Source organism: Mesoplodon bidens (genome assembly GCF_964165515.1).
Source record: "Mesoplodon bidens genome assembly, chromosome: 1".
Lineage (NCBI taxonomy): Eukaryota > Metazoa > Chordata > Mammalia > Artiodactyla > Ziphiidae > Mesoplodon > Mesoplodon bidens.
This window is the reverse complement of record NC_138176.1, coordinates 175,884,027-175,956,115: the sequence shown is the minus strand read 5'-3', so window position 1 is coordinate 175,956,115 and position 72,089 is coordinate 175,884,027.

The window sequence follows — 72,089 nt, the reverse complement described above, 5'->3', positions numbered from 1 at the left end:
CATTCTGGTCTATATTTTGGTAATGCCACAAATGAATTTATGTCCAGGTTAATTTTAGAAAAGAATAAATTTATAAAATATAGTATTCCCTTCCACACTTATATACTCTGACTGTGATAGCTGGCCTTAACTTTCTTCTCGGCTTTACTAATTTTAGATAGATTTCTTCCTGACTATTGGCCCCTAATCTCTCTTCTCTTAGAGGATTTACTTTCAAAAACTTACAACTGTAAATCCTTTCTCTGCTTCTTTGAGATGCAAATCTTCTCGCAGCCTCTTGCCAGTTTTACAGCCCAGAAACATCTTTCTCAGTGACCTAGGAGCCATCCTTCTGAAATACAATCATCAAGAAAGATGGGGTCCAGGGCTTCCTTGGTGGCGCAGTGGTTGAGAGTCCACCTGCCGCTGCAGGAGACACGGGTTCGTGCCCCGGTCCGGGAAGATCCCACATGCCGTGGAGCGGCTGGGCCCGTGAGCCATGGGCACTGAGCCTGCACGTCTGGAGCCTGTGCTCCGCAACGGGAGAGGCCACAACAATGAGAGGCCCGTGTACCACAAAAAAAAAAAAAAGAAAAAAAAGATGGGGTCCACATCTCCCAATCTTTGTGGGAGGGTAGTGGCCTAACTTCTAAAAGTCCTAATTAGCAAACACAGTTAGTCTAATTATATTGACTAACCTCCCCATTACTGTTCTCTAGTAGTTTTCTGCTAACTAATCCCAGCATTTAAAAACTCTCCTGTCTTTTATTTCTGTGGGATTGATTTTAAGCTCTTGGCCCTTTTGCAATTTTCTTAATCCCTATTGCAAGAGTTTTGAATAAATTCTTCCTTGTCTGTTTAACTTGCATGGTACAGTTTTCTTTCACAATTCCAAAGTGGAAAAAAGTACAATGCATGTTAAATTCCAATTTCCCATAGAAAGATAAAACCCAATTAATAAATTATATGTGTTTCAGTTTTGACAAAAGTTATGATATGTAGTATGATTCCAAACTTAAAACATTCTTAACTATGTGTATTACTACATTTTCTCTAAGTAAATAATGCTATGCTATATATGTATATACACATGTAATTGTTATTTATATCAGAAAATATATAATATAAATATATATTGTTATTTATATAGTCTATCATGTATACTGTATATTATACACATGAATAAGGACAATTTTTCTTTTAAATATCCCAAGTTTTTTCTCTCTTACTTCATAGAGCAATAATATAACTATTCAAGCATATTGACTATTTTTAACATTAGCACAATAAGGATATATGTGTTTATGTATACATATGTATGTATATATATATATAAATTTGCACATTAATCCTATTATATGGTCTCTGTTGTTGAAGTCATGATGCAAATGAATAAGGTATACCTTTGAGCTTTTAAAGAGTTCTTTCTAAAGAACAAGGAGAAATTTTGAGAGAGTTAGGAAGAAAAAAAATAAAACAAAGTAAAAGTAAAAGGATTAGATGGCAGATAGGAGCATTTATTTTGCAAAGAAGTCTTGAAGGCGTGAAGTCTTGAAGCAAGTGGCTTTGGTTTTGCTTTGATTGGGTGGGTGGGTTCTGACATTTATGTATAGGGTTCATCTAGGCTCCTTAGAGCTGTTATTTTAGGGGTACTCTGGCATAACATCATGTGGGTGAGCCCAAAGCTGCTTTGAATTATTTTATTATTCATTTACTCACTTATAATACCTTTTGGAAAGTAATATATGTGGCTTTTGGAAAGTAAAATATATGGCTTTTGGAAAGTAATATATGTGGCTTAGGTTTCATGAACACCATTTTCTCATCTGACTGAAAAACTGCTTGAATTTTCTGTGTGTTTGTTTGTTTTGTTTTTCACTCAATTCCATTAGAGAATTCAGGTAACAACATGGATAATATCAAGTATTACCCCTTGGTAAAACAGTCTTTTTTAAATATCCCACAGCAGACAAGCCAAGCCTCCTTGAAGGGATGAATCATGTAGAGACCATATTTGTTTCAACAAATGACTTGTCATCTAGTGCCTATTGCACTTTTCAGGGGAAGAACAGACTAATTTTTAACCACAGGAGAGTTGGATATACATATATTACTCACTGACAGATATATGAACTCTGTTTCCAGCTTTTCTTTGAAGAATTGCACTTAGGAACTCCTAATTATACAATATGTCAGCTAAGAGATATGAAATGACAACTTAAAGGCTTTCTTTCAAACTATGACTGCCATTTATTTTTTTAAGTGATATTATTTATTGTAGAGGAGTAGACATTCATAGCACTTTGCACTTCTTAAAACTGAAGGAGGGTTCCAAAGACCTAAAAATCTGAGAACGTATACTAAGTATTGGTCAAGCAAATGAAAGTTCTGGTAGGTGGGAAACGAGTGTAAGAAATATCAAAATTAGTGACCAGTGACTATGCAGGAAGAAATGAGCTACAAAGACAATCTGAAGAATGTGAAAACCAATATTTAATGTGTGCTAAGAGATAAGGATGAACATATTTTGCTCTATAAAATAAGTAGTTTGGTAGATGACAAATGGTGCAACAGGAGATAGATTGCAAAGAACTCATGGTAATGGATAGAGACCATTTGAAAGGTAAATTTTGAGGGCTGTGAGTTTCTGATTACAGAGTTCAATATTTTGGTCTGCCTTTTAGTACTGATTCTTTTATTTACCATCATGATATTTTACAGTATTCTTTATTTGGAAATTATTAATAGTGTTAATTCAGTATTTCTAGAGTTTTTTACCTCTACATTTCAAATGTTACAAATGTGTTACATAACAAAAGCATATGTGTGATTTATTATAAAGTTGTAATAAAATACATTAAAGTTTCTGAAGCACACTTACTGGTACCATATCTCCTTTTCTCTAAGTAAAGGTAGAGTGAAAAAACACCATAGCCTTTAGAACCAGATCTACTTGGGTTATACTACTATAAGGATTCTTGCTTCACTAATCTAGTGGGGTTAATTAGACTCTTTGGGTTTTATTCTTCCAATTTTTAAATATTAATTTTAATGTCAACATATTATTATTAATGAAGATGACATGTATTCCTACAGTAGAGGAGATGATCAATAAATTGAAGCTGTAGCTGCCCTTTTTCTGTCAGGTAACAGGACTAGTGATTAGGATAGCATAAACTTAAGGATGGTAGTACTCCTCAGGAAAATCTTTATAGTTTTATACAAGTTGATCTTCAACATAAAGTAAAGGAAATGTTACATATATCCATGTACTGGAGTTTCTATGCAAGCAATTTATGTTGTTTTAATTCTGCTCAAAACAGTACATAGTAACTTGTCTTATTTCCTTAAAGGAAGAGAGAGTTTAATGCATATTTTCACTGAGCTTCCTTAAGAAAATCTAGCATGTGAATTTTTCTTCTTCATCCCTTATGTTTTGTCCCAACCTGCTGATGCTCTGTTTGCCCACGTTAATTTTTTTAGTATTGATTTTTAAAGAAAAACATTGACCTAGTGGTACTATCCTTTTTTATTTTCTATTATCTCATGTCATTTTAAGTTTATCCCATTTTAAATTTTTTAAAGCAACAAATATCTGTTATATCACAGTTTCTGTGTGTCAGCATCTGAGTCTCTGATGTGGTTGCATTCAAGCTGTTGGCTGAGCTGGAGTCATCTTAAGGCTTGAGAGGGAGGATTTGCTTCTTAGCTCATTTATGGTGCCTGTTGGCAGCCTTCAGAAAGTCTGCTATCCTTTTTATAATGATCACTGCATCACTGGATAGAAACAATTGAGCTTTATTTTTTATTCTTCCAGAAAAAAAAAGCCACATGCTTGAGTTTGTAACAGGCAGTACTGCTTAGCTGCTCCAATATCTGTTCCTAAATTTGTTTCTCCTAGCTACATTTTGGCTATTTGTGCATACTATTGGCCAAACGAAGTGGAAGTCTGTTTCTGTGTTCCTAGAAAACCTTTGCTTTCTTGACATAGGTGCTATTCTACCTTCACGTTCCTGCTTCTGGCTGGAGACTGTTGTATTGACAGGAGAAATAAGTCATCAGTTCTGACAACTCAGAGCCTTTGAACCAATCCAACAGCTGACTTGATCTATACTTCTTGTTATGTGAACAAAAATAATCTGTTGCTTAAGCTTGTGTTGTAAATGATATTCTGTTACCAGCAGCTAAAAACATGACTATCTGATATATTTTGCAATATCATTTTTCCTTTCTGGCCTTGAATTTTCTCACAGATAAAAGTAAATGTAATGGTTAACTTTATATATTAACTTGAATGAGCTAAGGATTTCCCAGATAGCCCATGAAACATTATTTCTGGTGTGTATCTGTGTGTGTGCTTCTGGATGAGATTAACATTTTCATCAGTGAACTCAGTAGACTATCCTCCCCAGTGTAGGTGACATCATCCAACCTATTAAGGAACTGATTAGAACAAAAGGCAGAGGAAGGAGAAATTCACCCCTTTTTGTTCTTGCCTCCATGCCTGAGCTAAATCATCAGTCTTCTCCTGCCCTTGAACAAGGATTTACACCATCAGCTCCCCTGGTTCTCAGCCTTTTGGACTAGGACTGGAATTATATACCACTGGCTTTCCTGGATCTCCAACTTGCAGATAGCAGATCGTGAGACCTCTCAGCCTCCATAACTGCGTGAGCCATTCCTCATTACTTACTCTCTTCCATATATATATATATATATATATATATACATACATACACACACATACACACATATATATGTATATATATATGGAGAGAGAGAGCAAGAGAGAGAGAACCAATACAATAAGATGTGTGTGTGTATATATATATATATATATATATATATATATATATATATATATATATATATATATCTTTCTCTGGAGAACCCTAATACAGTAAGGATCTAAGGATCAGATAACAGAACATATATAGGAGTTATAGTCCCAAACATCTTCATTCTTATTCTCTGTCATGTTTGCCCTGATCAAGTTATGGAAACTATCTGGAAATTGAGAAAAAGAAGCTACTCTAAAAATGAATTTTAGTTTTGATCTTGCCAACTGCATTCATCTTCTATGCATTAATGGCCAATTTTAGCAAATTTTTGTTTTGAATCAGGTTTTCTAAAAATTGAATGAGAATAATTATTTTAACTATTCTGATATGTTTCCCTGGGTACCGCATCTCATAAATTCATCTTCATGTGTGAGTTAGTAAAGAGAAATGTCTTGTAAATGAAGGAAATAATTTTGCCATCAATCTCTAGATCAATTCAAATAATACATATATAAGTTAATAGAAAATGGCCTATTGTATATGTTTTTTTAAAATTTCTTCCACATCTCCATCTCTGAATTAATTATCCTTTCAAGTTAATCACATTAACAGAGGTTAAAAAAAACACTGTTGGAATTACCTTACTTGTGCAGATTATAAAAACTTGGCAGAGAAGTTTCTATGTGATACCTCTACTATAATAATTACATATCTTATATGCAACTCTGCTATCTTTATTACCAAGAGAGTACGATTATAGATTTACAGGAGTGAGAAATTAGACCCAAACTAAGGAAGAAGAAATTATAATGAATTTGTAGCACCGACCTCATTGAGGTGGAAAAAGAAGAATTCTTCCTTGGATTCTCTTGGCTAAATACAAGAAAAAGCTGTGAAATGTGAAAAAGAAAAATAAGGGAAACTAGGGAAGAGATATAGTAACTTATCTATGAAAGGTAGATGCCTAAGGAACAAGTGAAATGTATAATCTATGTCCCAAACAGATTAAATATGAGCCTAAATGGTTAACACAATTGCCCTGAAATATACAACATGCTAAAGATAAAGGCTGAATCACCCAAGATGATGAAAACACCATAGCAACTTGACAACTTGTTAATATAGACCTACTGAATTTGGACTAAACTTGACTGAGGCTTAAATCTCAGATGAATTCCATCCTTTCCTCTCACATCAGGCTCTTCACTAAAGTGCGTGTATCTAAGGGAAACGTGTACTACAAATACCGTCTCCTGAGGCAAGAGTCAGACCTAAAGCACTCTTATGATAGACTTTTTTTTTGAACTATAGTTTTGAACTCTTTTTTGAACTACAGTTCTTCACAGTTTGAACCTTATCACCCTGCCACATTCTGCCTCACTCGATACACCTCCTTGGACCTGAGGTAGGCATCTAGATTCTTCTGTAGTTATGAAGTAGTATGATTAAAAACCTCTGCCATAAAGGAACTCCTTACACTGGTTACATATCTGCCTTTTTGGTGAGCGTTTGAGAAATACAGAGAAACTCAGTAGACAGTGGGATGATATAGAATAATGACATAAAATGAGATGGTAGCAAGCAGAACCCATGATTAAATAGAAGTGTTATAATGGTTACAATGGTATAGAAAAGAGCTATAAGTGGAACAGAAAGTGACCAAGTCACCATAATGGTGATTCATTAGATTTAGGTTTTATCACAGAATGCCATTTCAATTTCTATGTGACATGACTGCACAGTCATTGATAGAGTTTCCTGTTTTCTTTATTTCCTCATGCATCCTTATCATGTCTCCCTAATTATATTAGCTTGATTATGATTCTACAGCCTGAAAAATTATAAGTGGTGAGGTGTACTAGCACGGATCCTTATATTCTGGTCTGGGTCTAACATTTTTCTGGATGATGAATTGTACTGAGGTCAAATCCCAGGACAAAATTGAGCTTTGCTCAGAGAGGAAATAGAGTTGCCTCTTTTTGTTGTTTGCTCTCTCTGCTCATTTGTTGGAGAGTAATATTTGTTTTGCTATCTTTTAACAAATGCTCTATTTGAAAGTCTAAGCAAAGCCACAATATTTGAAACAGAAAATATAATTAAGTTTTGATTAGTACCACTTGTTTCTCTTCCTTGGTTGACGTAATTACTATTACATGACAATTCAGATACATAGTTTAACCAAAGCAAATAGTATAATATCCCTCAGGTCTGTCATCCTATATTGTCCCCCAAATGCAAGTCACTCCTGTCATCTGTCTCTACTCCTCTCTCACCCCTTTGCTGCTATGTATTTCTTCCCTTCTGATTTAATTTCTCACTATAGGCATCCTTGCCAACCCATTCCACTACGCCATCTGGAACACCAATGCACTGTTGAAAACAAAGCAAAACAACACACAATTACATGACATCAGCATATTCACTGAATGTTCTTTACCCCTTGCTTTAAATAAAATCTTTCTCTCCTCTAAGCGTACCAGGGTCCTTACAAACCTTCTGAGTGAGTAAAGAAGATTCATTCATTCATTAAGTATATATAGAAAGATGAGAGATGATGGGGGAAGAGAAGAAGAATGGAAATTTCAGCTTTTTTCTGATTATTCCTACTGCCACAAAAGTAAGCCTTTTCACATTCATGCAAAGACAATTCCATTGTAGGGTGATGAACCATCACTGTCTGCCTGGAACTGTTCTGATTTTAACACTGGAAGTCCTGCACCCTGAGAAATCCCTCAGTCACAGGCAAACCTTACAGTTAAGCATCCTAGATTTTCAAGTAATGTCACCCTACATCCCTTCTGTAAACATAATTCTTTCTTTATGGGACAACACAGTCAAATATGGCTTATATTTCTACTGCTTGACTGAAACTATTGAAAGTTTGAAAGTCTTCCCATTTAATGAAGTGCTCTCCTTTCCAGGTTTATAAGACAAAATTCACTTCTGGTTTTCTCCTGTCTTTCTGGAAACTTGACAAGCACTTTAAGATTTCTCTGACTCCATGTATATTTAAATGTTGGCATTTCCCATAAGTCTTGTCCTTTACCCCTTATTCTCATTCCATATGTTCTCCATGGATGGATTCATTTAATTCCATTTGGATTTAATTATCAGTTATATCCTAATGATCGCCAAATCTATTTCACATGTGAATTCTCCCATTTACCTATTACCTGTTAGACATCTCCACTAGAAGACGCACACTCATATTAATATGCCCTCAAATTAATTCTAATCTTTCTCCTGCTATTCTATTTCTCATTTTGGTGGGAAACACAAGCATATACTCAAAGGCTTAAGCAAAATCCATTTATCTTCCTTACAGCTACCATCCCCACTCTCCCAATCCAGTGTCCAGTCTGAAATATTCCACCTCATTGATACATTTCTTATATTCCATGCTTCTTCACATAATTTATCAACCAAACTAAAATATATTTCAAAGCAAAAGAAGAAGCTAATCAGACAAAACACTGGAATAAGAAGTGTGTCAGCTGAGACCTTTCATGGTCTTTGTGCTAGTTGACCTTTTACGGTCTTTGTGTTAGTTGAGGTTTATCAAAAAACCCCAGAACCAACAGAAATTGACAAGATATGTGTTTCTGTGTGTTCCTCTGTGTGTGTGTGTGTGTGTGTGTGTGTGTGGAGAGGGAGGGACAGAGAGAGAGTCAGAAATTTTAAATTGTGCAGCTAAATAAAAAAACTATAAATACCTATTTCATCATCTCATTTTTAATTTGAATTCCACAGCTAACTATTGCCTTGTAGAAAATCACAGGATATACTATTGCTCATAGTGCCCTATCATTCGCTGAGAGGAGGGATTTGGTTCTCTGTTTTTTTCTTTTTTTCCCCTTGGTTCCATTTCCTTATTTATAAAAAGAAAAATGGGCTAAGGTCTCCACTGGAAAAAAATAACAAATGATCACAGATTATTGGTTATTTTTAGAATAACATTTACAGAAGTTTTACAGATGGCAATCTGTAGGAGAAATTGAAGATGATTACAGTCTGAAATACAATAGACACATTTAAATTCCAAAGAGAACACATTCTATTTCATTAAAAGCATTGAAAATTGATGGTGCTAGTACAGTAAAAACTCAATTAACTGATACCTGACTTGCCTAGAATTTTAATTAGCCAATGTTCCCCTCAGAATTGATTTTCAGAAATCATAAATAAAAGGGGGAAAATTCCACACTGATATAAACTTGAACAAGACCTTTAATCATGTCATTTTCGCATTTAAACATCTTCAGTTAGTCTTCTTGACTTCCAATTTCTTCTTCCCAATAACCTTGCACTTTTCTAATTTCTGCACGAAACTGGAGTTATCTTGTGAAATGAAAATCTCCTCCATGCCCACTGTAGTTTAAATGTTTGAAGGCTGCTCTATCATCTTAGATTCAAGACAAAAGTCCTTGAAATAATCTACAGCCTCCTCATGCCCGGCACCCCATTTCGTCTGCATCATTACATTGTACCATGCACTTTGCCTTCTTCTCTTACTGCATTGGCTTTCTAGCGACCCTGAACTATATTCATGCTCATTCTTGCCAAAGGAGTGTTTTATCTGTCTGGAAATTTATTTCTTCCACCTAGCCTAGACAATGCCTAGACACTGTATACCAAGAGGAATAAAATCTATTGCATGAATAGGCTCCAGCTTAATCTGTACTTCCTTGGAGAAACTTTCTCTGCCATCTTTCATGCAATTAAACTCCACCTTATCTGCTCTCTTACTATATATTTCTCTTCATAATAATTATACTAGTAGCAATTTAACAAACATTTTGAGATTATTTTATTAATATATGGATTTCTCATTTATAACCTCACAAGGGCATCCAAATGCATTTTTAATCACAATACTGTCTCCAGGACTTAACACAGTGTCTGGTACATAGTAAGAGTTCAATAAGAATTAGTTGAATTCATATAGATTTCTTATATAGAGACATAGTCTCCAGAAACAAAATAAAGCTCTTGTTGTGAGGTGTTCTGAATTTCAGATATCTTAATAATGCTATTTGAGATCAGAGTGGAAGCCATTCACAATGCACCTACCCACATGTATTTATGGGACCAACTCTCATATACTCTAGACACCTACAGCTCAGAACTCTCCACTCTAACAAGTCAGATAAAATTTGGTAGAAAAGAAAAAAGAGTAACACATAAGAAGTCTACGCTTATCTAATGTGTGAGTTGTAAAAGACCTATAAATGGATTACTTTTATAGGGAAAGTGGGTAGGCCCCAGGAAAGAAAGAACAAAGGAATAGAATGGTTGGTGAAGTTGAGGGAAATGGTCAGCAATAGGTGAAGGTGAAAGGAAAGAGGATGAGATGTGAGGGCGTGACCCTGAAACCATGAGTCAAACACCATCAGCTTATGCCCACTCCCACTCCCCACACACAGCTGGACTTTGTAAGACGTTAAAACAACTTCCTTAACACTTTTGTATAGACCTCTGAGAACTTCATTGGGGACATTTTTGGTCAGGTGAAATACTGTATAGAACAGATAATGACCTCTCCATAGCCAGCATTGATGGCTATTAGTAGTACAGTTATTGAGAATGAAGGATCAGAAAGGAATATCTATTCACATAGAAAAACCTAGAATATATCACATATATATACATATATATATATTCAAATAAGATAAATTTGGCCACCTGACTCCTTTCATGCCTTATAAAAAATAGTTCTGTGGGCCTGCCACATAAATATTTTGTGCACTCACACACACACGTTCACACACATGAACATATGTACAAGCATGTATATATTTTCACATACACACACACATACACATAGATGCAGAAATCAATATAAATACATATTCATTGAGAGACAGAGTGAACAAACCGTGATAAAATTTGATTAATCCAAAGAAAATTTTGTGATACATGTCATATATGCAACTCAATGTGGTTTATGATGAGACTAATAAAATAGATTGATTAATTTCCTGTTCTTTAATATTACTTTTTGTCCAATAGAAGCATGGGTTAAAGATGAAAATTAAAGTCTGACATAATTTTTTTCAATTTTTCTAAGGTTATGATTTTCTGAATCATATAGTTTAAATCTGAACACTAAGAAATATGTAATTAGATATTTTAAAAAACATATTTACTTGCAAGCCTAATGTATTTTGTTCTCATGAACAACAATTTCTAGCTTGAGATTTAGACAAATATATTTGAAGTTTCAGAGCTGTGACAAGACTTTTGTGACTATTCACTCATTTGTTCATTCAAGTAATATTTATGGGTTGTCAATCCTATGGCTGATAAAAATTAGGTAAAATATTGTATCTTTAAAGAGTATCTACATCTTAATCAAAATGTTCTAAATTGCTAGCAGGATCATGGCAATTAGTTTGAGAGTAATAATTCAGAACAGGGAGTGTCTGCCTCAAAGAGGGAGAATCAGAAAAGTTTCACTGAGTTAACAATTAGCTGAGCCTTGGAGAGTGGGCATGATTAGTGAATGCAAAAATGGATCACCAATGGATTTTTTAATGGCAGTGGAATTATTTCTTCAAACACAATAGATCACTGGACCCTAAGAAATAGAATTGATAAATGTGGTTGGAACAGAAGTGGATGGTTGAGAACCATGACTAAAGGCTGTATCACCCAAGAGACTTCTGTAAAATCCAGATTTTCTCATCTACAGCACTGCATTTGCACATAAGGAAACTGAAGCTAAGTGTCTTAACTTGTGATCATGTAATCAGTTAAGAGTTGACAGTTAGTTAACAGCATAAAAAGCGGTAGAACTTAGATCTCCTGACATCTATTTATCAATAGAATGGAAGATGTAGAAAAACAAACAGGGATTTTTGGCCTCAGATTTTGCCATGACTCTAAACTTTGTTACTGGTTGTATGCTCTTAAGTACCATGTTTAACAACTCAGATATCAGTATACTTATCTGATAAATCAAAAATAATGTCCGGTACTGTTTGAAAGCAACATAGAAAGAGTTCCAAAATTATTGTAAAAGGCCCCTGAATTTAAACAATCTCTATTCCACATGTGAACACTAACATGACTAAATTTTTCTTAAATGAAGGAGGGTATTATATATCAGTTAATAAACACACATTTTCCCATATAATATAAATTCAGTTTGGCAGGGACACAAAACTCTGCACCACAGATGATTTGTGTTATCATTTGAATATTGTGTTAAATCTTGTCATTTTTTTAAAAAGGAAATTGATTAAAGATTGAGGAGAGCTGAAACTAATGACAGTACAATTGGGAGCTGGCTTGGGATAATTAGGCATGCTGAAAGTAGTGATTTCCTAGCTGTAATCAAAGACTGACAGATGTAAAGCTGGCCATATGTTCCAATTAAAGAAAATACATGAAATTCCAGAAAGCAGTATGAAAGAGAATATCTCGAAGTAATATGAAGTGATAGAAAAATCAAAGAAATCTGTATAAGGATGTGAAAAATGATGATCACAAAAAAAATACATTGTCTCCAAATGTAAAGAAAGGTGATCAGGTATACAGAGTGATGGTTCAAGAGAGCGTTACACAGATTTCTCTATGTAAGAAAAAATTAGTTTTCATATTTATCTTGACAAATTTTCCAAAATATAAGTGAGATTCTATCAAATTTCTCCTCAAAATTCTCCTAAAATATTATTTTCAGTCCTTACATGTTAAGAATATGCATCTACAAATATCAACATCCATTATGAAATATTACTTTAAGCAAGAACTAAAATTTGAAAATATAGGTTAATTTAGAAACCTAAATAAGCATTCAAATATCTTATTTAATCATATATACATTACTATCTTGGATTGAACCTGCTTACACACCCACACACACAGATATACACACTTGCACATGCATTTATACTTACATCCACACTTACAAATAGGTGTTCCTTTATCAATTTTTATAATTTCAGTATTTATACATATGCCCAGGAAATATTTAAGTATGAAAGTGGAAGATAGCTTTTTTACCTCTCTAAAAATCATGATTAATATGCAATAATTTGGTTCCCCTAAAATGCTATCACAGCAAATCATCTAATGAAGCTAGAAAAGAAATATACCTTGAACATCTTATTCTAGTTATTGAATGGGGACCCACAGAGGATAATTCCATGAAGACAAGTTGAGTGATTTTTTCATTCTGAGAAAGAATTTATTTTGAACATATGTTGATTCATGCTTTTAGGCAGATGCTCTGCTGCCTGAGAAGAGAGATGACCAAAGGTTCTGGGATATACATAGTATTAGTCTCACCTTCAGCAAGGCTGGACAAATCTTGTAGTGTAATGACTTTAGTTAATCTTTCACCTGTCACTTATATGAAATATAATCATTTCTTCTTGAGGGTACAGCTGAGGAAGAGTATCTCTTCACCATCCTGTCTTTACATTGATGGAAAAGAGATGGAAAAAAAGTCAAAACAACTCAAAACAAAACAAAAGAGTAGCCTGGGACTCAGAAATTTCTAATAGTCTGGTAGTGATTCCTAATTTTTCTCGGTCTAAGTTTACCTTTCATTAAAAAGATATGAAGAAGTGCTCAACCCTACTTTAGGGAATTGGCATTAGAATCATGTGAGTTTATATGTGGGGACATTTTGAAGAGTATAAAGTGCTATACAAATGCACTTAATACCTCTAAGTAAGAGATCCAGCACACAATAGGCTACTCCAAGAGAACTGCTTTCTGTTTTAAGAGGTACACAGACTAGAACATATTCTGAGGTTAAAAACTTGAGGTAGAGAGGATCTACTAATCAAGCCACAAGATAGTGAAGATTTAATGTGTTTAGTGAAAGGTGTTAGAAAGGTTTATGATAGTGGACTATAGAGAGAGATGGAACTAATGAGCAAGGACAGGAAAGATATCTAAAAGATGAATCAACTGGTTTAACAAGTGGTGAGTTTACTGACATATTTGGAGCTTAAAGTAGAGGCTAAATTGCCACCTGATAGTCAATAAGATCTCAGATGGGTAATGAGACTGTATGGCTGCTATGGTCCCTGCCATTCTGATTTTGAAAGGCTGTTATGAAAGACTATTATGATCACTGCAAGGTTCAGTATTTTGATTATTTATTGCTATATAACAAACTATCTCCAAACTTAATGGTCTACTATGATAATTTCTTCTCACAATTCTGTGAGTTGACTGCTGCTGGGAAGGCTGATGTTAACACATATCGGCCAGTTGCTGGTGGTCAACAGCTGGGAGGTCAGCTGCAGCTCAGTTCACCTTCATGGATGCCTTTCCACATGACCACTTGGGCTTCCCTACACACTATGATGACCAAGTTTCAAGAAAGTGTGTTCCAACAGGACAAAGTGAAAGCTCAGATCTCTTAAAACTGAGACACCAGAGTTACACAGCACTGCTTCCAGATCATTCTTTGTCAGATGAGTCACAGGGAAAGCCCAGATTCAGTGTGCCAGGAAAATGCACAAGGGCTTAAATGCCTGGAACAAGGATTATTGGAAACCATCTTGGAAAGTGGCAAAGAGAATGTAGTAACAGACACAATTTTAAACAGAGGTTTTGGAAAGCAAGAAAGGAGCCTAGAAATTATTGAAATTAATTAAAAGATTGAAAGGTAAGTTAAAACATGGATATCAGAGTTTCACTGTGTTAACATCTAGATTTTAGTCAAACATAGGATGTGAGTGAAAGCAGTTTAGTCCAATTTAACAATTAATGAGGATTTATTAGGTGACAAATATGGGACTAGTTACTGAGGTAACAAGATGTGCCTTATATAATCTCTGCATTTGAGACACTTCCTGAATAATTGGGAAGCAGACTGGAAAGTAGGTACCAATAACACAATATAAATGATATTAAAAAAAAGATTTAAACAGTACTGGAGAGAAAACATTTGAAGTGACCACAGAGATGAGAAAAGACATGAACTCTTCTTTGAAAGATTAGTTAATTTATTCCAGCAGTCAAATAGAAGGATAAGCAAAGGAACTAACTTTTATTATGTGCCTACTTTGTGCCAGGTGCTATGCTAGGTGTTATTTGTCAATTACCTATTTTGTTTTTTAAATGATTCTCTTGAAGCAGATATTCCAATGCCCATTTTATACAAAGAAGAAACTGAGGCTCAGAGAGGTTAAATAACTCACCCAAGGTTAAATGTATCAAGGAGCTCTGATTCCAAAATCCATTCTCTGCTTATTGCCCCACACAGCTTTACAGTAACAAAAGGAAATCCAGTCAGTATTGACTTGGGGCACACTGAACTTGAAACATTCTCAGAATGTTAGTACCCATGCCATGAAACTGTCTGGGCACATATCATATAAAAAGTCACAATTGCATCTATACAACATCTCAAGAATTCCTCAGATCACCTCCCATGTGATTCTGTAAAAATTCCCTGTGGAAGGCTAAATTAGTCCTGTCCCTTCCTGGGTTATTTCTTCCACGTGGAAGTATCTACTACATAGGAAGTTGGAAATGCTCAAGATTTTGATATGGGTTAGAGTTAAAAGCAGAAATCATAAGCATTTAGCTAGTAGTAGCAACAGTTGAGGTAGAAAGGGCAGTAGTAGCAATATAATAATAATAGTAATAGTAAATTAAAAATATCATTATAGTGCACCTGAATGATACAGTGGCATTACACATGCTATTCTATTGCTGGGATATTCTTCTGTACTCCTCTAACCTTTTATCTAAGTTAATTCTATACTATTGAATTCATTTGTATTTTAGCTTATACAAAATATCTGTTCAGTATATCATCCCTAATTTCTCCAGCCTAGGTACAATTCTTTTATATTCTCTTAAAGCATCATATTCCTTTCTTTTATAGAACCAACTATAATTTACTTGTATGAACATTTGATTTATTCCTGTATCATCTTCTATTGCAAAAGGTTTATTAAGTCATTTGTTGGGGGGAGCATTTTATGCCCAGCCTGAATTCAGTACCCAACATATAGTAGATATTTAGACATTTCTGAATGAATGAAGGGTCAATTACACTCTGGGCATGTACAGTGCGAACAGGATGCTGAGCAGTATCAACTTTCAAGTAGTGAATTCAGAAAGAGGTGCCCTTGAAGGAGGAAAAATAAAATATTGTCCCCTATAGTTAGAAACCTTTCTCCACAAATGTGTTAGCTTAATGTATCTGCATTTGCATGCCCATAAATTTACTAAATTGCTCTTAATCATGCACATAGGCATGCACACACACACACACACACACACACTCACAAAACTATTACATCATTACCAGTAGTAATCTCAGGTACTTTGTGCTACTAAATATGTTCCTAAGAAAAATTTTTTATTCAAGAGTGTAAAAAGACCATTTCACTAGCCAAAGAGACAGGTGTTAGAAGTTGAAAGAGCCAGATTTAAAAATCCAATTGAAATTGGCATTTTTTTTAGCTATGAGATGCTTTCTATAAGTTTCAAAATCTAGAAGTTGTGATGAATAATTACATGTGTCAAGTTGGGGATTGTTTGGGGATGAGATTAACACTTAAGTTGGTGAACAATGACTAAAGCTGACCTTCCCCCCATAAAGTGGGTGGGCTTCGTACAGTTAGTTGAAGACTTGGATAGAACAAAAAGGATGGTGTCCCAGAGCAAGAAGGAATTGTCCAGCATACTGCCTTCAGAATTCATCTGTACCATCAGCTCTCCTGAGTCTTTAGCCTGCCAGTCTTCAGACTACAGCTCGATGATTGGCTCTGCAGGGTCTTCAGCCTGCTGGGCCGCATTGTAGATTTTGGAATGCCAGCCTCCATAATGGTGTGAGCCAAGTCTTTATAGTATACATAGTATTTATATATATATATATATATATATATATATATTTAGTATTTATATATATATATATAAATATATATAAAGTCTTATATATATGTATGTATATATATATATATATACACATACATATAGTATTGTTCTGTTTCTCTGGCAAACTCTAATACAGGTGTTGGTATCAAGAGTGGTTCTAGAGAATGCAATCTTAAGAATAAATTTTCTGAATTGCTTCTGAATTGGTTTCTGCAATTGTCTTTCTAATTTGATTAGATTTAAAGATACTAATGACTCTATTTTCAGTATTAAAAAAGCATTGATAGCCCATGGCACGATCTGGCAAGAGAGTTACACAAAATAACACTAATGGATACTCCTAATCAAACACTTATAAGAAGCAAGGGTTGAGTGATAGTGTTTATGATACTTTAGAACATTTTTGTCAAACAAATGGGTGTAATGAGGTTGGTGGGTTACGCCTAGTGTTAATGGAGAAAATGGGGAAAGACAAAAGATGAGCTCAGGGATTGAGATTCTCAGCTCAAATAACACATAAATAATCTAAAAGCTTCTACGTCTGCCCTGAAAGTGACCCTTTTCTCCTGTAGCCGCAGGGCTGAGATTGCTAAAAGCCAAACTCAGAATCTCATCCTGTTAGTAGCTAACAATGCAAACTGAATTCCCAGCCTCACAGGGTGTCTACTATTAAAGTGAGGGCATTCATTGGGAAGGAATGGTGATGTGTGGGAAGACACTGATGAAGGTGGGCCAATGTCCAAAGGCAGGAGTAGATGGATGTCCCAGCTCAGAGAGACCAAATTTACCCTTCCTCCACCTTTTTGTTCTATTCAGCCTTTCAACAAATTCGATGATGCCCACCCACATTGAGGAGAAAAATTTACTTTATTCAGTTCAACAATTCAAATGCTAATCTCTTCCAGAAACAACCTCACAAACACATTCAGAAAAAAATATTTTACCAGCTATGTTAGCATCCCTTAGCTCAGTCAAGCTGACACATAACATTAACCATCACACCAGGAGACTGTGTATGATGGAAAAGGAAATAATCAGACCTCTCAGGGACTACTGGACACTGGCTCTGTACTGACACTAATTTCAGAAGACCCAAAGCATCATTATGGTCCACCACTCAGCATAGAGGCTTATGGAGGTCAGGTGAACAATGGAGTTTTAGCTCAGGTCCATCTGACAATGGGTCCCAGCCCCAGTGGGTCCCAGTCTCAGTGGGTCCCTGAATCCTTCCTATGGTTATTTCTCCAGTTCCAGAATGCATAATTGGAATAGATATACTTAGCAACCGGCATAATCCTCACACTGATTCCCTGACCTGTGGAGTGAGGGTTATTATGGTGAGAAAGGCCAACTGGAAGCTACTAGAACTGCAATATATTGATACCATATTCCTGGAGGCACTGCAGAAATTAGTGTCCCCATCAAGAACTTGAAGGATGCAAGGATGGTGATTCCCACCACATCCCTATTCAACTCTCCTATTTGGCCTTTGCAGAAGATAGATGAATCTTGGAGAAGGATAATGGATTATAGTAAGCTTAACCAGGTGGTGACTCCAAATGCAGCTGCTATATCAGAGTGGTTTCATTGCTTGATCAATTAATACATCTCCTGGTACCTAGCATGCAGTTTTTGATTTGACAAATGCTCTTTTTCTTAATGCTTGTTAGTAAAGACCACAACAAGCAGTTTGCTTTCAGATAGCAAGGCTATCAGTATACCTTCATTGCCCTACCTTAGGGGTGTATCAACGTTCCAGATCTATGTCATAATTTAGTTCACAGGGATCTTATTCACCTTTCCCTCTACAAGGTATCACACTGGTCCATTACATTGATGACATCATGCTGATTAGAACCAATGAGGAAGAAGTAGAAAATATTCTAGAATTACTGGTAAGATATTTAGGCATCAGAGGGTAAGAAATAAACTCAACAAATTCAGGAGTCTTTACCTTAGTAAAATTTCTAAGGGTCCAATTGTGTGTGGAGCATGTTGACATATCCCTTGTAAGGTGAAGAATAAGTTGTTGCATCTGGCCCCTTCAGAAAAAGAGGCACAATACCTAGTGGGATTCTTTGGATTTTGGAGGCAACACAATTCTCATTACTCCTAACCAGTTACTAAGTAACCTAAAAAGCTGCTAATTTTGAAAGGAGCCCAGAACAAGAGAAGGCTCTGGAAGGGGTCTGACTGCCATGCAAGATGTTCTGTCACTTGGGTCATATGAATCAGCAGATCCAATGGTGTTTGAAGTGGCAGTGGCAGACAGGGATACTGTTTGGAGTCTTTGGTTGGCTCCTATAAATGAATCAGTGTATGCCCTTAGGACTGTGGACCAAAGCCTTGCCATCCTCTGTGGATAATAATCAGTCTTCTGAAAAACAGTGTTTGGGGTGCTAATGGGCCTTAGTAGAGACTGAATGCTTAACCATGGGCCACCAAATTATCATGTCACCTGAGCATCCCTCATGTTTTCTGACTCATCAAGTTATAAAGTTGGCGTGCAAAGCAGAATTCCATCATCAAATGTAAATAATAATTATAAGATCAGTCCCAAATAGGCACTGAAGGCACAAGTAAGTTACATGAAGACTTGGCCCAAATGTCCATGATCTTCCCTCCTGCCATACTATCTGTCTTTCCCAGCCTGCACCTATGGCCTCATGGGGAGTTCTCTACAATTAATTGATAAAGGAAGAGAAAACTCAGGCCTGGTTTACAGATGATTCTGCATTATATGAAGGCACCTGAAAGTGGACAGCCACAGCCCTACAGCCCCTCTCTGTGATACCCCTGAAGGACAGTGGTGAAGGGAATTTCTCTCAATGGGCAGAATATCAAGCAGTGCACCTGATTGTTCATTTTGCCTGAAAGGATAAATGGCCAGGCATGTAATTATATACTGATTCATGGACTATATGCAATGGTTTGGCTAGAAGGTCAGAGACTTGGAAGGACCATTCTTGGAAAATTGGTGAGAAAGAAATTTGGGGAAGAGGTTTGTGGGTAGACCTCTCTGAGTGGACAAAGAACATGAAGATATTTGTTTCCCACGTGAATGCTCACCAAAGGATGACCTCAGCAGATTAGGATTTTAATAATCAAGGAGATAGATAGGATGGCTCATTCTGCAGTAACAGCCAGATTCTTTCTCCAGCCACCCCTGTCATCACCCAATGGGCTCCATGAACAAAGTGACTACGGTGGCAGGGATGAAGGTTGTGCCTTAGCTCAGCTACATGGAAGTCCAACTCCATGCCAACTCCAGCCACTGCTCATGCTCAATCTGCCTGCAGCAGAGACCAACACTGAGTCCCCCATATGGGACCATTCTCCAGGGTGATCAGCCAGCTAGCTGGTGACAGATTGGTTACTTTGGACCCCTTAATCATGGAAGAGGCAGAGGTTTGTTCTTATTGGAATAAATATTCATGCTGGATAAGGATTTGCCTCTCATGTATTCATTGCCTCTGACAAAACTACTGTCCACAGACATAATGTTTTAATACCATCAAGATATTCCACACAGTATTGCTTCTGAGCAAGGGCCTCTCTTCACACCAAAGGAAGTGCAGCAATTGGGTTTATGCTAATAGGATTCACTGGTCTTACCGTGTTCACCACCATCCTGAAGCAAGTAGCTTGGTAGAAGAGTAGAATGGCCTTTTGAAGACTCAGCCAGCGAGGTGGCAATATCTTGCAAGGCTGGAGCAACATTCCCAGAAGGATGTGTATGCTTTGAATCAGCATCCGATATATGGTGTTGTTTCTCCCATAGCCAGAATTTATGGATCTAGGAATAAAGGGGCAGAAATGAGAGTAGCACCACTCGTTAATATCCCTAGTGACACACTAGAAAAAAATTTGCTTCCTATTCTCACAAGCTATGCTCTGTTGCCCTAGAGATCTTAGTTCCAAAGTGAGGAATACTTCATATTAATAATTTATTGAACTGGAAGTTAAGACTGTCACCTGGTCACTTTGGACTCCTCATGTCTCCGAATCAACATACAGGAAGGGAGTTATTGTGCTAGCTGGAGTGATTGATCCTGACTACCAAAGGAAAATTGCACTGGTGCTCTACATTAGAGGTAAGAAATGTAGGAATACAGGAGATCTCGTAGGTCATGTCTTAGTGTTACCATGCCCTGTGATTAAAGTTAATGGAAAATTATAACAACTGAATTCAGGCAGAACTACTCTGGCTCAGACCCTTCAGGAATAAAGGTTTGGGTCACTCCACCATGTAAAGAACCACAACCAGCTTAGGTAGTTCCTGAAGGCAAAGGGAATATAGAATGGTTAGTGGAAGGAAGTAGTTATGAATACCAGCTATGACTATTTGACTAGTTACACAAATGAGGACTGTAATTGTCATGAGTATTCCCTTGTTATTTTGTTATGAGTATGCTGTATGTGGAGAATATATACATTTGTTTTCTTCCCTCTCTTACCCCTTTATCATATAGGATAGATGTACTGACTTTATAACACAGTATTTAAGTATTTTATCTTTACATCATAGTATTTAAGTTACAGGATATCAGGAAGAATTTACAACAACCCAGAATTTTGCATTCTTTTCTGGGGAAAGGGTTAGTGAGTTTTCAGTGGTACACATAATAGTTGTATTATGTTAGGTGGAAGTATGACCTTGCTATTGTCTTTATCTGGTAATTAAGTATGATTTAAGGAGATGTGTATGGGTGCCATTTATAAGCAGTGGACTCATGATAGCTAATTTTATGTATCAACTTGGAGGGTGTTTTTTGATGAGTTTATTGGCTTAGTATGTACTAGGCCAATAAACTTTGGGTAAAGTATATTGTTCTCCATATGTGGGTTAGCCCACCTAATCAGTCAAAGATTTGAACAGAAAAAAAAAAAAAAAAGCCTAACTTTCCTGAGCAGGAGAGAATTCTCCAGCTGACCGTCTTCAGACTTCATCTGTACTGTCAGCAACCTGGGTCTTCAGGGTTCTGGGCTTTGGCTTGGAGCCACACTTCATGCTCTTTTGGGTCTCTAGCTTATCAGTGTGTACTGCAGATTTTGAAGTAGTCAGCCTCCATGATTATGTGAGTCAATTCCTTATAGTATATATCTTTCTATATATACACATCCTATTGGTTCTATTTACCTAGAGAACCCTGAGTAACACAAAAGCATACGCTTTTATTTTTTAGTTTATTCATCAAATAAGACAAAGAAGAAATGCTGGAGGAAGTGCCAGGCTTGGACCATAACTATATGTTGGGTTATAATTCTTGCGAACTCTATGATGAATCTATTTACAATATCACTGCTTCACTCACCAAAGCCCAAGAATACATTTTTTTGTTCTGAAATACAAGAAATCTGTTTAGTCTCTTCAAATTCTCAATGTGATTTTTGAAAACTGTGGATAAAAATGGAAGCTTACAGGATAAGAAGCCTCACTGGAACTTTATTCTGATGTATTGTTCCAGAAAGTATAAGGAGCAAGAATTTGATTGCCCATTTCTGGAAAAGAGGTTTCTACATATTGAGAAACTTCTTGCCAAATGTTGGCCTAATTAAGCCTAAGAAAGCCCATTTCTCTGCAGGCCTGGAACTGCTGGATAAAGGCAAGCAGTGCTGCAGCATCATGAGATTTCATTACTATGTTGGCAAGATTCCTTTATTAGCAGTAGTTGGGAGGACACCTGGCTAACTGGGGTTTACAGGATATATGATTTCTGCAACATTACAGTTGGAATGGTAAAGAGCATAATGCAATTTCTGGAGAAAGATGCTCTGCAGTTGGCCAAGAGCCTTTATATTTCATAAGGATGCCAAAACCAATAACCCTCTTCTTCATGTTTGGAAGCATTCTGCAAAGTACATGAAGCATCTGAGGTGGTGGAGATGGGCTAATTCCTCAAGCTAGTAACAGCAGTTAATAGGATCAAGCCATCAAACTTCCCAGACTGATCTCCATGTATTTACTAAAATAAACAAACAAAAATCTCAAAGTACATACAGCATGATCACACTCTATAAATAACCAAGGCCAATAAAAATCCTTCCTCTCTACTCCAATGCTCAAATTAAATTTGGACCAGTTTCAATTTGAACCTTGAAACTAGCTTTGTTTGTCTCTTTGTAAAACACAACAATAATTTTGTTTCAGCATTCTCTAATCAGAGGATATCATCAGCGTGGCTCCTGGATTATTCACTTACTTACAAAGAATTTCATTTCTACTATGCAGATTATCTGGGTCAGTTTCTTATTTTTTTAAAAAGCGAATTTAAACTTTTTTGTTAACCTAAATGAAAAAAAACCCTGAAATTAATTATATGGTTGCTATTATTCTAGAACACAAGTTTTATCCTATTTATATTAAATCTTAGCAGTTTTATACACATAACAAACATAATCTTCTAAGAATCCTGAAAGCAAATCAGTTGTGATTTCTCAGATATTTCTTTGTTTTTCTCTCTGTAAATTCTAGTATGTTCTTCTATAATTTTAAACTAAAGGACTTTTTGAAATGTTCATATTTCATAGGTTAGATTGTGTTTTTGCCACTATATATAGTCCATCCAAGTTAGAAAGCAATGGTACTTGACTTTCTCTTTAAAGGATAACTTTTATCTGCATTTCATACATCTACTTCATTCCTTATATATGTTTCCTGATCCATCATAACCAGAGGTCAGTGCTTTTCTATGTCTCCATTCAATGTAGCTTTTTAAGTAAGAGCAGTGGATGAGTATATTATTACTCTATTTATAAAATGAAAATCTTTTCAGTGGGAACCTAGCCTCATAAGAGATATTAAGATATGTGTGCTTATAAAAAAATATCACTTTGTTCATATATATATAATTACTTTTAGTGCATCCCATATCCACAATTTTAAGAGAAATCACTCGTAATAAATACAGTCCCTTGTCATGATAAAGATTGTTTAAAATTTCTTTGCTAGCTCCTCTGTTACTTCTGAACTTTTGACATTTTATTTTTCTCCTTCAATGTTCTTTCTTGCTCATCAATCACTGTTTTCTTTCTGTTCAATGTCAGTGAGAAAAGTAGTGATGCAGTCACAAATAATGAATCTTGTACAAGCTTTTGCCATTTATATCATAAATATGACAGTGCAATACCTGCAGACAACGTTATTTCCGGTCTGCATTCCTATACACTGAAGTCAGTAAAATTGCTACTAGTCATAAAGCATGGACATGAGACATACTTGTGTGCAGTGAATTTTCTGACTGGAGAATGAATTACTGTTTCAAGAAGAGAGAATCAAGGCATCACAGCCTTTGGGTAGTAATCTGATTCTACTATATTTTGAGTTTGTTCCTTACACATCCTCTTCATGATTTCGTCTAACCCCCTAAGATTTGGATTAGTTACTCTATAAATAAAGCTTTGTCTGGATTTTTATACTCCCTTGATTCATAATGGGTTTCCTAGTCAACTTCACCCCTTTGACCACTCTCAGAAGCAAGCATAGCCCATGATCTATTTAATCCTCTTTTAAGTCTTATACTGATGTAATATAAGAAATAGCCAGTGGTTATGACTGACAAAGATTCTCTTCTTGACCAAATTCTACTCAGACTCCTCTGAGTTATCTTCTCAGTTAGGCCCTACTTTTCAGCTTCTGTGTTTCTCGCTACATTGTCCAATTCTGGCTAAGTCAAGTAAGCCAGAATCCCCCATCATTAATAACGAATCACCCTCCGTATCTGATTGGGTATCAACTTTCAGCATCCCCTAGGATGAACATCCTGGCCTGCCTTCAGCAAAAATCTTATCAGCCAGAAACCCCACTCCCATCCTTATCACTGATGCTTCTTCTACGAAGTTTTCTAACTACTAATCTCCATTCTGCTCCTTGAATATAAATTCCCACTTTTTCTTGTTGTATTTGAAGTTGAACCCAATCTCTCTCCCTCACTGCAAAACTCCACTGCAGTGCTTCCCTAAACTTATTCTAATAGTCTCCCTGAATAAAGTTTGCCTTACCATCTTTAACACATCATAAATAACTTTAACAGTTAGAATAATATTGTTGCCTTAACAGAACCAATAAACATTGAAAAATCATTATAAAATCATTGAATCTAAAATCCCAGCTTCCCCAAATTTTTACATAGTCTTTTCTCTCAATTCCTTTCTAAAGCTTATTCAATATCTATATTGACTGTACAAATATAGAAATAGCTTGTGGGCTTCCCTGGTGGCGCAGTGGCTGAGAGTCCGCCTGCCGATGCAGGGGACACGGGTTCGTGCCCCGGTCCGGGAGGATCCCACATGCCGCGGAGCGGCTGGGCCTGTGGGTCGTGGCTGCTGAGCCTGCACGTCCGGAGCCTGTGCTCCGCAACGGGAGAGGCCACACCAGTGGGAGGCCCGCATACCGCAAAAAAAAAAAAAAAAAAAAAAAAGAAATAGCTTGTGAAAAAAAATTTTTTTTGAGGCTTACACATTTTTAAACCATACACGTCATATTTCTCCACCTAAACTTTTTAGAACCCTGGACAGCAAGAAAGAGTAGGCATTTAGCATGTTTTATGCACCCCAAGATCAAATGGAATTTATTCTTTTATCCTCTCATTCTTGGTTCTCTCTGTATATGTCATTCCATGTGACTGATGTTCTGGTTATCCTTCCGTTGCTCCCACCCTGACTCACTAGCAGGATATTGTAGGGATGTAAGGAGATCCTCACCCTTTCCTCTCTGCCATGCCACAGTTTTTCTGATCCTGTTCAATCAATTATAACTTCTCTCTAGGGCTTTTCCCATGGCTCCAGATACACTGGTTTTGGACGATACCTTCACCACTCCGTGTCAGGACAAAAAATTGCAAGGACTTCATGCTTATTCTACTTCCTTTGTGCTTCATCATTACCCTGTTGATTCTTTTAACCGTTGCCTTAAGTTATTTTCAGTTAAATTCTTTTGAATGTGCAATCCGTATCTAAATAGAACCCACATTGAATTATCTGAAGTGTTCCTCTCTTTGCCTACCCTGCACCCCTTCATATAATTAAATCTTCTTTTGAGTTTAATTTTAGCCCAATCATTACTTTCTCAGGAAAGTTTTGTCCCACCTCTCAGACTAAATATCTTCACTACTAATGCTCCCATGAAACACTGTAACTTTTCTTATAAAGTATTATATTCCTTTCCATAATTATGTTACTGTCTACCTCATTTAACTCTGTTCTCTATGAGAGCTGGGTCCAGGTCTGCCTTGCTCATCTTTCTATTTGCAGGGCCTAGCCATGCCTTCTGGCATATTGTGGGCACTCAATATATAAGTTGAAAGATAACCGAATAAGCAAATAAATTGCTATTGTGATTCAAGTTAACACATACTGTACTGTTTTCTCTCATATCAGCAACTCCCCAGGCATTATTCCTTCTTTTTGAATTAGTTAACTTGGGCCATTTGCTGACTTCCCTTTGATTATGTTTCAGTACAAGATATTTCTCAAAATAAAATAAAATTATTTTGAGGGAAAAAATAGGCTTAGGCGAGCAAAGAAATCTTTAACATGATAACTGTACTCATTTGAGTGTGGTAGTTTTGCTGATCAAAATATTTGTCAATATACAAGCATCATTACTTAAAATGGCTAAGGGCAAGTCTTGACAAGCCTCAAGAAATTTCTGCCACAGGAGACTGATCTGGCTTCCAGATCACTTGACTTTTCCAGATCCTTGTAAAGGTCAGGATGCAATTCCCTTGCAATTCACGCTTAGCTTAGCTCTACCAAAAGTTTTATCTCTGATTTTGAATTTAGCTAGAATGCTTTCTTCCTTTCTCTTTCATTATTCTAACAAGAGGAACCTGTTTTTGTCTTGACCGCTCACTTTGCTAAAATTTAAAAATTCAGTAAATTTCTGAATAGGTATTTACAGTCACAGCAAACATAGGAAATTCCTGGTGGGAGAAATAGTTAGTAATATCAACATGTTGTAGATGCTTACGTATTACATTACTTATTAGCATATTCAAAATCACAGTCCTTATATTGTATTTTATTTCCTCTTCAGTTTCCAAAACACCATTCCTAAATCAATTTTATACCAAAAATAATGAGATATTATAGCCTTTCAATAATTATATATTAACATTAAAATGATATGTTTTTAAGATAGTAACTATGATTACTAATACCAATTTTTATCTTTCCTCAGACTAAATATTGACTAAACAACAAAATTTAAAAAGTTAACTTACACGCCATCAGTATCAGCAACAATAGTTACATACAAGTAATCTCTATATACTAGAACTTATATTCACATTTTTTAAATAAAAATAACAATATCTAGGGCTTATTGTATGTTGGTCATTTTCCATGAATTGAGACAGGTACTTTACATTTTTACTCTCTGTTTTTCATTAAAAAATATATAGGAGGGCTTCCCTGGTGGCGCAGTGGTTGAGAGTCCGCCTGCGGATGCAGGGAACATGGGTTCGTGCCCCGGTCCAGTAAGATCCCACATGCCGCGGAGCGGCTGGGCCTGTGAGCCATGACCGCTGAGCCTGCATGTCCGGAGCTTGTGCTCCGCAACGGGAGAGGCCACAACAGTGAGAGGCCCACGTACTGCAAAATATATATATATATATATATATATATATATATATATATATATATATATATATATATATATATATATATATATAAGTTTATCTCCACTTTATAGATACAGGAGTAGAGCTTAGAAAACTTCACAATTTGTCCAAGACACACAGCCATAATTAAAATACAGGGTTTCCTCAATCCACAGCGTCTTATGCTGCCTTAGAAGAGTTTGAAGAGCAGAACAAAAAGGTGACTAGACAGGATGGAGGCTAAATAGGTCCTACAGGTTATAGGCCTGTGTTTCAATTGCATCTCTATCAATACTTCATAAAGTGTTCTTGGATACATTGCTTAAGTGTTGAGTCTCAGATTCTTTTGCTGTGGGGTAGGCACAATATAATTTTTTAAATAGATTGCAATGAAAATGAAATACACACAAAAAAGAAAAGGTACCTGGTATGTAGTAGGACCTCAATATGCTAGTTATCATTATTATTGTTATTATTATTTCATACTCCTTTCCCCAACCCATATCATTGAGCTATTAAAAACAGCTGCTGTTCAAATGTCAGAAATTTCCCCCATAAGATATCTTGGCTTTAGACTAGATGGAGTAAGCACACTTCAACCCGATTCTCCTGTTGATTACAACTAAAATTCTCTAGACAAGATATACAAAGCAACTACCTGAAGACTCTGAAAAGTACAAAAAAAAAAAAGATGAATTTTGGAAGGGGAAAACTATGAAAAAGCAACTTATACATGGGTAAGTTTTCCATTTTCTCTTTTTTCTCTTGCAAATTTTCCCCCAAGGGTGGGCCCAGTCACAGAGTTAAGCAGCAGTGGTACTGCCAACGGCTAAAAACTGAGAGAAACCTTGTCTTTTTGGCCAGATTCAGAGAGATACCATTAGAAATATTCTGTTGAGGGCTTTATAATTCATATACACAATGGATACTGTTTTAATTCATTTATTAACTTTGGGATTCCTCAGATTAACACAGTTCATAACCATCTTTGGTTCCTGTTATTTATTTTAAAGCAATTGACTACAGTGTGTGTGGGAATACTGGAGTGTGCAACTGCCCTATAAAGGAATTTCCCATTGTTTTAAGGTTATCAAAAGAAACTATCATCATCATCATAAAATGTGATTGTGTATTATTATTATGTTATAGGCCTTGATCTAAGCACTTCAGAAATTTTAACTCACTGAATTCATACAAAAGGAAGTAAGTTTTATTATTTTCCCCAATTTACAGAAGACAAAACACAGACATAGAGAAGTTAATTTAGTTGCTCAGTGTAACCCAGGTAAGTACATGGTGAATGAAGCCAAGATTCAGAACTTCATTTGGAATCCAGAGTTCATCATCTTATCTACTACACCAGATTGACTTAGGACAAGTCCTGAGGTGAAGTTCAGTGTAGCTAAAATGCATTTGTTCTGCCCCTAACATCAGTGTGATCTCAGACAAATTAAGTGACCACTCTCAGCCAAGTTTCATTTTCTATAAAATGTGAAATTGAACTGCAGCAAAATTGATGGCTTTTTTAGCTATTCCTTTTACTTCTATGATTCAGTTTACTGTGTATTGAAAGTTTCTTATGAGCAGGTCATGATACATATACCTTATCCACTTTATCTTGCAAATGAGTTGTTAAGCACTTAGTAAATATTTCTTTTCTCAGAACCAGGGGGATGAAATATAGGGCAAGTACACAGAAATCTTGATGATCCTCACTTATCCAATGATGAAATTATGTAGTTGATCTGGTGGAATAAGAAAACAGATCTGACTCCCCCTCAATACTATCCTCTCCATCATTCTATCAACTATGATTGGAGAAACCCTCATCATATTTTGCAATACATGTGTATACACACATACTGAAAACACACATGCATACGAACATAAACATAGAAAACTCTAAAAAAGACATACAAATTAAATCAATTTATGGAAGATATCTATAGTTAAGGGTATTATATCAACATTTTTTTTTTCTGATGGCACCACCTTAGGAGTGTTTACAGTGACAGACCAACTACCAAATAAGAGTGGTTTTAATTGAGGTGGAGTTGGAAACATATGACTCAAAAGTTCCACTTAATGTAGAGAGTATAGTTTATTAGTCTCTTAAGTCCTGTCAATCATGTGTATGAATAAATAAAACCAATCTCAACTTTGTACAAATTAGAAAAAGGTGCTCTTTTGGTAAAATGACTTCACAACATAGTATATGGATTGGCAAACAGATGGTGGTTGACATTTTATTCCCTAAGTCCACTAAGCCAACCACTTTTGTGTGGGGTGAGTACTGTACAACCACATTTGACAGCCCTAATCAATATTAAAGAGCAGGCTGTTACATTGTCCCCAATATCAAAAGTTGTTTTTTTAAAAGTATAAATTCAAAAGTGAATGCAGTAGCAGCAAATGGGTATCCATCTGTGACTTCAATTGATAAAGACCAATTCCTGTGACACACAGGTGACATGCAAAGGTCTGTTAGGTCTTATCAATTTCCCAAAAGAAGTCAAAGCCAAGCAGAGCCATGCATGACCTGACCCATTTGCTACCATTTGAGAAGAATTATAGAATGTTGGAGTGGGAAAATTGCTTAGAGATATTCATATGTACTCCTTTGTTAAATAGCAGATGAAGGAAATTGAACCTAAATGTGTTTGGAGACTTTCCTAAGATCAGTGATGTCACAAAGGCCTTACAAATGATTGAACCAAGTCTCAGTTATTGTAGAGAATACATGGAGAATATAAACTATAGAAACATGAGTAAATTTAGCATCACAAATTTTTCCCCTTTTGTGTCAGCAGAAATCATTTTTTTCTGCAAACAAAAGATACTCCAAATGTGGCTAATGGCTCCATTCATTGATAGATTCATTTAATACATATTTAGTAAGTGCTTACCAGCCCATTCAAATGGCTTTTAATGGTATAGACGTCACTTTAGGATACAGACATCGCCACCTAAGACTGATCGTGTTGATTATACAATATGTCTTCTGCCAACACAATAGAGTATCTATTGAGTACAATGGGCTAATAGATGCCTATTCATCTTATGTTCCCATTCTCTTTTCTCTTTCTTTACAATATAGCATCGCAAACTAGAACATCTTGTCTCTCATATATCAGATATTTCACATTCATCATTTTCTGTTCCTCCCTCAGAGTCAAAATTGACAACTATTTTTCTGTATGTAGACCCAGGGAGTTCTAACTATTAGTATCCTTTCTACAACACAATGCCATTTCCTAGGAGTCAGATCTTTTTTATTACAACACTTACATTTTTCTAGTAGCTATGCTAACCTAAAGGATACTTGAAGAGAGACTATAAGTGGAAAAAGGTACTTTGTCCATGATGTTCCTCTTTATTCAGGCTGCATCAAGAGGCTCCTTTCTCTCAGAATACTTTTCATTTCCTATCCTACTTTTCAGTTCCTAAAAATAAAGTGATTATTTTTGAGCTGTGGGTAGAAAAACTAATCTTTAGCATATGGTCTCATCACAGATTGTGACAGTATTACTTCTCAGAAACAACCAAGGCGCAGTAATTACTCCTTCCATGAGTTTGATTATCTCTAGGGAACTAGAATGAAGGAAATTTTGAAATTTCTATTGGCAGTAAGCAAGGTTGCTAGAGTGATCAGAAACTTTAGTTTTTCAAAGTTTAATCCTTAGTTCAATGTTAATCTCTCATTGAGTTACATATTGTCCTGTTCTTTTTATCAGGGTCAGGAAGCTTTGCTGATTTAAGTGCTAGACTGACACTCCTGCAGACAGAAAGTCTCCCTGTTTCCTCTTGCCTCTGCCATCTTCAAGTGCCGGTCTGTACTATGTGAGGATATCCAGTAATTGATTGCTAGGGAACTACTTACATGTGCATGATATGCCATTTTTAGAGGAACTGCCATTTCAAATAAATTTATTCAGAAAATAGATCTACTGCTCAACCATACTGTTGACAAATATTAACTGAAATTACAAATTTAAGGAAATACCAGACACAAATTTCATGGTGATATGAAATAGGATTTATTATTTAAAATATTGATTTATAGAAACTGGTCAGTTCAGATGATTCAGAGTCAGAGGGATTAGCCAGATTATCCATCCTGAGTGAAGCATCCTGAGTTTCATCAGAAGTCATAGTGGTGGGTGATAATGTTGAGGTAAGTGAGGAATATATATAACATATACACTTCTCTAATCATGCCAGTTTCTGTTATGTTCCAGACATTAATCATCCTAAATATATCCACAGACCACCTCATCTGAGCCTAATATAGCTTATCAACCTTAGAAATGATATATCTATATGATATCATATATGTCAGAATTGAGAGGTACAGAATACAAACACAGTCAAATTCTTGATATTCAGGCTAGTTTCCTATAAGTCCCCATTCATTTGTTTTTTTATTTGTGCTTTCCAGCATTTTGATAGGAAATCCTGACTCTGCTCCAGGTAACTTGGTAAGGGTTATAATATGTCTTCCTTATTATTAACAAGCTAAACATTTACTGGACTTCTAGGAAATTGGTGGTTGTGTCCATTGTTTGGCATTATATTTACCTTAAGCACCAACCAGATTTTCTCCATCACTCTTCATAGTATGTGATTTGCTCACCTCCATAAATTCCTTAGATATTTCCCAGTTTTATTGTCTTTGTTTATTCTTCCTCTGGGTTAAAAGTAGTTGCTTATCACCTCCGTGAATAAACCCCACATTTATCTTCTTCAGATGTACCCTTCTCCAATTCTCACCAAGTAGATAATGATCTTTCTTGCACTCTGAAATATCAGGGAAATTTTGTCTCTCATTTGACTTTTATTACTCTCCTGTTTGATATGTAGCATATTGTGAATTTTTCTTTATGACATGTCTCTCTTTCTTCACAATATATTGTATCCTACCCAGGATGTAGCATCATGTCTGCTGTGCTTAATATGTTCTAAATATATACATGAATATATATACATTTATATGTATTTATTATTTTCATTTATTTATGGATAAATATGATGTCCTTGTGTTTGACAAACCTGGGACTGACTCCTCATAAAATTTCACTATTTTTGTCAGAATGAAATGGAACATTATGAACACCAAGAGACAGACCCAAAGGCTCTTCATATTTACTTCTTATCAAATGCAATGGCCAAAAAATGCACATAGATTACTTGTACTGTTCTCATTCTTGTGACTGAAGATGATCATCATCAACTGTCAGATGAAGAGTCTTGTTCTTGCAAACTGGCTTTGTTTCCTCAGTTAATTGTGTGTGGATGATGGAAGAGACTCAAAATGTATTCTTTAACTCTCTTTAGGCTCCACCAGGAAGCTCTTTCATCCAAGAAAGTTGGTCCCCTACCATAAATGGATTTCCCTATAAAATGGATTTATAGAGAAATTCTCCTTCAATGACATTTTGACTTTTATGGAAAACAATGGGACAGACTATATATATGTATAAGACATACATACAAAAATAGAAAAGAGTTTTCATAAACAAGAAAGACTTTAAAGGAGTTAGTCGGTATTATCCAATTTCTCTCAGTGCAGTCATAAAAAGGACACAACCTTGGTTAAATTCAATAGTAGTTGTCAGTATCTTAGTTTATGAGGACCTGTTGCTAAATAGCATTGCTACGAATTCTCAACGTCCCTTTGTGGATTTTCTGGGTGATCCCCAGTAATAAGTTATAATCCATAAGACTAATATCTACCAATTCAGCTTAGAATTTAATAGCTCTAGATAAATTTGTCTAAGAAATTGGTGTTTCTGAGAATATTATAGAGGTATTTGATACATAATCATCTGAGATATCTATATAAAACACAGCTTTCTAAAATCCATAACAGGTATTGATACAGCATCTCTGGAGTCAAGACTTGGAATTCTACCTCTTTAACAGGCTACCCTCTGATGGTTTGAATATCACTACTCTAATACCAATTTAATTAAAACACAAATTTTGATGCTCAATTAAATTATCATTTACCTGAAATTTGATCACCATTATTAAATGCTTTCCTACATTTTAGCATGCTAATAATCTTACAACCTTAATGGTATAAGACTTTCTTTTTTAAGACTTTACTTTTTAGAGCAGTTTTAGGTTTACAATAAAATTAAGAGGAAGGTACAGAGATTTTTCCGTATAACTTCTGCTCCCACACATGCACAGACTCCCTCATTATCAATATCATTCACCAGAATGGTACATTTTTTTCCAAGGAAAAACCCGAATTGACATATCATAATCACCAAATGTTCATAGTTTACCTTATTGTACACTCTTGGTGTTCTACATTCTACAGATCTGGACAAATGTATAATGACATGTATCCATTATTATGATATAATACATTCCATCACTCATACCATTATTATAGTATCATACATTCACTCCACTAAAAAGCCTTGGTCTGTATCTTTCCCACTTATTACCCTTAGCAACCATTGATCTTTCTATTGTCTTCATAGTTTTGCCTTTTCCAGAATGTCATACAGTTGGAAGCATACAGAATGTAACCTTCTCAGATTGGTTTCTTTCACTTAGTAATACGTATCTATGGTTCCTACAAATCTTTCCATGGGATTGATTATTTCTTTTTAGTTCTAAATAATATTCCATTTGTCTAGACATACCAGTTTACCAATTCACCTACTTCAGGACATCTTGGTTGCTTCCAAGGTTTGACAATCATGAATAAAGCTGCTATTAACATCCATGTGCAGGTTTTTGTGTGAGCATACATTTCAGCTTCTTTGGATAAATACCAAGGAGTGTGATTTCTGGATCTTATGGTAAGGGTATGTTGTTTTCCAAAGTGGCTGTACCATTTGGCATTTCCACCAGCAACGTATGAGAGTTATTGTTGCTCCACATCCTCTCCAGCATTTGGTGTTCTCAGTGTTCCAGATTCTGGCCATGATAATAGGTGAGTAGTGTTATCTATTTTTTGTTTTAATTTGCATTTTGCAGACGACATGATGAGGAGCATCTTTTCATATGCTTATTTGCCATCTGTATAACTCTTTTGGTAAGGTGTTTGTTAAGGTCTTTGGCCCATATTTTAATTGATTTCTTTGTTTTATTATTGTTGAGTTTTAAGAGTTATTTGTATATTTTGAATAATAGTCCTTTATCAGATGTGTCTTCTGCAAATATTTTCTCCTAATCTGAAGCTTGTCTTCTACTTCTCTTGATATTGTCTTTCACAGAGGTTTTTAATTTTAATGAAGTACAACTTATCAATTACTTCTTTCAGGTAGCATGTCTGTGGTGTTGTATCTAAAAAGACAACAGCATACCCAAGGTCATCTAGGTTTTCTCCTATGTTATTTTATAAGAGTTTTTCATTTTACATTTAGATCTGTGATCCATTTTGAGTCAGTTTTGTGAAGGGTGTGAGGTCTCTGTCTAGATTCACTTTTTTTGCATGTGGATATCTAGTTGTTCTGGTATCATTTGTTGAACAGATACCCTTTTATCTGTATTGCCCTTGTTCCTTTTCTTAAAGATCAGCTGACTATGTTTGTTGATTCTATTTATGAGTTCTCTATTCTGTTTCATTGATCCATTTGTCTATTCTTTTGCCAACATCACACTGCTTTGATTACTGTAGCTTTAAAGTAAGTCCTGAAGTTGGGGAGCATCCGTCCTCCAACTTTGTTTCTTCTTCAGTACTGTATTGCCTATTCTGAATCTTTTGCTTTTCCATATAAATTTAGAATCAGTGTGTTGATATCCATAAAATAATTTTCTGGGATTTTGATTGGGATTACACTGAATCTATACATCAAGTTAGGAAGGACAGACATATTGACAGTATTGAGTCTTCCTTCTTATGTATGAATATGGAATATCTCTCCATTTTCTTAGATCTCTTTTGATTTCATTCATCAGAGATTTGAAGTTTTCCTCAACTAGACATTGAACATATTTTGTTAGATTTGTATTTTATTTTGGGGGGTGCTAATGTAAATGGTATTGTGTTTTTAATTTTAAATTCCACTTGTTCATTGTTGCCATATAGCAAAGTAACTGATTTTTGCATATTAACCTTGTATCCTGCACCCTTGCTATAACTGCTTATTAGTCTCAGGAATTTTTTGTCGATTCTTTCAGATATTTTTCTGTAGCTGATCATATCAACATAGACAGTTTTATTTCTTTCTTCCTAATCTATATACCTTTTGTTTCTTTTTCTTGCCTTATAATGCATTAGAAAAGACTTCCAGTAGGATATTGAAAAGTAGTGGTGAGAGAGGTCATCCTTGTTTAGTACCTGATCTTAGAGGGAAAGTTTCAAATTTCTAACCATTAACCAAGATGTTAGGTATAGGTTTTTCATAGATAGTCTTTGTAAAGTTGAGGAAGTTCTCCTTTATCCCTAGTTTACTGAGTTTTTATCATGAATGGGTGTTGGATTTTGTCAAATACTTTTTCTGCATCTACTGATAATGATCATGTGATTTTTTTTTTCTTTTTTGGTCAGCTGATGTGATGGATTACATTAATTGATTTTCAAATGCTGAACTAGCCATGCATACCCAGGATCAATCCCTCTTGGTTGTTGCGCATAATCATTTTTATCTTTTTGGGTTCAATTTGTTAATATTTTTTTGAAGATTTTTGCAGCTATGTTTATGAGAGATACTGATCTATAGTTTTCTTTTCTTGCAAGGTTGTTGTCTGATTTTGTGTTAGTGTAACGCTAGCCTCACAGATGTGTCAGGAAGTATTTCTTTTGTTTCTATCCTCTAAAAATTATTGTAGAGAATTGGTATTATTTATTTCCTAAATATTTGGTAGAATTCGTCAGTGAACCCACCTGGGCTTGGTGCTTTCTGTTTGGAAGGCTATTATTTATTTATTCAATTTCTTTAATAGATATAGGTTTATTCAGACTTTCTACTTCTCCCTATGTGAGTTCTGGTAGTTTGTGTATTTCAAGAAATTGGGCCATTTCACCTAGGTTATCAAATTTGTGGTCATAGAGTTTGTTACAGTATCCCTTTATTTATCCTTTTAATTTCCATAGAGCTATAATAATGTCCCTCCTTTTATTTCTGATATTATTGTGTTCTCTCCTTTTTTTTCTTAGGTTAGCTAGAGGCTTATCAAGTTCACTGATCTTTTCAAAGAATCAGGCTTTGGTTTCATTGATTTTCTCTATTAATTTTCTTTTTTCAATTTCATTGATTTATGTTCAAACTCTTTTTTCAAGCCTCATCTTCCTTATCTCTAAAATAATATAGTGCATGAAAAGCACTTAGCAGTGCCTGGCATGTAATAAACAATGATAAATGTTAGTGATTGTTATTATTATCCCGCCTTGTTAAGAAGAACAGAGTGCTCTGAGGTATTTCAGAAATTAATTTTCCCTCTTCCTCCTGAGAGAAGCAGGAAGGGATTTTTCTTGGATATTTACTGTGAGAATCTGGTCCAGCTCCTGGAGGTAAATCTCACAATATTGTAAGGACCTCCTAATGATTGCATCCCCCTGGAGTTTTTAACAGAGTGTTAGCACTGAGCCTCCAGCAATTAGTCAATTAGAGTTAGATTTTCCTAGCCCCACACTTGTTCCCATAGGGGGTTCAGTTCTGAAGCTCTGCTCTGGTAAGCCATGACTCCCTGTATTTGCCTGCTTGTCTTTCCAATCTTAGGGCCAGGAGTTTCACCTGTGTTCTCCTCTCTCTTATGTATCCAAGTAAAAGTTGTTGATTTTTCAGTCTGTTCAGCTTTTTTACTTGTTGTTAGGACAGACAGAGTGGCAACTTCCAAGCTTTTTATATGCAAGATAGGGAACCAGAAGTCATTACAAGCATTTTAAATTCATTTTTGAGGTCATTTCTAAAAAAAAATACTTCTTTCAAAGTACTTCTACCAAATTATGTGTTACAAGCAATTAATTTAATCAAATTTATAACACTCCTGATAAATTTAAACAACTATTTTACCACTGTTACTTTTTTTCCTAGTGGTTAGAATCCCTTTATCTGACTGTTAATCAAATTTGTACATACCACAGCTTTCTTTTCAGTGAAGAATTGGTATTTTGGTGAAATGAAAGGTGAGATGAATCAGTCAGAACTCTACTTAAACCTGCTGCATTTAGTTTTCAAAACCTGTAACTGATTAGATAATAGTGAATTTATAGATACAAGATGATCAAACTAATGCTATTAGCAGATGCCACAGAGGCAAAAGATAATCAATAGCAAACATTATCATTTGGTGTCCCAGCCACAGATCATCTCCATATTTTCCTCAAGGTTTTGCTATTTTTTCTGCATCAGAAGATGCCGCTACTCTCTCTCTGATTTCTCCATTCATACCTCATTCTGCATTTTTCCTTTTCACTGTGACTGTCACTAAGAGTTTCACAACTGTATGCAACTTACATCGTTAGATCAAAGGCCAGGGCAACAGTATGGCCTTCAGTGTGAAACTGTCATCTCTATAATGTATGACAAATGGGCTAAAAGGTCTGTGGTCTTCAATGAAGATTAAAACAAGTAAGGAAAGAAAAAGACAACCACAGTAATACAAACCAATTCTATCTTGCACAAAATACTGCACATGCATAAATAATTATTAAAATCATAATAATGATGATATAAATAATAATAATGAGAAGAAAGAGTGGGAAGCTTGGCTCCTCAGTGAACTAGATACAAAATGATAAAATGGAGCAAAATCAATCTAATGATAATTAAATTATACGGGAATTGGTTATGAGGTAAAATAGCCATTCAAAAATTATGTGAGAGTCTAGATCGCATAGATGGAGCAAGCTGTTAAACCAGATTATTATATTGGCTTTGAATTCTGACCCTAGTTCACAATTAGTGGCCCAGGTTAAGAGAGTCTGTAATTATTTATAATGCCTTACATATATAGTACATTACAGTTTACAAAACATTTTAATTTTTTAAAAATTATATTCTCATTTTACATGTTAAAAGAGAAAGAGAGATGTCAGTTATATTTTGACTTAAGATTCATAGCTAGTGACAGAAGTGGGCCCAGAACTCAGGATTTCAGACTCTCAGCCCAGTATCTGTTACAGTACACCCCATAATCATATGCTTAATTCTTCCCCACCCATCACGGCTAAAACTTCACTAATCTCACCTCCTATAATGGTTGCTGCTTAGAAAGGATCTGGGTTCTTGTAAAGGGATCTGGACCCTGCTTGTCATTTTGTCAAGGAATTCTGATACTATGCAGTCATTGCTTGCTGGTGAGAATTCTGACAGTCTTACTCCTGAGCAGGAAGATTTATTTGAAACTGAGTATCCTGAATAAATCTTTACACTAGTAAATTTTTTACATCCAATAGCTACAAATGTGGAAAAAGTATTTTCCTATTTTTGACAGATTCTAGGTAGATACAAATTTAAATTGAGGTTCAGAGACTAACATATATTTATACATGCATAATTGTTTATCTAGTATAAAGTGCGCATATAAATTCAGCTAAACGTGGAGGAAAGTATTAAATCATTAGACTCTTAAAGAGCATTTTAACTATTCCTCAAACGTCCCTCTTTAATGAGTAAATAAAATAGTAAACGTCATCACAGAAATTTCTTATTCACCAAGGGCAAAAATTCGTAGAACAATTTGTCTACACCTGTCCTTGATTTTCCAACCAAGTTCACAGAAGCAAAAATATTGAAATTAGTGAAACTCTTCCATTAGTTAGTTTTAAGGAATACTTACTTTTAGCATTAAAAATCTTCGTTTCCTTTTTTTTTTTTTTTTTTTTTTTTTGCGGTACGCGGGCCTCTCACCGTTGTGGCCTCTCCTGCTGCGGAGCACAGGCTCCGGACGCGCAGGCTCCGCGGCATGTGGGATCTTCCCCGACCGGGGCACGGACTCGTGTCCCCTGCATCGGCAGGCGGGCTCCCAACCACTGCGCCACCAGGGAAGTCCCAAAAAAATCTTCGTTTCCTTTTTTTTTTGCGATACGCGGGCCCCTCACTGTTGTGGTCTCTCGCGTTGTGGAGCACAGGCTCTGGACGCGCAGGCTCAGCGGCCATGGTTCACGGGCAGGCTCCAGACGCGCAGGCGCAGCGGCCATGGCTCACGGGCCCAGCCGCTCGGCGGCACGTGTGATCTTCGCGGACCGGGGCACGAGCCCGTCTCCCCTGCATCGGCAGGCGGACTCTCAACCACTGCGTTACCAGGTAAGCCCTTTCGTTTCCTTTTTAAAACCTTGTTAACTAACTACAGTTTCTAACAAACCACTTTTTTTTTTTTTTTTTTGCATGTAACTTCTAGTTTCATGAGTCAGCTAGGGCCACCAAACTATAATTTAGTGACAGATGGTTTTCTAAAGACACAAAAGATATTCAAATTAAGCATAGCAATGAGAGGGCTCTAAAGTTAGAGGAGGCATAATACACTGCAGACACCAACGCGTTGTTCGAATATACTATAATTAAATCTGAGGTAAGGCAGGGGAAATAAAAAATATAGGGAAAGGATCATACAATAGGTCCCTCTTATCCGTGGTTTACGATACCCTTGGTTTCAGTTACCTGTGGTCAACCGTGGTCTGCAAATATTAAATGGAAAACTCCAGAAATAAGCAATTCACACGTTTTAAACTGCACCTGCTCTGAGCGCCGTGATGAAATCTCGCGGCATCTCCTAGGACTCCGTCCTGCTACGGGAGTGAACCGTCCTTTTGTCCGGCACTTCCCGCTTTCAGCTTAGTCACTGGGGGTTGTGTAGGTCATGAGATTGACTGTTGCGGTAACACTGCATGCGTTCGAGTAACTACTTCAGAAGGGCCCAAAGCACACGAGTAGAGATGCTGGCAATTCAGATACGCCCAAGAGAGGCCGTTGAGTGCTTCCTTTAAGTGAGAAGGTGTAAGTTCGTGACTTAACAAGGAAAGGAACACAAACCTTATGCTGCAGTTGCTAAAATCTACGGTAAGAACAAATCTGCTATCCATGAAATTGTGAGGAAGGAAAAAGAAATGTGTGCTAGTTTTGCGGTCTTTCAAACTGCAAAAGTTACAGCCACAGTGCATAAGTACTTAAGATAGAAAAGGCAGGATATTTGTACAAGATACATTGAGAGAGAAGGCCAGAGAGGGAGAGAGGGGGAGGCACCACACTCACGTAACTTTTATTATAATATATTATTATAACTGTTCTATTTTATGATTAGTTATTGTTGTTAATCTCTCACTGTGCCTAATTTATAAATTAAACTTTATCAGAGGTGTGTATATATAGGAAAAAAACAGTATATATAGGGTTTTTTACTATCCATGGTTTCAGGCATCCACTGGGCATCTTGGAAAGTATTCCCCTCAGAGAAGGGTGGACTACTGTAGTCACATTATGAATTTTAATAGACAGAAGCATAATTTTAAAGAGAAATCACTTTAGAAAAGAAATAGCTTTATGTTTGTCATTTAGTATGTGGTGACTTTTCAGCTATTTATTATGTATTGCATTAAGGGCATCAGGAAAGAAACTGTCACATGTAACTTATCAGTGTATAAAAGAGAAATCAAAATGGTTTTGTGGGATAGGTTTAGTACATTTAAAATCTCATATAAAGTGTTTACAAATGTCACAATATTGGAGGCTGCTGAAATAGAAGATAAAATATCATTATTATACTTTGGAAGGAGTAGCTCAATAACATATTATAAATGCTAGTTTCTCTGAGTCCTGAAAATGTTCCCAAGTTTCCCAAAGATTTTTTTTTTGAAATCGCACTATGACTCATCTTTGTATTTAAAGGACTAACTTCAAATAGTATATTATGACAGTAACTCTTAGATGTAGAAACATAAGTGATAAGAAGACAAACTCATCATAATATCTAAGATCTAAAGCCAAGAAACATGTGGGAATATATTCTTAACATCCTTATCAGCTGTCTGTTGGGCCTTCCAATTTTGAAAGATCCATTTCCAAGTAAAATGCATTTCTGGTTATTCATTTGGTTATAGTTATAGAAAACTTTCACCTAAAGATGGATTCTTGAGCAGTAAATATCTAGAATTAAATGACTGTGATTATATGATCATGTACCCTGAATATCTAAGAAAAATAACCGAAATTTTTAGAAGAAAAGGGAAAATTCAGAAAAGGTAAATAAATATCTCTTTGTAGAAAAAAAGAGAGTAATATTATTTTATTAAATAACAAACAAAATGTAATAAAAATTATACTAGTGCTAGCAACAAAAACATAAAATACATAAAAATAAACCTTAAAATGTAATATGAAGTTCTTGCATTAGACATTAGAAAATTTGACTGGAAACGAGGTATCTAGATGAAATACAATTATGTAGTGATATATTTCTGGAAAGACTCAGTATTGTTTACATGTCTACTCACAGATACATGAAGAATATTTTGAGGGCCACAGGATTTTCTTTCCACTTAAACTGGTGTGTCTGTGATATTATTTATTTATTTACCTGCTGAAGTCCCTGTGGCGTGTTTGTGGATGTAGAATGTCTCAATTTTGTACTTCCAGGAAAGGGTCTTCCCCACTGGAGAGTACAGTCTTAGAAGCTCCTTTAAGGTAAAGAGAACAAATTTCCAGGCCAAAACAAGACTCATGACTGCAAGATACTCTGGCTATTGGGGAAATTATACGAATTCAAAAAATTTTTTGAGGACTCACTCTTGACAAAGAATGCTTCTACCCAAATTCCTAGTCATATAGGTCTGGTCATTAGGAAGAAAATGAATAAATTTGCATATGGTGACAAACTCCAAGAGAGTAAATAGGTAAAACCCTGGTACCTTCCCTTTGGTGGTTCACTATAATAAGAAATCCTCAGGTTGATTAGAAAAGTTCTGATTGAGGTCAATTGGCAAGAAGTCACCAAGGGCTGCTCACTATGAGAAGATGGACCCTGGTCTAGTAATCCAGACACAACTACAGGATCTCAGGGGTTTGTGGGAAGATGGTTAGCTCCAGGATTATGTCACACTGAATCTGAAAGTTGCTGTGGATTAAGATACCTGATATGGTCTTGTGTTCTGGGGAAAATGTATGAGAAGTTATCTGTGAATTAAAAGAACTGAAACCTTGGAAAATTGCTCAAAAGACAAGGTTTATAACATTTTAAAGCCACTTTGGCTTTGGCTTTAAAAGATCATATCCTACTACCATCTGCAGAACTATTTCTATTGAACTCTAGGATACCTCAAGTTCTATATTGAAATTTCTTTCTATGAAATGAATTAACATTTATTTTAAGGGTACTTTTCAGGATATTATTTATTTATGCTATTCAATAGCTTCTTCATGAGCTTTCATGGGAGAATAGGTATCAATAATATTTATATTTCTCCTTGACAATTAATTAGCCTTTATCATGTTAGGCTTTGTATATTTCCTGAATGACCAACTTTTTGGTCATTTTACACTTTGGCCCTTCGAAAATTTTTACACTTTGGCCCTTCGAAAATTTATTGCTAAATTTGTAGTCACAAGGCAGATGTTTAGAAGATCATGGTATGTATATTTATGTTTCCCTTTTCCTTTCTCTACCTTTAATATATGATAGTTGGTAGGGTTTGATGTACCTTTGAAAATCACCTTAAATCCTTCTGTATTTCTGGTTAAATATTAGAAACCAGACACTGGCATTGATCACCACTTCCTCCTAACATTTAATAAAAATGGTGGTAAAGAGTGTAAAGATAGCCCTTGACCTTGGGAGTTTATCCTCTGGTATTTAATGTGATTTTGACAAGACAGAGAGATAAATTCATACATTCAGTTTGCCTCATTTACACAAGTCAGCACACATTTTAAAAAATAATAGGCTATAACTTATTCATTGAACTTTAATTGCAATAAAGGAATTATCACATAAAATTGGAAATAGCAACCAGTAGTAGTAATTTTAGCAACGATTTGTCTCCTGGGTGCCAAGTACTCTGCTTTGCATTTTAATATATATTGACCCCAATCCCCATAGCAACACGGTATATAGGTAGTAATATTATTTCATTATTTGTGTTTGTTATTAGATAAGTCATTTATGAAAACATTTTTAATATAAAAATTATATTAAGACACAGATATACAGGACAGAACTCAAAGGTCACATCAGTGTCTTCATTTCTACCCTCCTCCCTGGAGATGCTGCCACCCCACAGAATCACATTAAAGAAGCAACCTGTTATTAACTACAGTGGTCCAGATGTGCATCTTGATAATTCAACTTGTTGCTGTTCACAGTCTCTGCTGAAGTGCCCTTCATCCCCAAAAGTAATTTTTTTATGTTCACATCTGTTGACTGAAACTAAACTTCCCCTAGTGAGTAAGGAATATTCAAGAGGATGCATTAGCAAATTTTTCTTAGGTAGAATCTCTACTATTAGCTGTAGTTCCTTTGTTCATTTGCTGCTTTAACTTTGCTGTTGCTATTTTCCCCTTTAATTATACAGAAGACTGACAGAAAATGTATAATATTTCCTATGGATTAGACAGAGCTATAGTAACATGAGTGAGAAAGAACAAAAATTGTCCCTACCAAACACTTACACATGATTAAGTATTGCACATTCGGATAGATGATTGCACATGAAAATTGGTGCTTGCCTGTCCTGGAGGCTGCTTAAGAATATAATTACCCATTCTGCACTCAGGGTTGTGTTTTCTCCACAACTCAGACATTACTAAATGCATATTTCCACTTCACAAACTTATTTAAGTGTCCTGTTTTAGCACCTGCATTAGAAAACATTCCTGCTCATGTAAACTCCTATTTATGATAACTTTTCTCTTAGTCTTAAAATTACAAAGACTTACCTGAGTAATTTTTTAAATAAAATTTTATTCCAAAAAACACTAAGAAACCTTATCTTTTCTCTACAGTTAATCACGTTAAATTTTACAGATAAAATGCATGTTTGTAAATAAGAAAACAGTACACCTGACCCTTCTATACTAGAACCAAGTATTTCAAGGAGGATGGTGCAAATTACATTACCTCTCTAATTTCATTTAGAACCTTAACAGAAACTCTATGTGCTCTGTCAGTACACTGAGGAAAGCAATGTAGATAGCTTTGTTCCAGAGTGCCATTTGAAATTTGATGTAAAATATTCTTCAGCAACAGTAAGAAAATAAATAAATATGTTAGGTGTTATGGGCTGAATTGTTTTCCTCCCCAAATTCTTATGTTGAAGTTCTTAACCCCTGGTACCTCAGAATGTGTCTGTATTTGGAGATAGGGTCTTATAGAGTTAATTAAGGTAAAATCAGGTGATATGGATGAGGCCTAATCCAATATGACTGGTGTCCTTATAGTAAGAGGAGATTAGGACACAGAAAGAAAGGAAGACCATATGAAGACACAGGGAGAAGATAGCTATCTACAAGCCAACGAGAGAGACCCACAGAAGAAACCAACCCTGCTGACCCCTTGATATTGGAATTCTAGCCTCCAAAACTGTGAGGAAATAAATTTATGTTGCTTAAGCTACCCAGTTCATGGTATCTTGTTATGACTGCCCTAGCAAACTAATATACTAGGCATTAAGGTAAACATGAGTACGAGTTACTAGAGAGAAAACAAAAACCAAAAATAATGCAAAGGTCACTGTTCAGTAATTGGGTATATGTTTGTAATCAGATGAATTATTATATAGGGAATAAAATGGTAATGAATTTGAGACAGAGACTATGCAATTGATGTGGAAATCTCTACAGAGATTTCCAGGGCCCAATTTATCGATGCACTAGCTTTGTTTAATTACTTATGTGATGCACAACATAATAAGGGACTTCTTGGATAAATAAATCTTATTTGTATAATTATAGGGTTAGAAGAGACTTTGAGTCAATTTGCAGCTTTTTCCTTTGACCGAAACTGACTGGAGTATGCTTCAAAATTCACTCATGTGAAAATGGTTGTCTGTAACTTGTGGACATGATTGCCTGTCTTCCCAATAGTAAGCCTCCTCTATTTTCCTTGATTTTATAACACTGATTTCTGCCAAACCATGTCAAATTGGCAACATTTGGGAGCATGTATCATCTGTATCTTGTTAAATATGCTGGTTAGTTCTCTGAGCTTGAAACCTAAAGTGAAGATAATATAAAATGAAAAGTAGTCTTAAAAACACAAATTCCTTTATAGAATCAGTATGTAGATTGCAGAATGATCAATGGGTTTTGTAACAGATGCTTTTAGTTGGATGTCCTTGGGAAACATACTTAATCTGTAATCTATAATGAATATCAAAAATGCAAAATGGAGGCCTTCCCTGGTGGCGCAGGGGTTGAGAGTCCACCTGCCGATGCAGGGGATGTGGGTTCGTGCCCCGGTCCAGGAGGATCCCACATGCCGCGGAGCGGCTGGGCCCATGAGCCATGGCTGCTGAGCCTGTGCGTCCGGAGCCTGTGCTCCGCAACGGGAGGGGCCACAGCAGTGAGAGGCCCGCGTACCACAAAAAAAAAAAAAAAAAAAAAATGGAGATGCTAATGTTTATTTCATAAGTATCTTTGTGCAGATTCCATTAGATAATGCTTGTAAAGTGCTTGCTATGGTATGTTTGCATTGCTTGTTAGAATTAATACCTTGCAAGTTTGTTTTTAGAATGCAATAAGGTGACAAGTGCCCATCCAAAACATAATGGACACTTGACAGATAATAGCTTATCCTCCTTTTTCAGTTATAAAGAAGAGAAAAACAGGAAGTCTGAGTTTGTGATTTGAGATAGAAAGAGAAGAGGGAGATAGGGATGTTTTTTGGATCTTCATATTCAAACCATCTTTCTTCCATAAAACATTTTGAATTGATTTTTTTTCTCATATTTTGGTGTATTTCAGTGTTTTGCATTTAGACAATATGACTAAGCCATCCCTGACTGATTATTTTTTGATTCTTATTTAGGGGAAGTTTGCCAAGTATTTAAAAATCAGTTAAAGATAAACTTATAATTTCCCTTCATAATTAATTGGAGTCATTTATTATTTCTATACTTAATTATCTGGAAATGCATGTTCACATATAAGCCACAAATATGAAACACTTCTCTGGTATAGTTGCCATTTACCTGTATATTTCCATGTATCCTCTTATATCTTTTTTCCCTGGGGGATATTTTCTGTTATTGTCCAGTTCAAGAGAGGTTTTTTTTCTTTCTTTGATTATATGTTTGCAAAAAAGCCAGAAATCTCCCTGATCATGGCCTGAAAGACTCTTTAATTATACAAGGAAGCAGAGGTAGAAAATATGTATGATCCCATTGTTGCAAGATATGATCAAGATAAAAATACACCTCTCAACTCAGCCACCTCTCAACTCAACTCAACTCAAGATTACTCTGATTTTTATTACCCTTATCACTAAAATTAAAGAGCTGAGAATAATTTTTTCCGTGACTGTAAAGGAGGAGCTAGGGGGGAATCCATGTTGGATCTAAACCCTGCACCGCAGGTAAAGTGTAGATTTCATTGATTTCAAAAGTCACTGTCCAAACCTATTGTCATCAATAAAGCAACTTTTCCATTCTAAACTTTCAGTAAGCTGAGCAGCAAGCAGCTAACTGGAGCAAATTTCTCATCTAGAGACTGCTGCTTTTTCTGCCTGATCATGTACTCTACTTAGGCAGGTTGCTAATTAGGTAGTTTTGTGACTGCAAGTTCAAAATAATTCGAGAAAATGACAGCTATTTATCAAATCTAAAGCAGGAAGTAAAAATAGCTTCTACAGTTTATACACTGCAAAATAAAATTCGCTTCTAAGAAAAGAGGCAATTTCTGGCTTTTAAGATGTAAAAATAATTGAGAGGTCCCAATTTCCTTAAGAGGCAGACTAGTTATTGTTGAATGCTAGTTGTGGTTGCAACTCTAATAGAAAGGGAAATAGTGTAAACATATAATGCAAAAAGTGCCTTGGGAAAGTGTTCACTGAATTTAGTATAATCGTTACTATGTTATATAATGCACTTAAATGCAACTGAGTACAAAACAGGCATGCAATAGATACCCTATTGTGAATCCTGACAATTACAGTTAGCTTTATTTTAAAATAGACGTTTATGTTTCAAAAGGAAAAAAGTTATTTGAGAGGCACTAAAATAGTCTTCCTACAATTTTTGTTACACTGAAAAGTAGAATTGTTTGTTTTGCTTAAGTTGAGGTCTATTTAGGGTTTAAAAAACAAAACAGGAATCATCACAAACCAGTTGAAACTCTTGTTTCTGACTCTATTTCTGAACAACCTTATCTGGAATATCTATTCCATTAAATAATCTTCAAATATGTTTTTGTAAATGTGGTATCATCTGTATAAGAAAATTATAACTACTCAAGATTAGGAAATGTGTTGCTTTTCTGGGTGACATAGTATATATTTTGAGTAGGGGTATGCTCATGCATTGGAGTGCTGTGTCTTGAATGAATTCTTGATGTTGCAGAAGTTGTGGCTGCAATAGCCTCACTTCCTTCCAGCATCTGCCTTAGCTTATACAAAGTGGTCCTGTGGAAAACAATATTCCTAGACCTAGGTGAGGAATAGGGCTTCTCTAAGAATTATAAAGGTTTTGAATTTTAGGGCAGTAAGGAAAAACTAATAATGATTTCTCAGTTGCAGATCATGGACCAATATCATTAAGCTGGAATCATTCATTATGACATATAAAAAAATGAGTGATCAATTAGTCTTGTTTTAATCATTTTAATACCTGCCTATTTTTGATAAACCTTGCCATTTTGTGACCTCATTTAATTTGAAATTTCAAAAACCATCAAATAGGATATCTAAGCCTTAATCAGAAAATGAAATAGTAAACTATATATTTAATATTCAAATTACAGTACCTCTTACCCAGGACATTCTGATATATGCATCAAATAACTCCAGCTGAGTGTCACTTATTAAAAGTGAAGAGAAAATCAATATCTGGTATATAACTACCTTATTCATTTAAAAATATAATTTCATATAACATATATGCCATGTTTTATGAAACATACTGTTTAATTAATGCCTTGATATGTTTTAACTATATCATACGTATGTTAAAGTTAAAAGAACAGTTTCTAAGACATAAAACTACACAATTCTACCTTTGTAATAAGTACAAGTGGGTTTTAATTAAGTAACAAAAATGATAAGAATCAAAATTATTAGCAGTAAGATATTTCTTTAGATATCAAGGGAAATGAAGAGAAAAGAAATTCTGTACATGGAAGATAGGGAATTTATAAAGATGCATTAAAAATAAAATGAGTAAGAGAAGGGACAATGAAAGAGTTGAAGGTGGTGACCTACATCAGTCCCCCCATGCATCCTACCTTCTTTGTAGCACAAAGTTTATTCATACCTGAGCAGAACAGCCATGTCTTCCCAGTCACTCTTTGTTTACATTAAGCAATGCATGAAAGAAACCATTCTGTAAAACCACATTCCTACAGAGTCATGCATGTTTTTACTGGTTAGACAATATTATCTGTAAGATTTCAATTGTATGCTATAATATTTAGATAGAGATTGGATTGTAAAGATACTTAAACCAAAATTAAGCAGGACTTCAGAATCAGCTCAGAAAATAATTACTAATTAATCTTTTCCCTAAAACCACAGAAGACCTTTAGTAAAGACTATAAATAGAATGGAATAATATTTTAGAATATGTAGCACTGGGAAGCACATTAGTGGCTCTATTGCTTAGAAATCCTCAGGCTCTTCCTGAATGACACTACTCTTTATTTCCATAATCTTATCAGCAAATTAGGGTGAAAGATTGGGAAATGCCAGTATTCCTATTACATCACACTCTGATACTCCTTTGCATCCTCACCCTGAACAGAAGCTGGAAAGTACCACTGTATCTCTTCTTTTCCCATTTAACCAGCTTCTAATGCAAGATTGAGTAGTGAGGGTTCCCTCTTATGCAATCCTCTTTTTACAGATAATTAACTTAAGGTCCAGAGTAGTTACCTCACATTCATCTAGCTGGGGTCAAGGCCAATATTAAAGCTCAGTTCAGTCAATAATTTCATTTCCATGTCAAGTTGCCTCAAGCAACCAAGTAATCAGGCAATGCATTTCACACAGAACTCATTAATAGCCATTTTGTGTATTGTCTGAAGACCATCATGCTATTTTGAGAATTTCTACCCAACAGCTATTCAGATTTTTTAACATTAGAAAATTTACTCTATAATTAAAGCCATAAAAAGCATGCATTTATGACTTTTAACAGGTCATTAAAATACATGTAAGTACCACTATTAAAAAATGCTGAATCTTAGAGATACTTTTCTGGGAGTAATGTATTTTTATAAAGTATAATCAAAAATTTGCACTTGCTCTGCCAATTTTTGCTGCACACTTCACTGCACGGGCAGAAGGCATTCTTTCCACCGTCAAATCCCTAAAAAAAAAAAAAAAAAAATCCTTGCTTCATTCTTTCCATGGCATTTGCTCCCATATGAAATTATCTTGTCTGTTTGTTACTCCCTACAAAAATAGAAACTCTATAAAAGCAGAAATACTGTTTTATATTTTTCAAAGTAGTAAGTGTTGTAAATGAACGAACCAGTGAATAAATGTAGGGCCACATGAGAAGAAAGAGGGACATAGCTCTCTAATTTCCTAATAAATTTCTTATGAAACTTTTATAAGATTTTGGATTGTCTTCACAGACACAGTAGAAAAATGAGTAGTAACTAGTATCTACTGGCCCTTTCCTGGAAGGTAAACCTCAGAAAACTAATCACAACTTAGCTGCCTTATTATATGTATTTGGAAAATCCACTTAACTTAACTTTCCCTGAGCTCCAGACTTGAAAAGATTGACACTTTTCTGAATTAATGACAAGATTATTACATAGATGTCTGGTTCCCTAGCGTTCGGTTCTCTTATTCTCTCCTTTCTCCTCCTGGGATCATAACCATAGCCAATTTTGACTTGGCTGCCACCATTTTGCATCTGGTCAGTACTGGGTGCCCAGGAAATATATTGTGATTTCAGATCATCTCAGTAAAAACTTGAATTGGAAATGTATAAGTTCTGTACCCTTTCAGCTTGTCCTGCTTCCAATTATATGGAATTCCTGTACCTCATAGAAACTATTCTGAGGATAGTCCATTCTAGGTTGAAAGAAGCGAGAGATCTCTTTTTTATGCACAGATGTCCAAATTAGAATCTGAGAAGATTATTTACACTGAATTTGTAGTTAAAAACTAAACCAAAACCAAACAAGAAGTCCTCCTAAAAAGAAATAAACATGCCCTTAATAGAGTTGGCATTGACTTTGATCTTACATAATTTTACCTCCAGATTGACTGATATTAGTTAGAATCAAAATTAATTTTTAGGCAATTGAAATACCACATGTCGCCTCTCACTTTTCCTTAATCTTTGAAGACTTTTCAATATACCTATGAAACTGAGAAAGAGTGAGACAAAAAAATTCTCCAAAATAAGTATTAATTTACTTTAGCTTTTTTTCATAATTAAATGTGTATGTAACTATGTCTCTAAATAGATTATAATTTTAAGGCTAGGAACAAGTTTTATTTTTTCTTGACATTTCCCAAACCTTAACATCAGTACAATTAGTAAAAAATAAGAAAATTATATTTTTAGTTATAAAAATAGTTATTAATGTTTTCAGAGAGATTTCATGGACAGTAAGACAATAAAACTCTCCTAAATCCAAAAGTTCTTGTAATAATTTAATGCTGCCAAGAAGAGAGTATGAAAAATAGTGCTTCTCAAGGAAACAAATCCTATTTTGTTTAAACTTGAATTCTTAGTTTGATTCATAGCAGGTTGGTCAGGAGATGAGTTCTGAATAATTTTTTTAAATTTTAAAATAACTTATAAGGAATTATATGTATTTTAAGTTGGCATGTTTAGACTCCCTTAATAAGTGACCTTTTAAAATTCCTGAAATATTTAAGGTTATATACAGCATCAACCATCTCTGGTAGTAATTTTTTTAAACAAAACTCAAATGAAAAAAAATTATGAAGTTCTTATCCATTTATGTATTCACTTCTAAGTGGATACAATATATATAACATGTTTTTGTAAGTCAGAATGAGCAGAGAAGTCAGTGGGAAAAGAAAGCAAAAGAGATTTTAGAAACTTATTTTAGGAACATTCTTTTCTGGTTTAAAAAATCAGGTTGATGAAATTCAGGAAGAAATTCAATTTTTAAATATTTTTAGACTTTAAACACCCACACAGAGCACCCTCAGACTCTTTAAATCAGATAAAACTAAAGTGTCCTGTCGAATATGGACCTAAAATTAAAGCATACTCTCATATCTGTAGCAATAGTAATAAAATCAATACTGTGAGTAATTTAATTTAAACGGCTATTTTACTGTTTTATCTTGACCTGGGATGATGATACGTCAATATTAATGTGATAATTAAAATATATTGTGTCTACAGGAACAGTACTCATTTCAGCAGAGTATTATCACTTTTTAAATATGCAGAGCTTGTGCAGATGTCAACACTGATAAAGTTGCATCTCTGTATGTAATCTTAATTGAACATTGAAATAGACTCTGTTTTTTTTTTCTGCCAATAACAAGACAATTATGGTTCTTTTTCAGCCGAATGAGTTAATGAAATTTTGAATGAATACAGGTTTTCAAATGCCAGCATAAGAGAGAAGGAAAGAAATAATATGTTTATGATCCTTCTCAAGTTATTAAAAGGCTTAAGAAAAGAATGACATTTTGCTTCATTTGTATATTTTTTCCTATAGATACTTAAATGTTTCCCTGGGATAAGTTATAGGCAGTATATTTGGACAAAACTTCTTAAAAGTTACAAAATGTTGACTTAAGTGGATAAATGCTATTTTTGTATGTGTAAACTGAGTCTAATTTTAAAAGCAGAGAAAATAACTACCACATTTTAATACTATCATCAAATGATAGTATCATTAAATACTATCATTAAAAACTGAAATTGATATTTAAATTATTTCCCCCCAATTTATTGAGGTGTAATTCACATAGAACATTGTGTAACTTTAATGTGTGCATCGTGTTGGTTTGATACACTTAAATATTGCAATATGATTACCACCTTAGTGTTAGTTAACACCTCTGTTACATAACATAATGACCATTTCCTTTTTTTGTGATGAGAACATTTAATATGTATTCTATTAGCAACTTTTAATTATATAATACAGAATTGTTATCTGTAGTCACAATGCTGTGCATTGGATCTCCAAAACTTATTCATTTTCTCACTGGAAGTTTGTGCTCTTTGACCAAGATCTCTCCATTTTCTCCACCCCCCGGCTCTGTTACCCACTATTCTACTCTCTGTTTCTATGAGGTTAGCTTTTTTTGATTCCACATACAATTGATGTCATACCATATTTGCTTTCTCTGTCTGACTTATTTTATTTAGTGTAATGTCCTCAGGACCATCTGTGTTGTTGCAAATGGAAGAATTTTGTTCTTTCTCATGGCTGTAAAATCTCCCATTGTATATATAGACCACAACTTCTTTACCCATTTATCAGTTGATGGACTCTTAGGGTCTTTCCACATCTGGGCTATGGTGAATAATGCAGTAAACACAGAGTGCAGATATTGCTCTGAGATACTGATTTCAATTCCTTTGGATACATACCCAGAAGTGGGATTACTGGATCATATGGTAGTTCTACTTTTAACTTTTTGAGAATCCTCCATACTGTTTTCCATAGTGGCTGCACCAACTTACATTCCCACCAACAGTGCACAAGAGTTCCCTTTGCTCCACGTCTTTGCCAACACTTATTATCTAGTGATTTTTTGAAGATAGCCATTCTAACAGGTGTGAGGTGATATGTCATTGAAGTTTTGATTTACATTTCCTTGATGATCAGTTAAGCATCCTTTTATGTATCTTCTGGCAGTTTGTATGTCTTTTTTGGAAAAATGTCTAACAATGTTTATTTACTTCTACCTATTTTTAATCAGAGTGCTTGTGTTTTTTTTGTTTGTTGTTATTTTGTATGAGTTTTTAAAAAATATACTTTGGATATTAACCCATTAAAATTAAATACAAAATGGAGACTGGACTTGAGAATTCCCTGAGCAGACAACACCATTTAAGCCATGTAAGCAAAACTAAATCTAGCATATTTTATGAACATAAGCAAAACTTAGGTTATTTCTTATAAATGCCTCTGACAATCATAAAAAAACAAACCAAAAAATCAAACTTAAGTCATCTTTCTTAAAATGGTGTGAGATAAACACTTTTAGCCAATGCCCTTCTGTCTGGAAATTCCCACTGTAATAACTAATCATCGTAAAGATTAAGAATTTCCTTGTTTTCACTTCATAAGCCATCCTGTAAGTTCATACCCTTGAGCTTCATATCAGTCTTTGAATTTGGAAACTCCCAGTTTGCAAACTGTTCTTATATGCACGAACTCTTACTAAATGCTATTTATTGATTTAGTGGTTTTAGTTTTGCTGTGTCTGGATTTTTGACAACCCTTTATCAGATGCAATATTTGCAAATATTGTCTCCCATTCTATAGATTTCCTTTTCATTTTGTTGATTGTTTCTTTCACTGTGCAGAAAGTTTATAGTTCGATGTAGCCCATCTTATTTATTTTTGCCTTTTTTGTTTGTGCTTTTGGTATCACCAAAAAAAAAAAAATTACCAAGACCAATGTCAAGGAGTTTTTCCCTATGTTTTCTTCTAGGATTTTACAGTTTCAGGTCTTATATTTAAGTCTTTAATCTGTTTCAGCTCATTTTTTGTTAGTGATGTAAGATAGGAGTCCAGTTCACTTTTTTTGTATGTGGTTATCCAGTTTTCCCAACATTTATTGAAGAGACTATCCTTTCCATGTTGAGTATCCTTGCTCCCTTGTCAAATATTAGTTGACTGTATATGCAGCAGTTTATTTCTGGATTCTCAATTCTGTTTCATTGGTCTCTGTGTCTATTTTATGCCAATACCACATTGCTTTGATTACCATAGCTTTGTAGTATAGTTTGAAAGCAGGAAGATTGATGCTTCCAGCTCTGTTCTTTCCTGCTGTACATTATGAGGCTTCTTAAGCTTATATGTCTTCTCTAGAATCTACAACACCCCAGGCTGGCTGGTGATAGCCTCTCTTTTGTTTTCCTGAAGGTGGCACTACAACTCAAGTTTGTGGTTTCCCCCTTGCCAACGGACCCTGGCTGGCATGTCTTCTGTGCTTGCTCCCTGTCTACCAGAGCTCTGGCTCCTGCCTTAGGGAGTGCTCACAGGAAGCCAGCCACAGAGTAAAGGGAGGTGTTCTTTGGCATATGGCACTCTGTGGCCATATACTCCTCTCCTGATCTGCTCCCTCCCCTCAGTTATGGAGCCCTCACAACAAGGTTCTGAATGCTGTGACAGAGAAAGGAGTCTCTTCAGCAGCATTCCACACAGTTGGGGAAGCCAGACATTCACTCACTGGCTTTCTCTTTCCCCTCCAGGAGAAGCCATGGGCTGTGCCATCTCAGGGGTGGTATGATGCTGGCAAAGTCAAGTTGTTCCTCTTACCCACTCCAATGCATTCAAACCTTTTTTACTCTAGTGGAATGCTTTTTTTCTCCAGTGGAAACCTGAACTTTCACGAAGGCTCTCTTGTTCTTAGGTGATTCCCCAAGTTAGTGTTTTGCAGGCACTCCCATATCACAGCCAAGAGGAGCTACAGGTGGTTCATAGTCTCCTGTAGTTTCTACAACTAATACTGAAGTCTGTCTGCTTATTACCCAATGCACAGGTGGGTGACTTCTAATTGGTCCCTTGGAATATGGTGCTGGATCCCACAACTTCCACAAAGGCACTTCAGTTCATGGATGGATACCTAATTTTTGTTATTGAAGGGAGGGACAAAAATAAGTGATGGCTTTTGCTGCTGTGCTGTTGACATCATTTCCAAATTAATTTTTGTTTTGTCTTATACAATTTAATCTCTATTTTTTCAGATGAAGAAATTGAAGTTTAGTTAGTAACCTCACATAGCTAGCAAATTGACAAGCTTGGATTTAACCCAGATCACCATGATTACTCAGCTAAATGAGAAAACTATAAAGTTTAAGCTCAAGAAAATATTTTCTCAAATTTGATTTGTGGCCCACCCTTGATGTCAAAACCATACCCATATAATGTGTTTAGATATAAAATCAGGAGTATTAAGGAAGGTGAATGTAGAACTCAAACCCTTCCTTTAGCTATTTCTTTAGAACTATTCATGTTAGGGTGTCTTACTAGAAATAAAGAACAGATATCACATAGGTATTATGAACACAACTAGATATTCTATATTACCATTATCATTGTATCAATATATTATTATATTTAATGCTTGAACTACATTTTGTTAAACCCTATTCTGTTTAAGCATATTGCTAAATGCTTTACTTGTGTTATATAATCATAGCAGCAAAGCTAGGATGTTGTAATTATTAACAGCCTGATTTACAAAATGAGAAAACTGTCATAGAAAAGTGAGGCAAATTGTTTAAACTGTAAAACGAATGTACCAGTAACTGATAAAATCAGAGTAACACCAAGGGGAGCTATGCTCTAGAACCTCAACTCTTAAAAACAGCCAATAATTAATGGCTTAAAAATTAGATCAATACAACTTGTTATCAACAGAATAATACAATTTGAGGGAAACGTAATGGACAAGAATTAATTTATAACTAGGAGATAGAAACATGTTTGGCTTTTCTTAAACTTTGACTTAAAAATATTAAATACATTAAACTCAAGCATGTTGGCCCTCTTTTCTCCCCAAATAAGGACAAGAAAATGTGAGATAGAACATTCACCTTACTGATAAATGCATTAAAATGGCATAGAGGGCTTTTTCTTGACTATTGAATTGGCAAGCTGATGAAACTACTTGTTGAAATATACTATCTTTTCACAGAGCAATTTGATAATATCCATCAAAGTACTTTATTATTATTAATTTAGCATTATTAAATTAAATGCATTCAAGTATGTACATACATATGTATTCCTATTTGTATAAACACAAGAAGAATGTTATGGAAACAATTGTCCAATGTTTGATGATAATTATTTCACTTGAGATAGTTAGAAAAACTTTTGCCTTTTCTATAGTTTTTTTATAATGTTAAATTTTCTACAGTGGGTTTGTAGCTCTTTGGAAACAAAATACAAAATACAGAAATGTATTTAAAATACGTTTTGATATTTTCTGTGTACAATAATTATTTTCTTATATGTTGACATTGGTATTGTTAGGAACTAATAACAAATAGAGGAACATAAAATAACAAAAATTTTTATAGAATAACAAAAAAAAGTGTCTTCATATGTTTTTCAGTTCTTAAATGTATCTTTATAGAACCTATCTTAGCAATGCTAGTTTTTCAAAAAAATTAGTGTAATTGTATTCATACCATAAAGCCTGAAATGTGTACAAATTTTAGGTTGTTTCATACACAGAAAGATTGTGTCTATAAGTACTCTGAATTCTCAGCTTTTTATTTACTTAAAGAAATGCCAATCCATTAATTCTCTGTGTCTGACCATATTAGATGGTTTTAAAGAAAAGTTGGAAAGTATTTTTATTCACGTTCTTAAGTGCGAGGTCATCTTGTACCTTGTAAATGAGGTACAATTATTGTACCTTTATCTTGTATGAGGACATGGAATTAGTCATAAAGTTTTCCAATGTTAGCAATTATCTTATTTACTTCTTGATATTATAACTTTATGTTCCCTTTCTTCAAAATGCTGTTATCTTTTATTTTCATGAAGAGTTTGGCCTTTGGCTTGATGAAATCAGTAATAATGTTTACTGAGTATCTAATTTGTTGAGGAAGCATAGACTATGGATGTTGTGTGGGCAGCATTAATGTACCAAAGAACAACCTGTGAGGTAACGTGGATTTCACTTCTTTTGTTACCAGTCTCTAGCTACCAAACCTTAAATATATCTTTTCACATATAATATCCTGTTTCTTCATCCATTAAGTAAATTGAATCAGAATTCTTCCCTCTCTCTGATTTCTGTAAGAAGTGAAGCACAAAACAAATAAAGGGAAAGAAAACATTTCAGACATGCTTTCTGGGCTCAGCCTGTTGAACAGTGGGTTGCTGTTTCAAACATTATCTGATTTCAACAGAAAGTATGGCATTATTTCACTCTTATGTCCAGTGCATATTTGAATACCTAACAGTGATCTAGTGTGGAAATGGTCTTTGTGCTACCTATTTAAGAAGGTAGCTACGTCAGCATATTGCAACTTTAGTGTAGAAGGGAAATGGTGTATTCTCTGTTTGAATCTCCTTTTTATTTGCTTTTATCCCCACATGGTGTGTCTGGATAAACTATTTCTTTTTATTGTCTCCCTAATATTACTTCAAAATATTCTACTATTAGTTTTCTCTAAAACCAGAACACCATAGAAATCTGTCTTCCAGGTTCCACTGGGGCACTAGTTCAAGAGTTTGAAAAGAAGAAATAGTTTTATTGTGGCTAGAGTTCTTTATATAAACACTCCTCAGCGTTTTTTCTTTTCTCATATAGAGGACCTACTTCTCAAGAAAGAAAAACTTAAGCTCCTTTAAGAAAGTTTATCCTATTGTAATAGCATTTAACATTTATTAACCAGAAATTAATGTTTTTCCATATATTAACTTGCTTTTTCCTTCCAATGATTCTCAGAGACTAAGATATAGAAATTTGAATAATTTGCCCAAAATCACAGCTATTTAATGGCAAAGTCAGGATTTGAACGTAAGCGGTCTGACCTGAGAGCACTTGTACTTATCAAATCTACTCAACTGTATTCATATCTTATATTTTTGTTTCTGAAGTGAATTCATAATCTACTCATCAAACTTAATGTTAATATGATAATATTATGTTGGCAGAATCTCAGAGAAATAGGATTCCTTCCAATTAATTCTAAGTAGATGTGTGTTTATTTTGTTTGGTGGTAGCAATTTGAAAAGGAAGAAAAAATATATTTCAAGATACTTTTAGACCCACTAAAGTGGTTAATGGACTAAATATTTTTGAAAATCACTAATGTAAACTGACCAGAATGAAAACACATTTGCATACTGATAAACTAGAACTACAGTAAGATTAAGGAAACTCAAGAATGAATCAGGAAATTTATTCCCATTTTTTTCTTACTCTCCAGAATGTTTTTGTTGCTTTTAATAAAGAAGTCTATAAAATGTCTTTTACTGTGTGCATACATGTGTGTGTGCTTGTGTGTGTGTGTGTGTGTCTGGGTGTGTGCTTGAACTTGTCAAAATGTTTTCACCATGCAGTTTAATAATATCAGTACAGAATTAGAAGATGGGCAAGAATTTCTGTTCTGGTTCTGCTAGGCAGTTTGGATAATGCTACATCAAGTAAACTTGTCTAAAAAATAAAACGAATGAAAAATAAGCCAAGCAAGCAAATAAATGAAAAAACTTCATTGATATAGCATCTTAAACTGTATGAATTTGTTACACTTTAGACAATTCATACCAGTGTAGTTGGCTAATTATCAGGTCTTCACATATTTGGGTAACAAAAAATAAGAGATTGTAGAAAGTGGGGAGAGTGTTTTAGCTATAGAAATAATGAAATGCTATGTTGATCATCATAATCTCTTCCCTAAGCACTATTATCACTATTTGATTTTTATTATAATATTTTTTGTGACCTTGTGCTATTCTAAATTATTTTTTTTCCAAGGTGGAATGTGCAAAATAATTCAGAAGAGTAAGGAAGAAAATATCAAAACATCTATTAATATTGTTATTTTATCTAAATAAGAAAATGATGTTAATATTGATTAATAATACCTTCTTCAGGAAAAATATGAGTTCACTTCCATCATATACATTGATGAGTAACTGGTGTGGTTTAAGATAGCAATGGTTAAGAATCATAGACTGGATCATAGTTTGGTTTAAAATGAAAAATATCATCTAAAGAAACTTTTTTAAAAGATAAACTATACTATATGAATGGATTTCACCAGTATATTTAAACCTTCCATAATAGTTTCTTTAAAAGGTTTTTAGGAGTCTTTTTATCCTGAACAATATAAAATTTAGAAAGATATTTATTCATGGAATTATATGTGTCATTCAAGTAAGGTTGGTTACTGAGTACAGAAGAAACCTTTGAATCTCCATCCCAGACTGTTTTTATTCAACTGATTTATGTTTGCATTTAAAATGATATTTATATTCAGGAAGAAGAAGCTTATAAACTGTCATTCTTATTTCTCAACAGACTGATGATTTCAGTTAAATTAATTTCCAGCTAAGTCACTGTAAAACCATTGAACATGGTGATTTGCTTCTACTTGGTGGAATAAACTTCTGTTTTTCTTATGCTGATGGTAATTAAAAAAATCTATAAATTTTAAGGACATAAGTCACTCCCATGGTGTTTCGCATAATAGAATGTGTCAAACTGTCCCTCATGATGATGACAGGTTTGGTACAATTTACACCATTTTAATGGCAGGATAAGATCTATATGTTTACTTGGGTATGAAAAAGCAGAGGAAAAAAGTGTTCCAAATGTAAAAAGCAATAAAAGAAATCACTTTTTTTAATGAAACAGTATATAAAATTTGTTACTCATGATGGATTTATAGTCAACTAATTTGTAAAATAAATGAAGTGTAGAGATTGTGCTTGAAGTATTAAAACTTACCTTGCATTACCTGTTGTGATTACTGGTAACTCTTGCTGCTTACAGAGGATTGAAATTGCCTTTGCTATGAAAGCACTGTGGTTGTTAGGTTTCATCATATTTTGGGGACTTCATCCATTCATTCAACATTTTTATTTGCTATGCGGTAATACTTCTTAATGAAGAGGCCCTTTCTTTGAAACATATATTCCTCAGAAACTTCCTATTTAGAGGAAGAATAAAACTAGATTTCCAGAGGCACATTATAGAATTTCATAAAGAGAAGGCTATAATTTTAAAAATCCCAGTAGAAGTGTCAATAAATATCTTAGAATTAATAAGATATGTCCCCGGGATTTTAAAAATTTAACTACAGAGAAAATCATATCGGGTGGGGGGAGTCACATTAGAGATATTTAGGGAATAATAGAAATTAGGCTCTGCTAAGAAAAAAAGTTCTGGTGAAAAATCTGGCAACAGAACTGCCAAACAGAGACATGGATCCAGATCTCCTCATGAAAGTCCTCGTGATGAAGCCCTCTTGCTCAGTCAAAAGCTCCTGAGATTTTATTTTATGCAGCTCCTGTGACACCACAGCTGCTTCCCCAGTTCCTCTGGAGATCTGGAGGCTGTTTGTAGAGAACAGATTTTAGATTTCCTGACCAGCTCTGTCTTTCCTTGAGTCACCCTCTCGACCTGTGCTGTCCACTGTGATAGCCACTAGACAGTATGGTAGCCTCTGTAGGCACCGAACACTTAAAATGTGGCTAATCTGAGTTGAGATGCATCATATGTATGAAACATACACTGGATTTCAAAGACTTAGTACAATAAAAAATGCACAGTATCTCCTTAATAGTTTTGATAATGATAATGTTTTGAATATATGTAGTTAAGTAAAATACATTATTAAAATTAGTTTTACTGTCTATTTTTTACTGTGGCTACTAGAATATTTAAAACTACCTACAAGTCTTGTGTCATGTTTCTGTTGGATAAGTACCATAGTAGACAGTGAATACTGTAGGGTTCTCCTCTTTGGCAACTCTTATCTCCCTAGCTGACGTTGTCTGAAATCCCACTGGGCCTACAATAGTGAGAGGAAAGCAATTATAATAGAGAAGCCTTGAAGCTAATGTCTGACTGAAGTAAACATTGTAATGTGAATATTTAAAAAGCACATAAAGTCAACCACCCATCTAAAAGGGGTGCAATTGATAATTCATGAGATCCTTTACTGTTCTGGCTCAAGGAGGGTCATCTGGAGTGAAGGGAAAGAAAGTAGATTATGAAGGTAAGAGGGTTTGGGATGGACTAAAGGAAAGGAGTTGATTGCAGTATAGGATGAAGAGGAAGCCTGCAGGACAGGATGCCTATGGAAGCAGATAATTTTTATTATTTCATAAATTTGGATATTTGGATATCACCTCCCTTCAGTTAGGCCCTAACAGTTGGTTGCCATGCAGGGAGGTATTCTCATCATGAAACTGCAGATCCAGCCATTTCTTCAAAGTCTTAAAATTCTGTTTAAAGACAAAATGATTTAAAGCAGAGTTCTCAGAGAACTTCTTCATCTGACAATTTCTCTTCTAGCAAATGTAAACTGTAACATGATATTAAATACAAAACTATTTTACTACACTACATTACAATCAGTATTTTATCAAAAAGAGTGATTTTTCAAGTAAATTGCTACAGAGAAGTAAAGCTCTCTAGCCCCGTACAACATGGCTGTGCTTATGCAAAGCAGATATTTCACAAATGCCAACATTTTTTCCTTCTTTTTCACTGGGCAATAGGGGCTTACCAAAAGTGAGAAACAACAAACAGAAACAACAGAGCAAAAGGACGCTTCGCTTGTATGGCATATCCATGCTATGTAAGCATTTAGAGTGAAGTATAGTGAAGAAGCTGGGCTCAAAACTTCATGATTCTTTTCCTTCCTAGATATGATTATACTTATCAACTTTTTGAAATTAAAAATCAGTGGTTAAAAAGAAGTGTTGTAATAAGCTGACATTAAGGTAGGATAATAGATGTTTACTAGAGCAATATATACTAAAATACACATTTGCTACTCTTTGTGTAAATATGTCTTTTTGTATCATTGCCCAAAAAAGACATACCTGTAAAAGAAAAAAAACCCTGAATATTTATAATAATATGAAGCTCTTATGGATGTGAGGTAGAATAGTAGGAGCTCAAATCAGTTCTGATGTGGAAAGCTTTTTGAGATATATTAGGTAAGGAAAAAAAAATGTATGTTCACATCTACATAAAATATATTGTTATATATATGTAATACTTATACATAATATACATATATTACATATATACTCTATACTTATTCATACATAAAAGTCTGGAACAATACTCCAAAATTGAGTATTTTCCTATGAAGAAGGGGCTCTGAGATGAAGTCTTGCTTTCCATTTTATATTTATATAGTGTAGGTTTCTTTTAACCATGTGTATTTTTAAATTTCAAAACATCGTCATCATTAAGACTAGGTAGAAATACAGTAATATTTGTGAGAGAATGTGTAATGAGCATAGAATATAAACAAGAACAAAATTCCATCTCTGAAACTCTAATATAAAGATTTGCATACAAATGTAAATATATTGATGTTAGGATGGTTGGATTTGGGACATTTATTTCTGTAGTCATGTTAAAAATGCTTTGCTCAACTAAATTATAGTAACCAAATCACGACAAGATCAATATGACAGTGTTCTTACAAAAAAGGGGAAATTTGGACAGACATACACTAAGGGAAGACAATATGAAAATGGCCACGTGATGAATAAGCAGAAATTGAAATGATTTGTCCTCAAGCCAAGGAATGTCAAAGATCGCTGGCCATACAGGAAGACAAAAAGAGGCAAGAAAGGATTTTATCCAGAGTTTAAGAGGAAGAATGGCCCCGCTGACAGCTTGATTTTAGACTTTTAGAGAACAGTGAAAGAATGAATTTCTGATCCTTTAACCACTAAGTTTGTGGTACTTTGTTATAGTAGTTATTTTCTTGTATTATATATTTCACGCCACTCTCTTCTTGCTTACATGATTTCTAAAGAGAAGTCCCATGTAATTCTTACCCTTGCTTCTCTCTAGGTAAAATGTTTTTGTTTTTCCTTCTGGCTTCTTTGAAGATTTTCTATTTGTCTTTGATTTTCTGCAGTTTGGATATGATATGTCTAAATGTAGATTTTTTTTTTCTTCTGTGTTTATCTTCCTCAGTGTTCTTTGAACTTCCTGAATCTGTGGTTTGGTATTATTAATTTTGTGAAATTTGCAGCCATTATTGTTTCAGATATTTCTTCTTTTCTCTCTTTGTTCTCCTTCTGGTATGCCCATTAGGTGTATTTTTTTTTCCTGTCTATTTGGATTTGTTTTGGAAGTTTCTATTGACATTTCTTCAGGCTCAGTGATTCTTCTTCCCTATCCAGTCTATGATTAGCTTATCAAAGACATACTTCATTTATGTTAGTGTTTATTTCTAACATTTCTTTTTAGTTTTTTTAAAAAAAATATTCATCTCTTTGCTTACATTATCCATCTGTTCTTGCATGTTGTCCTTTTGTTCCATTAGAGCCTTTAGCATATTAGTTATAGATGTTTAAATTCCCAGTTTAATAATTAGAACATTGCTGCCATATCTGAATCTGTTTCTGATTCTTGCTCTCTATTCAAACTGAGTTTGTGACATTTAGTATGCTTTGTAATCTTTGTTGAAACCCAGACATGATATAAGGTAGAAAGAACTCAGATAAGTAGGTTTTTAGTGTGAGGTTTTGTTTACTTAGCTTGGTGTCAGGCTGTGTTAACCATTTGCTGTAGATGTAGGTGTCAAGATAAACATGTTCTTGATGTCTGTGTCCTCCCATTCTATTTGGGTTTCTCTAGAAACGTCTTAAATGAGATCTGAGATGTGCAGGTTTTTTCTCAGTTATATTCTCCTTATTATGTAATATAATCATTGTATAGTCCTATGATTAGGTTTCAGTGTTTTAGTAATTTTATGCCTCTAAACTGTGACCTTATCAAATGCTTTGCAGTGTTTTTCCCCCTTAGATGAAACAGGAAGGCTAGAGGGACTGAAGATGGGTATTCCCTTCCCCCACATCATTTAGACTATGGTAAAATCCCTGTTGGTTAGACTCTGGTAAAAAGTTTCCCATTAGAAGATGCCTTGTTGGTAGAAACAGAGTGCTCTGGACATATATCAAAATGGCTGCTCTTCCCGCATTGATGTCAAAATGTATCCGATCAAATGGGTGTTGGTTACAGAAAAAGAACCAAGATATTTTTAAATTTTGAAAATATGTATATAATTCTATCTCCTATCTCAATACACTTTTGTTTTTCTGTTTGAGAACTCAACTCAAAAAGTCTATGTATACACTACCAAACATAAAATAGATAGCTAGTGGGAAGCAGCCACATAGCACAGGGAGATCAGCTCGGTGCTTTGTGACCACCTAGAGGGGTGGGATAGGGAGGGTGGGAGGGAGGGAGATGCAAGAGGGAAGAGATAGGGGGACATATGTACATGTATAACTGATTCACTTCGTTATAAAGCAGAAGCTAACACACCATTGTAAAGCAATTATACTCCAATAAAGATGTTAAAAAGAAAAAAGTCTATATAACCTTGTTTACAAGTAGTACACATTATGTACCTATGAGAATTATAGCTAGCTAGCTAGGTTAGCTTGAATATTTATTTAGTCAACCAGCATATTTATTTTGAACCTCTCTTTAGTAACCTAGTTTGGCATATTCATTTGGCGATACATTATCTTTGTTTAACCTACAATTTATTTAAGTTAACGTACTTAAAACTAGAGTAAATTTGTTACCAGAAGTAAACTTTGAGTTTTAAATGTCTCCAATTGTGAGACTACTAATGTAAAACTCTCATCACAGTTGTTATTATGGGACATTGTTAAATAGCAATGACAAAATTATTATCCTTACATTTTCTACAAATAGAGGAAAAGGGGGCAATTTACCCATGAAATTCAGTTTTAAATAAACAATATTTATAAACACTACACTAAGAACTACAATTCTATTGAGCCTCCATTTTAGCAATTGTGTAATCACAACTACAGCAGTCAAGCTGGATGCAAAAAATTCAGATTTATTTTAGAGGTGAGAAACAAGTTGTTGTTTCTGGATCAATAAATTATATTGTTAAGTAGCAATAACAAAAATGCCACACTGTTTTACTATGAAAAACTCAAATAATTTTTTTTTAGTATTTCTGAGAGAATTTTTGGTTGTATTTTATATAAGATCAGCTCTTCACCTGAACGGTTGATTGTGTCATGTGCTTTGGAAAGATTTTCCTCTCTCACTGCAGAATAAATTTTCTCTAACTTGGATGTTTGGCAAAAATTTCATTTATTTTTCTTGATTTATCTTAGGAAGGACTTGAAGTTTCTACCAGAGCTGTTGCTTCTCCTTTTCTCATGTGTGTGGGGTTTTTGGTTCTTCCTCGCCCAACTAGATTGAAGCTTTCTCAGCTTGGTGACTTGTCATACAACCTTTAAGTGCATCTATTATTTCATCTTCTTCAGTTATTTTAGTGTGCATTTGTTTCTTTCTTCCTCGAGAGTTTTCACGTAAATATTTAACTCAACTCTATCAATTTCTTCAATACATTTTTTCATCTCCTAAATGGTCTCCATTTACTGCTACATTTTGTTACACCCAAACCCAAGATCCCAGCACCTATTAATATTTCTCCAACATGTGCAGCCTAATCTTCTGTAAATGTCTACCCAGAGGCTTCATAAAACTTTCTTTAGAGCTTTCTTATATTTTTTTTCCTGTATAAGTTAACTTCCCTTTCCATTCTTTAGTCTCTTTTAAAAGCACTTTTAGGCTTCTTTAATGCTAAAAAAAAGTATCCAAAACATTTTTTTTCAGATTCCTGAAGCTGTTTTTCATTTTTCTAATGGGTTAAGAAAGATGTTTTGGTGACAGCTACTTGAAACTGCACATATTCTGTTGCATTTTGTAAAGACCAATTCTCTCTTGCAGTGTCAGACATAGACCCAACTTGTTCTAAATGGTGAGATTTGTCTTCTCTTAGTCCTTTTGAAAGGTGGTAATTTTCAGCCCAAGTAAAAAGCTACATTCTTGGGATAAATTTCATTTAGTGTAATTGTTTTTATATTTTGTTTAATTCAGTTTGCTAGTATTTTGCTGAGGATTTTGTGTCTATAATTCATAGGAGATATTGGGCTATAGTTTTCTTTGCTTTTGATGTCTTTGTCTGGTTTTGGTATAAGATTAATACTGTCCTTCATAGAATAACTTTGGACATGTTCCTCCTCTTATACTTTTGGGAGGCTTTATGAAGTATAGATGTTAATTCTTCTTTAAATGTTTAGTAGAAATCACCAGTGAAGACATCTTGGCCTAAGATTCCCTTAGGGTTTTTTTTTTGTTGTTGTTTATTGCTTTTTAAATACTAATTCACTCTCTTGATTTGTAATAGGTTTTCTGTTTATTCTTGAGTCAGTTCTGTAATTTGTATCTTTCTGAGCTTTGTCCATTTCATCAGTGTTATCTAATTTGTTGGCATATAGTTGTTCATAGTGTTCCTTTACAATCATTTTTATTTCTCTAAGTAAGGTAGTAATATCTCTTTTTCATGCTTGTTTTTAATAACTTGAATCTTTTTTTATTTGTTTATTAATCTAGGTAATGAGCTGTCAATCTTGTTGATCTTTTGAAAGTACCAACTTTTGGTTTTATTGATTTTATTTTTTTCTTTTTTTTTTTTCTTTTTTTTTTTTTTTTTTTTTTTGCGGTACGCGGGCCTCTCACTGCCGCGGCCTCTCCCATTGCGGAGCACAGGCTCCAGACGCGCAGGCTCAGCAGCCATGGCCCACGGGCCCAGCCGCTCCACGGCATGTGGGATCTTCCCGGACCGGGGCACGAACCCGTGTCCCCTGCATCGGCAGGCGGACTCCCAACCACTGCGCCACCAGGGAAGCCCTATTTTTTTCTTTTAAAATATTACTTGGCACAGCAAATGTTGCAACCATACAAAAAGTATATCCTTTTTCCCCCAGTGATTCTTATGCATCTTTCAGAATCGCTGTGCTATTGAAAAAGAAAAAAGTTTGCCATTTTGCCTTTTCATTTGATGTTATCTTTAAAAACATCAATACATCAACTTCTTCATTACATGTGGACATACTATAATTATATTTTAAATTCTCCCATTGGTAGATATTTACATTTTATTCAAATTTTTGGCTATAAACTAATGATACTGTGAACATTATTAATCATATGTTTTGCTTAGATGTGCTAATATATCACTAGGATAAATTAATAGAAGTGATTTTGCCATGTCATTAAAGAACATATATTTTACATTTTGAAACGTGTTGAAAAACTGGTTTCCAAACTTTTTCCCAAATGTATATCCATGGTGTTAGAATACCTTATTCTCCACGTCCTCAGCAACACTGAATAATATCAGTTTTAAAAATATTTTCTATTCTAACACAGAAAATTATGTATATTATTGATCATCAAATATGCATTTCTATAATTAGGGGAAAGGTTGATTTGTTTATGTACTTGATGAATATTTCTATTGCTTTCCTGTGATGTCCTTTGACTATTTTTCTATAAAGTTGTATACCTTTGTATTATTGATTAATAAGAATCTTTCTCATGAAAGAATATTCATTCAGCAATGTGTATCAATATATACCATAATTTAGACAGTGTTCTGGTGGTCAGTCAGAGTTGATTCAAATCTAGTACTTTTTCTCATCTTATTTGTTATAATTTTTATGTTGTCAAGCAGTAACCTTTTCCTGTATGACTGCTGGATGTTATGTCATGCTTAAAAAGACTTTCAACCACAATATTCTTAAAACAATTTACTTTTTTTTTCTAGCTCTTTTAAAGTTTTAATTTTAATAATTATTTGGTCCAAGATATTTTGGTTGGTATATAGGAAGTGACATATAGATATGTAACATATTTATATTTTTATTCAGATGTGATCATTCAATTGATCTAATTGTCACTTCATGGTTTATTGTCTGGTAAACATGGACAATTCCATATTCTAAATAACTATACCAATATGGAATAAATTAATCTATTTGTGCTGTTTATTTAGGGACTAGCTTTACCATACTAGCTTAGTGTGATTTAAGACAATGCTGAGTAAAATTTGTGGCACGTATCCCATCATGAAGACCCCACCTTCATAATCTCATCTAAATCTAATTAACTCCTAAAGGCCTCGTCTCCAACTATCCTCACATTGAGGGTTAAGACTTTAATATATGAATTTTAGGAAGACACAATTCAGTCCATAGCAGAAAGTGTGCCTCTTTATTTAATTTCTCAATTCAGTAAGGATTCATCTAGTATTTTCCTATTAAATATAATTCTAACCATTTGATTTTTAATCACATACTCATTAAATAAGTATTTATAAAGGTAATGCCCAAAATTCTGTTAGGGAGCTGAAATACACAATTTTCAAACAGCGACTTTGGTCTCTAAAAATGCAATCCCCCAAAATGTAAACACTGTGTTCAAGATAGTATTTATATGATAATGGTAAGTTCTTAGTTATTTAGTAGCCATAATATTGTAGGAAGACAAAGGGGATAAGAGTTCAGTGCAACTTATCAGGACAGCCTTCTAGGAGAAATGGCATTTCATCACAAATTTGATAAGCTGGGGTATTTGGGTAGTTGAATGCAAGGAAAATGAAGTCAGAGTCCAGATGAAGCTGGCAATTAAAGTTCAAAAGCATTTTGCTAATTGTAATATTTTACAATTCTTTCTTTTATTCAGAAGGTTTTTTTTAAAAAGAACCTAATTAAAAAGTATAATATTTGATTTATACATAACTAAAATATTGAAAATTGTTAAAAATGATGAAGAACAATTCATGTTCATATAAGAGGAATCTTGAAATTTTTGAAGGTGGAGTCAACAAATTGAAAAAAGGCATGTCTTGAACAAACATGATTGTTCTCCCAGATTGTGTCTTAGAACCCCCTGAACAGCTGCAGGTATTTGAGGTGTTTATTCTACCATTGAGTTGAAACTGTTCAGCTTTAGTAGATAAAATAATTGACACATTTCTAGGAAAGTGTTTTACAACAATATTAAGAAATAACTTCATTTATAAGAACATTTATTTCTTATTAAACATGTACATTTGTATTTTATACTCAAAGAATAAGTGGCATTGCTAAATAGGACTTGTTTTTCAACCAAAGGTTTCCCATCACATACATATACACACGAATATAAAAGAGCAGTGAAGAATATAAAACACTGGGCAGTTCGGTTTTCAAGGAATCAGATAGTTATCAGCATTGTGAGAAAGACTCAGTAAAATTTAATTTCAGGAATAATGCCTATTTACCTAAACCTCAAAGTTGAATATTGTTTTCTTCTTCTCAAAATACATACAAATTGGGTTTTTAAAAATACTTCTATTTTTATTATTAACGGCTTAAATTTTACCTCATCTTTCTGTAGTTAATGTAATAATACAACTCTTGTTGGTTTATTTCTTATTTGTCTAATCTCTTTGCTTATATTTTCATTTAATTTTTTATAAGTAATACATTTTAATGGCTATATTCTTTCCAATTGCTCAAAAGTATTTTTTAAATATACTTTGAAATTATTTTTATATACTTACCCTCATTTTGTTTTTTGTTTTGTTTTGGTTTTGGCCACACCACATGGCGTGGGGGATCTTAGTTCTCCCACCAGGGATCAAACCCATACCCCCTACAGTGGAAGCACAGAGTCTTAACCTAGTTACCTTCATTTTATTATATTTTTCTTTTGCTTGTGCTTTTTTTTTTTTTTGCTATTACAATGCTGCCATACATTTCTATTTTTAATTAATTTTATTTTTATTATTTTATTTCATTATTTTATATATTTATGTATATAAAGTGTTTACAAGAAGTACTTATAAGAGTGTTAGCAAGAATTCCCAAGGGTTACATTTCTAGAACTGGATTGTGCATTTTAAAGGTTAAATGTTGATAAATATGGCAGACACATATCATGGGTAGAAGGCCTCTCAAGTTTGGTATCACCTTATACTCTCCCCAGTGCATTTAATTTTATGAAAATTCTCTCTCTCTCCCTTTATATATATATATATATATATATATATATATATATATATATATATATATATATATGAAGAAATATATATATAGATGTATATAGATATGCACACACACATATCCTCCTATATACTAACATATATTCATATATATTCCACATATATAATCGTATGTGTGACATATATATGTTCCAATTATATTCCAAATATATAATTTATATATTGTAGAATGTATATGTAAACAAAAAAGCATGAATATGATTATATCATACATAGTTGTATTTTTACAAGCTATTTTCATTCCCCTTCATTTCCCTTTTGCTTATTTTTATCAATGCTTCTTTCTCTCTAATAAATTACTATTAAGCACCCAAGTATCTCATATTACCAAAGCAATGTTTTCCGTAGTTTCCTGTATACTCATGTAATTATATACTACATGATATATGATATATGCTTGTGTGCAAATAAATATATACATTTTGCTTTTGCTTTTATACAAACAATATCAAATTATACAAGTTTAGTGTCCTGGTCTTTCTACTCAAATATACAACATGAGGATCCCTTTAAATCACCTGATATGCTCTAATTAATTCTTCTTAAAGACTTTCTGATATTTCTAAATATGAATATAGTAAAATCCATCGAACCATTTACCTATTAGTAGGTATTAACTGTGTTTTGAGCATTTGGGGCCAACATAAATAATACTGTAATAAATATCCATATACTTATGTGCTATACTTTCTGTGAAACAGATTATTAGAAATGGAATTGCTGAATACTTTTTGTATTTTAATAGACATTGCCATATCATTTTAATTTAACTTGTGATATCAATTACCATGTATTTTATTAAAACGTATGTGTATACTTAAATGTATTTATTTGTGATTTAAAACTTCTGACCTTTTAGTTTTAGTTAATAACTTTTCTCTTTTTCTAATAGTATAAGTAGCATTCTAAGATTTCTTATGAAAATTTCTTTTATTTTTTTACATTTAGGCTTTAACCAGCTTTATTTTTACATTCTCATTTTAAGATAAGGGTGTAAATTCAGTTTCTTTGAGATAGATACCAGCATCATTTATTCAACAGTCAATAATTTTCTCCATTTATTAAAATATCATCTTCATTCTTTGTTAAAATCTCATATATAAACTGGGATTTATATTTTTATTATTCTCTATTTTGTTCCACTTAATTATTTTTTATTCCCATAACAATCTATTTGATGTGATTACAGTAGCTTTATATTTTGCTTTGTTTTGTTTTTCTGGGATATGATAAGGCAGTTCACTTATATTTGATTATTCTTCTTCTTGGGCACTTATTCATTCTTGAAAACAAAAAGATTGCTTTAACAAATTCAGAACAAGAGAAAAAACAACTGCTGAGGCAGTTTAAATCACATTATATTAATTTATTAATTAAATCACATATTAATTTAGTAATTTCACATAATCAGCACTTTTCTAATATGATATAAAATACTTTAAACTAAATCCAAGCCTGCCTTTTCATTTTTGCACAGAGAAGTTTGATGGAGTATAATATAAAACTGTATCAATAACTCATGGTACTTGATGGTGTCCACAATTATATTGATTAATACATAAATCAATAAACCAACTGTACTGAGAATGTAATAAAAGCAAAGCACTAGACTTCAGTAACACATCACTAATGTAGAGGAGGTAAAGGTACACATGAAAAATTTAACTTACATTATAAAGTCACACATAAGACGCTGAATATATGACTAATGGCAAGCAAAGGTCAGACATAGGCAATTTAAAGCTAAGTTCTTGGGGATCAGAAAAGAAAGAGACTTCTTTGGATTAGGTATTTTCACAAAGAATTCAGTTAAGTGATGACTGTAAAGTGGATTTTGAAAAAGATAAAATTTAAATAGGTAGGCCAAAATGGGAGATACATACAGTTGGGAAGAGTATAAGTAACACTGTGGAGATAAGACCTTAAAAGTTATTTACATCAGCGGGAAACCATTTAAACTAGGTCGGAGATTGT